We start from the raw sequence: 71,656 nt of genomic DNA on the forward strand, positions 1-71,656 counted from the left end.
TCATCATACCGAGCTTGCCAAAAATTCACAACGTCTGCATCTGCTCCAGTAATAGGTCTGTCACCTAGCAATGCATCAAGGACATAATTCTTCTGTGCAGCAATGAGGATAATCCTCAGATCACGGAGCTAGTCCGCATCATTGCTACTAACATCTTTCAACATAGTTTTCTCTAGGAACATATCATAAATAAAACGGGGAAGCTATACGCGAGCAATTGATCTACAACATAGATATGCAAATACTATCAGGACTAAGTTCATGATAAATTTAAGTTCAATTAATCATATTACTTAAGAACTCCCACTTAGATAGACATCCCCCTAATCATCTAAGTGATCACGTGATCCATATCAACTAAACCATGTTCGATCATCACGTGAGATGGAGTAGTTTTCAATGGTGAACATCACTATGTTAATCATATCTACTATATGATTCACGTTCGACCTTTCGGTCTCAGTGTTCCGAGGCCATATCTGCATATGCTAGGCTCGTCAAGTTTAACCCGAGTATTCTGCATGTGCAAAACTGGCTTGCACCCGTTGTATGTGAACATAGAACTTATCACACCCAATCATCGCGTGATGTCTCAGCACGAAGAACTGTCGCAACGGTGCATACTCAGGGAGAACACTTATACTTGAAATTTTAGTGAGGGGTCATCTCATAATGCTACCGCCGTACTAAGCAAAATAAGATGCATAAAAGATAAACATCACATGCAATCAAGATATGTGACATGATATGGCCATCATCATCTTATGCCGTTGATCTCCATCTCCAAAGTACCGTCATGATCTCCATCATCACCGGCATGACACCATGATCTCCATCATCTTGATCTCTATCAATGTTTCGTCACATGGTCGTCTCGCCAACTATTGCTTTTGCAACTATTGCTATTGCATAGCAATAAAGTAAAGCAATTTTATGGCGCTTGCATCTTATGCAATAAAGAGACAACCATAAGCCTCCTGCCAGTTGCCGATAACTTTAACAAAACATGATCATCTCATACAACAATTTATATCTCATCACGTCTTGACCATATCACATCACAACATGCCCTGCAAAAACAAGTTAGATGTCCTCTACTTTGTTGTTGCAAGTTTTACGTGGCTGCTATGGGCTTCTAGCAAGAACCGTTCTTACCTACACATCAAAACCACAATGCAGTATAGTGATTGCTTTTTGATCTTCAGAAAGAACCCTGTTCATTGAAACCGATTCAACTAAAGTTGGAGAAACAGACATCCCCTAGCCACATGTGTGCGAAGCATGTCGGTAGAACCAGTTGTTGGGGAACGTAGTAATTTCAAAAAAAATCCTACGCGCACGCAAGATCATGGTGATGCACAACAACGAGAGGGGAGAGTGTTGTCCACGTACCCTCGTAGACCGAAAGCGGAAGCATTAGCACAACGCGGTTGATGTAGTCGTACGTCTTCATGATCCGACCGATCAAGTACCGAACGCACGACACCTCCGAGTTCAGCACACGTTCAGCCCGATGACGATCCAGCCGAGTGTTGAGGGAGAGTTTCGCCAGCACGACGGCATGGTGACGATGTTGATGTTCTACCGACACAGGGCTTCGCCTAAGCACCGCTACAGTATTATCGAGGTGGACTATGGTGGAGGGGGGCACCGCACACGGCTAAAAGATCAAACAGATCAATTGTTGTGTCTATGGGGTGCCACCCTCCTCCGTATATAAAGGGGGAGGAGGAGGGGGCCGGCCAAGAGGAGGAGGCGCGCCCAAGGGGGGCAATCCTACTCCAAGTAGGTTTTGCCCCCCTTTCCTATTCCAACTAGGAAAAGGGGGAGGAGGAGGTGGAGAGAAGGAAGGAGAAGGGGGGCCGCGCCCCCTTTCCTTTCCCAATTCGGATTGGGGCAAGGGGGGTCGCGCGCCACCTCCTGCTGCCTCTCCTCTCCCACCACTTTGGGCCCATGAGGCCCAATAACCCCCGGGGGGGTTCTGGTAACCCCCCGGTACTCCGGTATATATCCGATAACCCCCGGAACCATTCCAGTGTCCGAATATAGTCATCAAATATAGCAATCTTCATATCTCGACCATTTTGAGACTCCTCGTCATGTCTGTGATCACATCCGGGACTCCGAACAACCTTCGGTACATCAAAGCTCATAAACTCATAATATAACCGTCATCGAAACATTAAGCGTGCAGACCCTACGGGTTCGAGAACTATGTAGACATGACCGAGACACGTCTCCGGTCAATAACCAATAGCGGAACCTGGATGCTCATATTGGCTCCCACATATTCTACGAAGATCTTTATCGGTCAGACCGCATAACAACATACGTTGTTCCCTTTGTCATCGGTATGTTACTTGCCTAAGATTCGATCGTCGGTATCTCAATACCTAGTTCAATCTCGTTACCGGCAAGTCTCTTTACTCGTTCCATAATACATCATCCCGCAACTAACTCATTAGTTGCAATGCTTGCAAGGCTTAAGTGATGTGCATTACCGAGAGGGCCCAGAGATACCTCTCCGACAATCGGAGTGACAAATCTTAATCTCGAAATACGCCAACCCAACAAGTACCTCCGGAGACACCTGTAGAGCACCTTTATAATCACCCAGTTACGTTGTGACGTTTGGTGGCACACAAAGTGTTCCTTCGGTAAACAGGAGTTGCATAATCTCATAGTCATAGGAACATGTATAAGTCATGAAGAAAGCAATAGCAACAAACTAAACGATCAAGTGCTAAGCTACCGGAATGGGTCAAGTCAATCACATCATTCTCCTAATGATGTGATCCCGTTAATCAAATGACAACTCATGTCTATGGTTAGGAAACATAACCATCTTTGATCAATGAGCTAGTCAAGTAGAGGCATACTAGTGACACTCTGTTTGTCTATGTATTCACACATGTATTATGTTTCCGGTTAATACAATTCTAGCATGAATAATAAACATTTATCATGATATAAGGAAATAAATAATAACTTTATTATTGCCTCTAGGGCATATTTCTTTCAGTCTCCCACTTGCACTAGAGTCAATAATCTAGTTCACATCACCATGTGATTTAACATCAATAGTTCACATCACCATGTGATTAACACCCATAGTTCACATCGTCATGTGACCAACACCCAAAGGGTTTACTAGAGTCAATAATCTAGTTCACATCGCTATGTGATTAATACCCAAAGAGTACTAAGGTGTGATCATGTTTTGCTTGTGAGGGAAGTTTAGTCAATGGGTCTGCCACATTCAGATCCGTATGTATTTTGCAAATTTCTATGTTAACAATGCTCTGCATGGAGCTACTCTAGCTAATTGCTCCCACTTTCAATATGTATTCAGATTGAGACTTAGAGTCATCTAGATCAGTGTCAAAACTTGCATCGACGTAACTCTTTACGATGAACCTTTTGTCACCTCCATAATCGAGAAACATATCCTTATTCCACTAAGGATAATTTTGACCAATGTCCAGTGATCTACTCCTAGATCACTATTGTACTCCCTTGCCAAACTCAGGGCAGAGTATACAATAGGTCTGGTACACAACAAGGCATACTTTATAGAACCTATGGCTGAGGCATAGGGAATGACTTTCATTCTCACTCTATCTTCTGCCGTGGTCGGGTTTTGAGTCTTACTCAACTTCACACCTTATAACATAGGCAAGAACTCTTTCTTTGACTGTTCCATTTTGAACTACTTCAAAATCTTGTCAAGGTATGTACTCATTGAAAAAACTTATCAAGCGTCTTGATCTATCTCTATAGATCTTGATGCTCAATATGTAAGCAGCTTCACCGAGGTCTTTCTTTGAAAAACTCCTTTCAAACATTCCTTTATGCTTTGCAGAATAATTCTACATTATCTCCGATCAACAATATGTCATACATATACTTATAAGAAATGATGTAGTGCTCCCACTCACTTTCTTGTAAATACATGCTTCACCGCAAGTCTATATAAAACTATATGTTTTGATCAACTTATCAAAGCGTATATTCCAACTCCGAGATGCTTGCACCAGTCCATAGATGGATCGCTGGAGCTTGCATATTTTGTTAGTACCTTTAGGATTGACAAAACCTTTTGGTTGCATCATATATAGCTCTTCTTTAATAAATCCATTAAGGAATGTAGTTTTGTTTATCCATTTGCCAGATTTCATAAAATGCGGCAATTGCTAACATGATTCAGACAAACTTAAGCATAGATACGAGTGAGAAATTCTCATTGTAGTCAACACCTTGAACTTGTCGAAAACCTTTTTGCAACAATTCTAGCTTTGTAGATAGTAACACTACTATCAGCGTCCGTCTTCCTCTTGAAGATCCATTTAATCTCAACGGCTCGCCGATCATTGGGCAAGTCAATCAAAGTCCATACTTTGTTCTCATACATGGATCCCATCTCAGATTTCATGGCCTCAAGCCATTTAGCGGAATCTGGGCTCATCATCGCTTCCTCATAGTTCGTAGGCTCGTCATGGTCAAGTAACATGACCTCTAGAATAGGATTACCGTACCACTCTGGTGCGGATATCACTCTGGTTTACCTACGAGGTTTCGGTAGTAACTTGATATGAAGTTACATGATCATCATCATTAGCTTCCTCACTAATTGGTGTAGTAGTCATAGGAACAGAATTTCTGTGATGAACTACTTTCCAATAAGGGAGCAGGTACAGTTACCTCATCAAGTTCTACTTTCCTCCCACTCACTTCTTTCGGCAGAAACTCCTTCTCTAGAAAGGATCCATTCTCAGCAATGAATATCTTGCCTTCGGATCTGTGATAGAAGGTGTACCCAATATTTTCTTTTGGGTATCCTATGAAGACGCACTTCTCCGATTTGGGTTTGAGCTTATCAGGTTGAAACTTTTTCACATAAGTATTGCAACCTCAAACTTTAAGAAACGATAGCTTAGGTTTCTTGCCAAACCATAGTTCATACGGTGTCGTCTCAACGGATTTAGATGGTGCCCTATTTAACGTGAATGTAGTTATCTCTAATGCATAACCCCAAAACGATAGTGGTAAATCGGTAAGAGACATCATAGATCGCACCATATCTAATAAAGTACGGTTACGACGTTCGGACACACCATTACACTGTGGTGTTCCAGGTGGCGTGAGTAGTGAAACTAGTTCACATTGTTTTAACTGAAGGCCAAACTCGTAACTCAAATATTTTACTTCTGCGATCATATCGTAGAATTTTTTATTTTTGTTATGATGATTCTCCACTTCACTCTGAAATTCTTTGAACTTTTCAAATGTTTCAGACTTGTGTTTCATCAAGTAGATATACTCATATCTGCTCAAATCATCTGTGAAGATCAGAAAATAATGATACCTGCCGTGAGCCTCAATATTCATCGGACCACATACATCAGTATGTATGATTTCCAACAAATCTGTTGCTCGCTCCATTGTTCTGGAGAACGGAGTCTTAGTCATCTTGCCCATGAGGCATGGTTCGCAAGCATCAACTGATTCATAATCAAGTGATTCCAAAAGCCCATCAACATGGATTTTCTTCATGCGCTTTACACCAATATGACCTAAACGGCAGTGCCACAAATAAGTTGCACTATTATTATTAACTTTGCATCTTTTGGCTTCAATATTATGAAAATGTGTATCACCACGATCGAGATCCAACAAACCATTTTCATTGGGTGTATGACCATTGAAGGTTTCATTCATGTAAACAGGACAATAATTATTCTCTAACTTACATGAATAACCGTATTGCAATAAACATGGTCCAATCATATTTATGCTCAACGCAAACACTGAATAACTTTTATTTTAGGTTTAACACTAATCCCGAAAGTATAGGGAGTGTGCGATGATGATCATATCAATCTTGGAACCATTTCCAATACACATCGTCACTTCACCCTTAACTAGTCTCTGTTCATTCTGCAACTCCCGTTTCAAGTTACTATTCTTAGCAACTGAACTAGTATCAAATATTGAGGGTTGCTATAAACACTAGTAAAGTACACATCAATAACATGTATATCAAATATACCTATGTTTAGTTTGCCATCCTTCTTATCCGCCAATTACTTGGGGTAGTTCCGCTTCCAGTGACCAGTCCCTTTGTAGTAGAAGCACTTAGTCTCAGGCTTAGGACCAGACTTGGGCTTCTTCACTTGAGCAGCAACTTACTTGCTGTTCTTCTTGAAGTTCCCCTCCTTCCCTTTGCCCTTTTCTTGAAACTAGTGGTCTTGTCAAGCATCAACTCTTGATGTTTTTCTTGATTTCTACCTTCGTCGATTTCAGCATCACGAAGAGCTTGGGAATCGTTTTAGTTATGCCTTGCATATTATAGTTCATCACGAAGTTCTACTAACTTAGTGATGGTGACTAGAGAATTCTGTCAATCACTATCTTATCTGGAAGATTAACTCCCACTTGATTCAAGCGATTGTAGTACCCAGACAATCTGAGCACATGCTCACTGCTTGAGCTATTCTCCTCCATCTTTTAGCTATAGAACTTGTTGAAGACTTCATATCTCTCAACTCGGGTATTTGCTTGAAATATTATCTTCAACTCCTGAAACATCTCATATGGTCCATGACATTCAAAACGTCTTTGAAGTCCCGATTCTAAGCCGTTAAGCACGGCGCACTAAACTATCAAGTAGTCATTATATTGAGCTAGCCAAATGTTCATAACATCTGCATCTGCTCCTGCAATAGGTTTGTCACCTAGTGGTGCATCAAGGACATAATTCTTCTGTGCAGCAATGAGGATAAACCTCAGATCACGGATCCAATCCGCATCATTGCTACTAACATATTTCAACTTAGTTTTCTCTAGGAACATATCAAAAATAAAACAAGGGAGCTAAACGCGAGCTATTGATCTACAACATAGATATGCTAATACTACCAGGACTAAGTTCATGATAAATTTAAGTTCAATTAATCATATTACTTAAGAACTCCCACTTAGATAGACATCCCTCTAATCCTCTAAGTGATCACGTGATCCATATCAACTAAACCATGTCTGATCATCACGTGAGATGGAGTAGTTTCAATGGTGAACATCACTATGTTGATCATATCTACTATATGATTCATGCTCAACCTTTCGGTCTCAATGTTCCGAGGCCATATCTGCATATGCTAGGCTCGTCAAGTTTAACCTGAGTATTCAGCGTGTGCAAAAACTGGCTTGCACCCGTTGTAGATGGACGTAGAGCTTATCACACCCGATCATCACGTGGTGTCTGGGCACGACGAACTTTGGCAACAGTGCATACTCAGGGAGAACACTTTTATCTTGAAATTTAGTGAGAGATCATCTTATAAAGCCACCGTCTAACTAAGCAAAATAAGATGTATAAAAGATATACATCACATGCAATCAAAATATATGTGACATGATATGGCCATCATCATCTTGTGCCTTTGATCTCCATCTCCAAAGCATCGTCATGATTTCCATCATCACCGGCATGACACCATGATCTCCATCATCTTGATCTATATCAATGTGTCGTCACATGGTCATCTCGCCAACTATTGCTCTTGCAACTATTGCCATCGCATAGCGATAAAGTAAAGTAATTATTTATGCAATAAAGAGACAACCATAAGGCTTCTGCCAGTTGCCGATAACTTCAACAAAACATGATTATCTTATACAACAACTTATATCTCATCATGTCTTGACCATATCACATCACAACATGCCCTACAAAAGCAAGTTAGACGTCCTCTACTTTGTTGTTGCAAGTTTTACGTGGCTGCTACGGGCTGAGCAAGAACCGTTCTTACCTACGCATCAAAACCACAATGATAGTTTGTCAAGTTAGTGTTTTTTTAACCTTCTCAAGGACCGGGCGTAGCCACACTCGGTTCAACTAAAGTTGGAGAAACTGACACCCGCTAGTCACATGTGTGCATAGCACGACGGTAAAACCAGTCTCGCGTAAGTGTACGCATAATGTCGGTCCGGGCCACTTCATCCAACAATACCGTCGAACCAAAGTGTGACATGCTGGTAAGCAGTATGACTTATATCGCCCACAACTCACTTGTGTTCTACTCGTGCATTTTACATCAACGCATAAAACCTGGCTCGAATGCCACTGTTGGGGAACGTAGTAATTTCAAAAAAAATCCTACGCACACGCAAAATCATGGTGATGCACAACAATGAGAGGGGAGAGTGTTGTCCACGTACCCTCGTAGACCGAAAGCGGAAGCGTTAGCACAACGCGGTTGATGTAGTCGTACGTCTTCACGATCCGACCGATCAAGTACCGAACGCACGGCACCTCCGAGTTCAGCACACGTTCAGCCCGATGACGTCCCTCGAACTCCGATCTAGCCGAGTGTTGAGGGAGAGTTTCGTCAGCACGACGGCGTGGTGACGATGTTGATGTTCTACCGACGCACGGCTTCGCCTAAGCACCGCTACAGTATTATCGAGGTGGACTATGGTGGAGGGGGGCACCGCACACGGCTAAAAGATCAAACAGATCAATTGTTGTGTCTATGGGGTGCCCCCCTCCTCCGTATATAAAGGGGGGAGGAGTAGGGGGCGGCCAAGAGGAGGAGGCACGCCCAAGGGGGGGCAATCCTACTCCAAGTAGGTTTTGCCCCCCTTTCCTATTCCAACTAGGAGAAGGGGGAAGGAGGAGGTGGAGAGAAGGAAGGAGAAGGGGGGCCGCGCACCCTTTCCTTCCCCAATTCGGATTAGGGCAAGGGGGGCCGCGCGCCACCTCCTGCTGCCTCTCCTCTCCCACCACTTTGGGCCCATGAGGCCCAATAACCCCCCGGGAGGGTTCCGGTAACCCCCCCCCCGGTACTCCGGTATATATCTGATAACCCCCGGAACCATTCCGGTGTCCGAATATAGTCGTCCAATATATCAATCTTCATGTCTCGACCATTTCGAGACTCCCTCGTCATGTCCGTGATCACATCCGGGACTCCGAACAACCTTCGGTACATCAAAACTCATAAACTCATAATATAACCGTCATCGAAACGTTAAGCATTCGGACCCTACGGGTTCGAGAACTATGTAGACATGACCGAGACACGTCTCCGGTCAATAACCGATAGCGGAACCTGGATGCTCATATTGGCTCCCACATATTCTACGAAGATCTCTATCGGTCAGACTACATAACAACATACGTTGTTCCCTTTGTTATCGGTATGTTACTTGCCTGAGATTCGATCGTCGGTATCTCAATACCTAGTTCAATCTCGTTACCGACAAGTCTCTTTACTCGTTCCGTAATACATCATCCCGCAACTAACTCATTAGTTGCAATGCTTGCAAGGCTTAAGTGATGTGCATTACCGAGAGGGCCCAGAGATACCTCTCCGACAATCAGAGTGACAAATCCTAATCTCGAAATACGCCAACCCAACAAGTACCTTCGGAGACACCTGTAGAGCACCTTTATAATCACCCAGTTACGTTGTGACGTTTGGTGGCACACAAAGTGTTCCTCCGGTAAACGGGAGTTGCATAATCTCATAGTCATAGGAACATGTATAAGTCATGAAGAAAGCAATAGCAACAAACTAAACGATCAAGTGCTAAGCTAACGGAATGGGTCAAGTCAATCACATCATTCTCCTAATGATGTGATCCCGTTAATCAAATGACAACTCATGTCTATGGTTAGGAAACATAACCATCTTTGATCAATGAGCTAGTCAAGTAGAGGCATACTAGTGACACTCTGTTTGTCTATGTATTCACACATGTATTATGTCCGGCTAATACAATTCTAGCATGAATAATAAACATTTATCATGATATAAGGAAATAAATAATAACTTTATTATTGCCTCTAGGGCATATTTCCTTCACCAGTCTCGCGTAAGCGTACGCGTATGTCGGTCTAAGCCGCTTCATCCAACAATACCGCTGAATCAAGAATCAACTAGTGACGGCAACAAATATGTATATACTCACGCCCACAACTCCTTTGAGTTCTACTCGTGCATATAACATCTACGCATAGACCTAGCTCTGATATCACTGTTAGGGAACGCAGTATTTCAAAAAAAAATCCTACGATCACGCAAGATCTATCTAGGAGATGCATAGCAACGAGAGGGGAAGAGTATGTCTACGTACCCTCATAGACCGAAAGTGGAAGCGTTATGAAACACGGTTGATGTAGTCGAACGTCTTCGCGATCCAACCGAACACACGTCACCTCCGCGATCTGCACACGTTCATCTCGATGACGTCCCTCGTACTCTTGATCAAGTTGAGGCTGAGGGAGAGTTTCGTCAGCACGACGGCGTGATGACGGTGATGATGAAGACCAACGCAGGGCTTCGCCTAAGCACTACAACGATATGACTGAGGTGGAAATCTATGGAGGGGGGCACCGCACACGGCTAAACAATCAACTTGTGTGTATATGGGGTGCCCCCTCCCCCGTATATAAAGGAGTGGAGGAGGGGAGGGCCGGCCCTCATAGGGCGCGCCCAAGGGGTGAGTCTGCTACCTCTTGAGCATGCGTTGGCTTTCCCTTGAAGAGGAAAGGGTGATGCAGCAAAGTAGAGTAAGTATTTCCCTCAGTTTTTGAGAACCAAGGTATCAATCCAGTAGGAGACTACACGCAAGTCCCTCGTACCTGCACAAACAATCAAGAACCTTGCAACCAACGCGATAAAGGGGTTGTCAGTCCCTTCACGACCACTTGCAAAAGTGAGATCTGATAAAGATAATAAGATAAATATTTTTGGTATTTTTGTTGTATAAATAGAAAAGTAAAGATTGCAAAATAAACGGCGACAGAAATAACTAGTTGACGGGAAAATAATATAATGGAGAATAGACCCAGGGGCCATAGGTTTCACTAGTGGCTTCTCTCAAGATAGCATAATCTACGGTGGGTGAACAAATTACTGTCGAGCAATTGATAGAAAATCGCATAGTTATGAGAATATCTAGGCATGATCATGTATATAGGCATCACGTCCGTGACAAGTAGACTGAAACAATTCTGCATCTACTACTATTACTCCACACATCGACCGCTATCCAACATGCATCTAGAGTATTAAGTTCATAAGAACAGAGTAACGCATTAGGCAAGATGACATGATGTAGAGGGATAAACTCAAGCAATATGATATAAACCCCATATTTTTATCCTCGATGGCAACAATACAATACGTGCCTTGCTACCCCTGCTGTCACTGGGAAAGGACACCGCAAGATTGACCCAAAGCTAAGCACTTCTCCCATTGCAAGAAAGATCAATCTAGTAGGCCAAACCAAACTGATAATTCAAAGAGACTTGCAAAGATATTTAAATCATGCATAAAATAATTCCGAGAAGAACCAAATATTGTTCATAGATAATCTTGATCATAAACCCACAATTCATCGGATCTCGACAAACACACCGCAAAAAGAATTACATCAAATAGATCTCCAAGAGAATCGAGGAGAACTTTGTATTGAGATCCAAAGAGAGAGAAGAAGCCATCTAGCTAATAACTATGGACCCGAAGGTCTGTGGTAAACTACTCACACATCATCGGAGAGGCTAGGATGTTGATGTAGAAGCCCTCTGTGATCGATTCCCCCTACGGCGGAGTGCCGAAAAAGGCCCCAAGATGGGATCTCATGGGTACAGAAGGTTGCGGCGGTGGAAATAGGGTTTCGTGGTGCTCCTAGATGTTTTCAGGGTATATGAGTATATATAGGTGAAAGAAGTAGGTCGGTGGAGCTGCGAGGGGCCCACGAGGGTGGGGGCGCACCTGGCCCCCCTGGGCGCACCCTTCTACCTCGTGGCCGCCTCGCTGCTTCCTTGACGTCCACTCCAAGTCTCCTGGATCACGTTTGTTCCAAAAATGATCCTCGCGAAGGTTTTATTCCGTTTGGATTCCGTTTGGTATTCCTTTTCTGCGAAACACTGAAATAGGCAAAAAAAACAGCAATTTGCATTGGGCCTTCGGTTAATAGGTTAGTCCCAAAAATAATATAAAAGTGCATAATAAAGCCCATTAAACATCCAAAATAGATAATATAATAGCATAGAACTATCAAAAATTATAGATACGTTGGAGACGTATCAGAGTCCTACTCCCAGTAGGAGTAGGTTTCTCCCCTTCCTAGTAGGTGTAGGAGAAGAAGGAAGAGGGGGAGAGAGGGAAGGAAAAGGGGGGCCGGCCCCCACCCAATTCGGATTGGGCTTGGGGGCGCGCCCTCCACCTTGGCCGCCTCCTCCTCTCTCCCACTAAGGCCCAATAAGGCCCATTGACTCTCCGGGGGGTTCCGGTAACCTCCCGGTACTCCAGAAAATGCCCGAACTCATCCGGCACCATTCCGATGTCCAAACATAGCCTTCCAATATATCGATCTTTATGTCTCGACCATTTTGAGACTCCTCGTCATGTCCTTGATCACATCCGGGACTCCGAACTACCTTCGATACATCAAAACACATAAACTCATAATACCGATCGTCATCGAACGTTAAGCGTGCGGACCCTACGGGTTCGAGAACTATGTAGACATGACCGAGACTAACTTCCGGTCAATAACCAATAGTGGAACCTGGATGCTCATATTGGTTCCTACATATTCTACGAAGATCTTTATCGGTCAAACCGCATAACAACATACGTTGTTCCCTTTGTCATCGGTATGTTACTTGCCCGAGATTCGATCGTCGGTATCTCAATACCTAGTTCAATCTCGTTACCGGCAAGTCTCTTTACTCGTTCCGTAATGCATCATCCCGTGACTAGCTCATTAGTCACATTGCTTGCAAGGATCATAGTGATGTGCATTACCGAGAGGGCCCAGAGATACCTCTCCGACAATCAGAGTGACAAATCCTAATCTCAACCTATGCCAACTCAACAAACACCACCAGAGACAGCTGTAGAGCATCTTTATAATCACCCAGTTATGTTGTGGCGTTTGATGGCACACAAGGTGTTCCTCTGGTATTCGAGAGTTGCATAATCTCATATTCAGAGGAACATGTATAAGTCATGATGAAAGCAATAGCGATAAAACTAAATGATCATTTATTCTAAGCTAATAGATGGGTCTTGTCCATCACATCATTCTCTAATGATGTGATCTCGTTCATCAAATGACAACACATGTCTATGGTCAGGAAACTTAATCATCTTTGATTAACGAGCTAGTCAAGTAGAGGCATACTAGGGACACTCTGTTTTGTCTATGTATTCACACATGTACTAAGTTTTCGGTTAATACAATTCTAGCATGAATAATAAACATTTATCATGATATAAGGAAATATAAATAACAACTTTATTATTGCCTCTAGGGCATATTTCCTTCATAAACTTCGGTCGAACTATGTTTGAAATATGAAATATGGTCAAAGTAGTTCAAATGTTTGTTCAAAAAAATGGTTTTGTTTATCTGGGTGCCCTATTATAGGACACATGTTGGATATGGAGCTTCCTCGTGTCAAAAAACTGTCTCACACCCAATTTTTTTTTACAACACCATGTTTTCGCGCCCAAAAATAGGGCAACTATTGGAGATGCTCTAAATATACGATGCTCCATAGCGTTGGAGCCCTGGGAGTTGATTGAGGGCATCAATTGTATGGTGGGACCATGATGGTCAGTGGGATGGTTCGCGTGAATTATTGTGTCACGATGCCTAGGCTATTTCTTCCCTGATGAGCCCCTGTGGTAAGTGGGAGATCAACATGTGGGTCACCTTTTTCGGTGAAAGGGAGAGGTGGTCTTCCACTGGTCCACCTTGTGTGCGGTGTGCCATCTGCAGGGGCTTTTGCTCAGTACATGTCCTTTAGACGCCCTGGGAAGCCTCTGGACCGAGGGGCGGTAATTTAGGGAAGGGTTACAATGGTCGGTGGGTACCGTTTGGTGGTGGGGTGCTGGGGACGGCACACATTCATTCTACCATTGGAGGGCTCTTGCCTCTGCATGCGGTGTTTCTGTTAGAGGAGATGTGCCCTTGTGAAAGTGTGTCGTGTTTCTTAATCATGTTTTAGTTATGATGATGATGTATGATTAGAGGGACTAATACCTTCCTGAAGTAATTATCAGATGTTAATTCCTCTACACTGATAAAGGATGGAAGAAAGGCAGGCTCCAATCCAAAGAGGGAAAAGTTGTTGGCTAGATTACAAAAAATCGGAGGTTTGTTTCGGTTTATCTTTTTGAGTCAATAGAAAAGCCGCATCATTAAGAGGGGCTGAGATAATGTTTCTAGTTAGGAGATCATAACAAGTTCACTTCAATTCATACACTCACTCAAACATCCAACTACACATCAAATTCATCATTGCCACTAAGTTTCATCAAATACACATCCTTCTAGTGCCCCTGGATCTCCAGGGTCCAATGGTTTCCTCTCTGGAGAAACGGATCTCTTCGGGGTCCCATGCCTCGGATGTCCGCTGTTCCGTGCCCTGGATCTCCGGGGTTCCTATGGCTCCCTCTCTGGAAACTCCGGGATCTTTGAGGTATCCATGGCATCTCCACTGGATGTGCTAGACCTCCGGGGTGTGAGACCCTGGATATCTGTGATATCTGTTGGCTCGCCCTCTTGATGGGATGGATCTCCGGGGTCTCATGGCCTGGATCTCAGGGGAGCCCGGATCTCCAATGCTTCCCCCAAACTCCGGGGTACACCGAGTGGCCCAATAATTGTAAGATTTGAGAGGGGATATAAAAGCCACTCCTTCCACCTCCAACCTAATCCTTCCACCTTGAGTTGCCCGCCCTTGTCTGAACTCGAAAAAGCTCATCCTCCATTGATTCCTCCACCCAAACACTCACAAATCTCGAGGATTCAAAGAAGATCAATCGATCTACACTTTCACCGAAACACTCGTCTTTCATGGCGGGTGGCCACAAGTGGCTCCAAGGTATGGTGCACGACTTTAGGTACAAAAATACACAATAAAATTCCCCTACAAGCACTGTGTCCATATGCTTTCACAAAAATATAACCCAAGGGACAATTTGTACATGATTATTCTTTTTGTCAACATGTATTTTTACCACACCTTTATGTAGCACTACAGCACACAAGCTTATTCAACACACTAGTTGTATACCAACAACGAAGCATACACACATACATACCACAGCTTATTTTACATACCGGCATTCGCAACAATGGGAGTCCAACTCTGGTCAATACTCCAAAAACACAACTATGATTACCCTCCTGTGCCTGTTTGGAATCATGAACTCCTGTAGTCCCACTGAAGAAAAATGGCTACGCAGCTTTCAAGGATGACAATGGAGGGGTCTCAGAATACTTCCAAGTACTCGCCATTTCAGAGTACCGCTCACCCTGGACATCACCGGCAGTGGCATAGGACTCGAGTTCAGCCATCTCCTCTGGTGTGAGCCTCACAAATAGTGCTCCCACATTCTGGTTGAAATTCTCGATTTTTGTTGTGCCAGGTATGGGACAAACATCGCTCCCCTGATGATGAACCCAGGCTAATGCAAGTTGTGATGGTGTGCACCCTTTTCTTGTTGCCATTGCGTTAACACGGTCAAATATCAGGGTATTCTTCTCAAGATTTTCTGGCTGGAATCTGGGCATATGCTGCAAAAGCATGAAGTTTTCAGTGAAATGGACAACTGGCCGTGGAAGTCCCATTCCCCTTTTGTGACAAGAAACTGAAAAAGCGTTTAAATTAAGAAAAGGTATGTGTATGATCAATGCAAAGAAAAAAATCCATCAAGCATAAACACAAATATGTTTGATTGATGAAGAGTTAGAAGCTAACTTAAAAAGCAGGATTAACCTGCACCAAAAATAGCAAAGTCTACATAGCAGTCGTTGGAATTCACCTTGCGGTAGTCCTGATCTGATAGCGAGTCGATCAGTTTTGCTCCACCAGAGAAAAATCCTCTACCAAGTGGGCTGTAAGGTACGATTCCGATTCCAAGTTCTCTTGAATTGACACAACAAAATAAATTTAGACCATGTAGTCCCTGATTTCAACAAGCAGAAGATAGCAATTTTTGTTCATTACCTGCAAGTTGGAATTATGTCTTCTTCCACATCTCTAGACCATAATGACCACTCCAGCTGAACTGCAGTAATAGGATGGACAGCATGAGCCCTTCTGATTGTTGATGCAGATGCTTCAGATAGTCCGATGTATTTTATCTTTCCTTCTTCGACTAGCTTCTTGAGTTCGCCAATCTAGCAAGGTGGAAACTCAGATTTAAGATGTAAAATAAAAAACATGTCTCAAATTGTGCAACTGGGGTTCTCAATATTCCGCCAATCTAGCAAGCTCACGTTGTATATGACAGTAACATAAAAAGGGATAGTTCACGTCCACGTTCAAATGTACATGTCTAAAATGGTGCAAGTTCACGGCTGCTAAAGGTATCATTACTTACAGTGGATAGATCAAATTCTTGTGACTAAAAAAGAAAGAAATGTCATGAGAATAGCAGCATTTAACCACGTTTCTGTCCTATTATTTTTTATTAATTATTATGAATCGTTTGGGTGAAGTTCAGTCGATGTGGCATTTGGAATTTAGGTTTGGATACTCAAAAGAAATGATGGAGTGTAGTACTATTTTGAACTTTTAAAGATCAGCAAACTTATTCTTTGAAAAGAAAAGTAAGATTAGATCATCAGTGAGATGAACTTTGGGGAAAGTTTAATCCAGGGTTCAAGTCCTGGAAACAGCCTCTTACAGAAATGTAGGGAAAGGCTGCGTACTATAGACCCAAAGTGGTCGGACCCTTCCCTGGACCCTGCGCAAGCGGGAGCTACATGCACCAGGTTGCCCTTTTTAATCCTGTCTTTCAGCTAAACATTTTGAGTTTGCTGATCTTAAAAATGAGAGGAGACAGGTGATCACTCATGTGAGTTGTTTCTGAATTAGTGCATATTTTGTTAACCATTCAACAGACTTGTGAGGCCGGGGTTTATCCTTCTTTTCGGGAAAAGGAAAAAAACTACTCCCTCCTTCTAAATATAAGTATTTTTTTAGAGATTTCAATATGGACCACATACAAATGTATATAGACGTATTTTAGAGTGTAGATTCATCCATTTTGCTCCGTACGTAGTTCATATTGAAATCTCTAAAAAGACTTATATTTATGAACAGAAGGAGTAATTGTTTAGCTAGTATGTGGACCTGGGTCCAGCATCACCTTTTCGTTGTAGCTAACAAAATAGATAAGTGGGGGTGTGACACTCACCGTGACCTCGATGGGCACATTTTTGTCGATGCGGTGCTGGTAGTAGAGATCAATACAGTCGACGGCCAGCCGCTTGAGGCTGCCCTCGCAAGCCGCGCGCATGTACGTCGGATCCCCCCGGATGTTCCACTTGTTGTCTGCGAACGAGATGCCGAACTTGGTGGCCAGATCCACCTTCTCCCTCATGTCGCCTTGCAACGCCTGCGAGGAGCATTACATCGAACACCTTGAGTGCACGTCCGTTCAGAGTCCGACTAATTAGTCTAGCTTCTAGGAATCTAGGACCAACCTTGCCGAGCAGCATCTCGTTGGTGTGCGGCCCGTACATGTCGGAGGTGTCGAGGAAGGTGACTCCGGCGGCGACGGCGTGACGGATGAGCGCGACCATGTCGGGCTCGGGCTTGGGCGCGCCGTAGAAGGCGGACATGCCCATGCAGCCGAGGCCCTGCGCCGAGACCTCCATTCCCTGGGAGCCCAGCTTCACGCGGGGAACCGCCGCAGGAGCGGATGCCATGTCTCCGGCAAGATGCTGCTCTCAGGCGTGGCCGGGTCGATCGGCGGCCACCGTGGTTTGGTGTTGGTGTGGATTGTCGTGGAGGAGCTCGTAGCCTCGTACCTTTATGTAGTGTCAGTGCCATGTGAGGCTGGCGGGAAGGGTAGCGTCACCCCATATGTCACGTGAGTTGACGAGCGTGGAGTTTCCGTTCAGAAGGGAGCCGTTCCCAACAGGGTAGCGTCATCCCATATGTAAACGGGGCGTCTTGCTACAGAATGAAGTAGACCTCATCACGTGCCACGTCCTCTCTCTTCTTTTTCTTTTGCAGGTTCTCGTGGCACGTCCTTCGTCGTACAAATCCTAGTTGTTTATTCTTCGGGGACGAAATCGTCCTACAAATTCATATTCATGGCCACAAAAATTACGTTAAGTCGTGGTAAAAAATAACAGCTTGACTGGGAATAGCAAAAGTCCGGCGCGGCAAAGCGCGCCTACCCATCTACTCCACAAGTCCACAAGTCCTAAACAACCGAGACCGATCAAGCATCCTAGTGTTTTTGGCTGCATTTATTTATTGACACCGCCTTCACCGAAGAAGAGAATAGAGTCGCCATCGCCGCTGTTGATGGAGAGAGGTTGCATAATACGTTGCCACCACACTAGAAGTGGTCGAGGGAGGGGGTGAGGGGTTGATGCACGCAATCAAACACATCCAGGGTGATTCTCCGGTCAAGATGATAAACGTAAACAAGAAGTACTCTCTCCGTAAAAAAAAATATAAGTAGTGATCTAAGAGCAACTTCAATGGGGCGATCAATTTCATCCGCCCGTGTCCGCGGGTCGGAGCGGACAAAATTGAAAGCCCAATGCGCCGACCCAAACTTAAATCGAGTCCACCTGGCGTCTGCGCCGACCCATTTCCAGCCCAAAATTGCGCCTGGAATGCGTCGGCGCGGACGCGAAGCAGACGCGCCGCGCGTCTCCTCACCGTCTGCCGCGTCCCCACCTGTAGGCCACCCAACTGCCACCAGTCGTCTTATTTATGACACACCGACAGCGGGCCCACGCGTCAGCCAGTGGAAGCGTCCTTTTTTAACCACGCGTGCGGCGGGGGCCAGCCTTATCCACTTCTCCCGTCCACATCTGCCCCCCCCCCCATGCTTCCTCGCCGGCGACCGCAAACCCTAGCGCGCCCATGGGCCTCTTCGGCAGCAGCAATGGCAAGGGCAAGGGCATCCCCGGCGCCTCATCCTCCCGTGCTCCCCCTCCCCCTCCTCCTCCAGCGGCGCTGCGTTTCCGTCCTGGTCGCCGACGCATGCACATCCTGGTGCACCAAGCGTGGTCGCACTGGGAGTACGGGCAGTCGCTGCCGTACCCCGATGTCACGCTTCCGCACCATTGGCATCTGGATCCGCAACGGATCCCGATGCTGGCGGTTCCGCGGAGCCAGCGGGCGCACGACGACGAGGTGCGTAGGCGCCGCGCGCAGCTCACGCTGGAGCAGCGTCGGCTGCCAGAGTACGCCGCCGACTCTCCCAACTGAGAGGCGTGGTTCGCCCTCGAACACGAGGAACAACATCGCTCGGGTCCCACCGCCGTTCCCGTCGCCGCCCCCGCAGGTAGAGCCGAAGAACATGGAGGCGGAGGCGGAGTACCAAGCCGCCCTCGAGGAGGCCCTGCACATGCGCTGGAGGCTAGCCGCCTCGAGGAGGACGCGCACTGGGATGGGCTGGAGCAAGCTCTTGCCCTGTCGGCGGTGGGGGACTCCGTCCACACCCCGCTCTTCGTGCCGCCACCGCCACCGTCGCTGCCCAAGCCGGAGCCGACGCGGAAGCGCTCCCGCCTCCACCCACTTGGCCAGAGGAGGCCTGCTCATGGACGGGCCGGTACCACGAGTGGGTGAGCGCGCCTCCTGTCCACTTCGCCGCGACGCCGGAGCAGGAGGCGGCGCTGGAAGGAGCACCGGCTCTGCCAGGAGCAGGCCGACGGCGAGGAACAGATGCGCTACGAGGTCATGCTCCAACGTGACGCGGAGGCGCTCCGGCTCGAGGAGGAGGAGGAGGGGCGCGCGCGGCTGGCCGCAATGCCGCCGCCCCAGCAGACGCCGGAGGAGGCTGCCCTGACAGCGTACCAGGCGGCGTTCGGGTGGACTGGCCCTGCTCAGGTCTTCATCGACCTCACCGACGACAACGGCGTCGACGACAAGGGCAAGGGCAAGGCCGACAACGTCTAGGGCAGCGTGCGGGGCGGCAGCGTGCGGGTGCAGACTTTTTTAATGTTTTATTTAATGTTTAATTAGATCTAAGTAGACTTTGGCCGGAGTTTGACCGGCCACTTATGTTTAATTATATTTATTTCGTGTAACCTTTTTGTTTATTTTTCACGCCAGCGCATTTAGATCGGCCTTCTCGTTGGACGGTCAAGCCGACCCATTTTAAAATACGGACGTGCACATTCGCCTGGCCGGTCCAAACAGACAAAGCGCGTATCCGTTTGGATCGCCTTGTTAGAGTTGCTCTAAACGCTTTTATATTTCCTTACGGACGAAGTACTTTTACGGTGCTCCAGAACCAAGCTAAAACAAGCATCGAGGCTACCAGCATAAAGGCAGTCTTCGGTCCTATCTTCCAAACTGGATTGTTTGGGCATGTAAAGGCTGAACTATCTATGGTAACCACTGTTGGTCTCTGCACCACTGCACATACTCTACCAACGGTTTCATTACATAATTTAAACAGGATTATTCATTCTGCCGACATATTAATATCACACATCACTTGTATTTTGTTGGTCAATACAATACAGAAGCCTTGATAGCAATGACATTTATTAAGCAGGAGCAAATCGGTAACCAAGCATAACATACACACATCGCAGCTCAGTTCATATACATGCATCTGCAGAAATGGAAAACGAAATCCTGGGTTCAACTCTATCCTGCTTTTACCTTCTCATCAAAAGTAAACAGTGTAGTTGTTGAAGAGATGAAACTGTCTACTCAGCTTTCCAAGATGACAATGGAGGGGTCTCAGACTCCTTCCAAGTACTAGCCATTGGAGGGTACCTGTCACCCTGAACATCACCTGCAGCCGCGTAAGACTCGAGTTCAGCCATTTCCTCTGGTGTGAGCTTCACAGCTAATGCTCCCACATTTTGGTTGGAGTTTTCAATTTTTGTTGTCCCAGGGATGGGGCAAACATCGCTTCCCTGATGGTGAACCCAAGCCAAGGCAAGTTGTGATGGTGTGCATCCTTTCCTTGTGGCCATCGCATCAACACGCTCAAATATCTGGGCATTCTTCTCGAGACTCTCTGGTTGAAATCTAGGTAAATTCTGTAGAAGTATAAAGTTATCAGTAAAAGATCAAACTGGTAGTACAAGTTCCACCTCAATTTTATAGGAGAAATGGACAAGTCTTGTATGTACACTCATGCCAGTTCACAAAAAACTGTGATTTTAGACAATGATATGGTCCTCGCAGCATTTTTATTATAATATACTTTGTTACCAGTAGCTTTACAAGTTCAAATGCTAGTTGACAAAAATTGTTGAATTTGATCCCCCCAGATGCGCTACGAGGTCATGCTCCAACGTGACGTGGAGGCGCTCCGGCTCGAGGAGGAGGAGGAGGGGCGCGCGCGGCTGGCCGCAATGCCGCCGCCCCAGCAGACGCCGGAGGAGGCTGCCCTGACAGCGTACCAGGCGGCGTTCGGCTGGATTGGCCCTGCTCAGGTCTTCATCGACCTCACCGACGACGACGGCGTCGACGACAAGGGCAAGGGCAAGACCGACAACGTCTAGGGCAGCGTGCGGGGCGGCAGCATGCGAGGCGGCAGCGTGCGGGCGCAGACTTTTTTAATGTTTTATTTAATGTTTAATTAGATCTAAGTAGACTTTGGCCGGAGTTTGACCGGCCACTTATGTTTAATTATGTTTATTTCGTGCAACCTTTTTGTTTATTTTCCACGCCAGCACATTTGGATCGGCCTTCTCGTTGGACAGTCAAGCCGACCCATTTTAAAATACGGACGTGCACATCCGCCTGGCCGGTCCAAACGGACAAAGCGCGTATCCGTTTGAATCGCCCTGTTAGAGTTGCTCTAAACGCTCTTATATTTCCTTACGGACGAAGTACTTTTACAGTGCTCCAGAACCAAGCTAAAACAAGCATCGAGGCTACCAGCATAAAGGCAGTCTTCGGTCCTATCTTCCAAACTGGATTGTTTGGGCATGTAAAGGCTGAACTATCTATGGTAACCACTGTTGGTCTCTGCACCACTGCACATACTCTACCAACGGTTTCATTACATAATTTAAACAGGATTATTCATTCTGCCGACATATTAATATCACACATCACTTGTATTTTGTTGGTCAATACAATACAGAAGCCTTGGTAGCAATGACATTTATTAAGCAGGAGCAAATCGGTAACCAAGCATAACATACACACATCGCAGCTCAGTTCATATACATGCATCTGCAGAAATGGAAAACGAAATCCTGGGTTCAACTCTATCCTGCTTTTACCTTCTCATCAAAAGTAAACAGTGTAGTTGTTGAAGAGATGAAACTGTCTACTCAGCTTTCCAAGATGACAATGGAGGGGTCTCAGACTCCTTCCAAGTACTAGCCATTGGAGGACCCTGAACATCACCTGCAGCCGCGTAAGACTCGAGTTCAGCCATTTCCTCTGGTGTGAGCTTCACAGCTAATGCTCCCACATTTTGGTTGAAATTTTCAATTTTTGTTGTCCCAGGGATGGGGCAAACATCGCTTCCCTGATGGTGAACCCAAGCCAAGGCAAGTTGTGATGGTGTGCATCCTTTCCTTGTGGCCATCGCATCAACACGCTCAAATATCTGGGCATTCTTCTCGAGACTCTCTGGTTGAAATCTAGGTAAATTCTGTAGAAGTATAAAGTTATCAGTAAAAGATCAAACTGGTAGTACAAGTTCCACCTCAGTTTTATAGGAGAAATGGACAAGTCTTGTATGTACACTCATGCCAGTTCACAAAAAACTGTGATTTTAGACAATGATATGGTCCTCGCAGCATTTTTATTATAATATACTTTGTTACCAGTAGCTTTACAAGTTCAAATGCTAGTTGACAAAAATTGTTGAATTTGATCCCCCAGATGCGCTACGAGGTCATGCTCCAACGTGACGCGGAGGCGCTCCGGCTCGAGGAGGAGGAGGAGGGGCGCGCGCGGCTGGCCGCAATGCCGCCGCCCTGACAGCGTACCAGGCGGCGTTCGGGTGGACTGGCCCTGCTCAGGTTTTCATCGACCTCACCGACGACGACGGCGTCGACGACAAGGGCAAGGGCAAGGCCGACAACGTCTAGGGCAGCGTGCGGGGCGGCAGCAGGCGGGCGCAGACTTTTTTAATGTTTTATTTAATGTTTAATTAGATCTAAGTAGACTTTGGCCGGAGTTTGACCGGCCACTTATGTTTAATTATGTTTATTTCGTGCAACCTTTTTGTTTATTTTCCACGCCAGCACATTTGGATCGGTCTTTTCGTTGGACGGTCAAGCCGACCCATTTTAAAATACGGATGTGCACATCCGCCTGGCCGGTCCAAGCGGACAAAGCGCGTATCCGTTTGGATCGCCCTGGTAGAGTTGCTCTAAACGCTCTTATATTTCCTTACGGACGAAGTACTTTTACGGTGCTCCAGAACCAAGCTAAAACAAGCATCGAGGCTACCAGCATAAAGGCAGTCTTCGGCCCTATCTTCCAAACTGGATTGTTTGGGCATGTAAAGGCTGAACTATCTATGGTAACCACTGTTGGTCTCTGCACCACTGCACATACTCTACCAACGGTTTCATTACATAATTTAAACAGGATTATTCATTCTGCCGACATATTAATATCACACATCACTTGTATTTTGTTGGTCAATACAATACAGAAGCCTTGGTAGCAATGACATTTATTAAGCAGGAGCAAATCGGCAACCAAGCATAACATACACACATCGCAGCTCAGTTCATATACATGCATCTGCAGAAATGGAAAACAAATCCTGGGTTCAACTCTACCCTGCTTTTACCTTCTCATCAAAAGTAAACAGTGTAGTTGTTGAAGAGATGAAACTGTCTACTCAGCTTTCCAAGATGACAATGGAGGGGTCTCAGACTCCTTCCAAGTACTAGCCATTGGAGGGTACCGTTCACCCTGAACATCACCTGCAGCCGCGTAAGACTCGAGTTCAGCCATTTCCTCTGGTGTGAGCTTCACAGCTAATGCTCCCACATTTTGGTTGAAATTTTCAATTCTTGTTGTCCCAGGGATGGGGCAAACATCGCTTCCCTGATGGTGAACCCAAGCCAAGGCAAGTTGTGATGGTGTGCATCCTTTCCTTGTGGCCATCGCATCAACACGCTCAAATATCTGGGCATTCTTCTCGAGACTCTCTGGTTGAAATCTAGGTAAATTCTGTAGAAGTATAAAGTTGTCAGTAAAAGATCAAACTGGTAGTACAAGTTCCACCTCAGTTTTATAGGAGAAATGGACAAGTCTTGTATGTACACTCATGCCAGTTCACAAAAAACTGTGATTTTAGACAATGATATGGTCCTCGCAGCATTTTTATTATAATATACTTTGTTACCAGTAGCTTTACAAGTTCAAATGCTAGTTGACAAAAATTGTTGAATTTGATCCCCCCCCCCCCCCCTCTGGTATGACCATTTACCGGGGCACACCAGTAAGGCCGGTAACTGACCAATAACCAAAAATACCGGCCAGTTACCAAAACTTTCGGCACAACGCAAAGCCGGCAATAGAGTAACAGCTACTGCCCCCGGGGAAGATGACAGATAGGGAGGCAGAAGTGCTAAGAAGCAGGGAACAAAAGAGCAATCATCGGAGTGACAGAGTACAAGAGCGGACACACTGTAATACCATGTAGTAGACTACTAACACTTGCCACACACCATTGCATTTCATTGATCACGAATAACTAGAGTAAATTGCTTACATGAGGTAACCTTAAAGAGAGTAGATAATAGACCGTGATGGTAGAGTACCATGCATACATGCAGGACATGCCACACAAACCAGGTGCAGGTCTAACACATATATCCAATCCAAATACATTTGGTCAATGTACCCTTGCAAATGCATGCAATTGTGAATCAATGCAAGCATGGTAATTGCTGTGGTACCTTTGCAAAGAGGTGAAACAGAGTCAATTTATCATTGGTACTCCCTCCGTCCAGAAATACTTGTCCTCGAAATGGTTGTATCTAGACTTATTTTAGTTATAGATACATCCATTTTATCCATTTCGAGGACAAGTATTTCCGGACGGAGGGAGTACCCAATATTTTGAGGGATACCTAAACTACCCCCAAGGTGGAAAATGATGAAATAAGGCACAAAATGTTGAAATATATTGTCCACCATTCGCCATCAGTTCAGACTTTGTATGAACTGGTTGGTGCATGAATTAGATATGGTATCAGAGCCAAGAGGTCGCAAGTTCAAGACCCGACAAACACATTTTTGAATAAAAATAATTGCAGCCTACATTGATGCCATATCTAAGGCTAGGAGCAGCCTAGACGTGAAGGGGGGGTGGAAATAAAATGCTCACCCTTCTGCATTAGTTCGGACTTTTGGATGAACTCCTTGTGCATGAGATCAATACAAAACACAGCGACAAGATTTACTATTCATCTAATAATATACACCCAAGAATTTATTTTCAAAAATTTCAACACAGAAGTGCTCCATTTGAACTTATTAGGGTGATACACTGACCCTATTTGACATCTTTGCAATGGCACCATAGGAATTACCGTGTTTGAAGTGATACATTAATAATTACCTTTGTAGTGGTACATCAACAATTTATCGAATAAGATATCAGTACCACAAATTTTGGAGTTTGACTAGACATATGTCCAAAACAACTACTTTTTGCAAGGCAATGCTTTAAAAAAGTTTCCATAGGATCAAGGGAATGAGGATCATTCCCATCATGCATAAGCATAATATTTGGATCATTGCACATTTAGAAATCTGATGACAATGAAGAACTAAGTTGCAGCCACAATGTCATGGGAAGTCACCTTGCGGAAGTCCTGGTCTGATAGTGAGTCAACCAATTTTGCTCCTTTAGAGAAGAATCCTCTACCAAGTGGGCTGTAAGCAACAATTCCAATTCCAAGTTCTCTGAAATTTACAAGTAAAATGATTATGATAAATAAAGCGCCCGACTTTTCAACAAACAAAATGCCCTGGTCCCTGGTTTTTGTATAATACTCCCTCCGTCCGAAAATACTTGTCATCAAAATGGATAAGAAGGGGTGTATCTATAACTAAAATACGTCTAGATACATCCCCTTTTATTTATTTTGGTGACAGGTATTTCCGGACGGAGGGAGTACCTGCAAGTTGGAATTATGTCTTCTTCGACATCTCTTGACCACAGTGACCACTCCATCTGAACTGCAGTGATAGGATGAACAGCATGAGCCCTCCTGATTGTTGATGCAGATGCTTCAGATAATCCGATGTATTTTATTTTTCCTTCTTCGACAAGCTTCTTGAGTTCTCCAACCTAATAAGGTGGAAGTAAATTTAGTTGGCAACATAAAAAAACAAAGGCATGGCTTACATCATATAACAACATAATAAATGGACAAGGATGAGAACAAAAGGACCAGTCCGACAGTTGTGTGTACAGATAAAGGACAGCCATAAGACACCAACCATCCGGTGAACCAGCCTCCGCCAACCATCTCTCTATTCTAAGAAATTTTACTTCTCTCACTTGCAGTCTTCACCTCCACTTGTATGTACGTATTCATAACATTAACCACAACAAATATAAAAACCACTCCAAAAACACAAACGGGAGCACGACTTCCTCCTTCACTAACGGAGCGGTGGAGGACGACGGCCCCCGAGACCGTGGACGGCGGCGCCACGATCCGGAGCTCACTCCATCGGATCCACCGGTCGGAACCAAGAACCAGCCACTGCCGGACTTGCTCATTGCGGTGTGTGGAGGAGAGGAGAGGACAGGTGAGGTGGCGGTGTGATGAGAGGAGAGGAGATGGGGTTGGTCGGCACACCAGCCTGCTTAAATAGCAGGGGCAGGCAGACCGATGCCACTTCAATGAGACGCCGAAGTAGGTTTCTCGGTTGCCACGTCGATGTGAACGCCGGTGCATTCAACCCTTTGGTCTGTTAGAATAAGTTGTGTAGAGGTAGGAGAGTAGTTTTAAACTTGTAATCTTCTCTCTTATCTCTTCTTCTGTTTTCTCTTTCTGTAACCGATTGAGTCGATCCTGATCTCTCTCTCGATCGATCTCTACCTTGTAAGCCACGGCATGTCTCTTATATATACAATGCGGCCCAGACGAAGGGTTCTACGCTTCCTCAATTACTTTACATGGTAACAGAGCCTCTTCCTCGATAGATCAGGAAAGATCGCATCTAGCTACCTCTTCGACCGAGCGAGATGTCCACCACCTCCGCCGCCATGACGGCCAGCACCGTTGGTGCGCTCACCACCTCATCATCCTCCGCCTTTGCCTCCTCCTCCACCTCCACCAACACCTCTCTCCTCGGATCACCACCCCACGAGAAGCTCACGAGGGGTAACTTCCTGCTTTGGAAGGCCATCGTGCTGCCCCAGATCAAGGGCGCACAGATGGAGCACCACCTCGACGCGCAGAGCCCGCCACCGCCGGCCACGCTCACCATCACCAAGGACGGCAAGGACGAACAGGTCCTCAACCCCGCATGATCCCTCTGGTACGCGCAGCAACAGCAGTTCCAAGGATTCTTGATGGGATCCCTATCCCGCGAGATCCTGGCACAGGTCGCAACGCTCTCGACGCCGGCCGAAGTATGGCATGCCATCCACGCCATGTTTGCTGCCCAAAGCCAAGCTCAAGCAATCAACACCCGCATCGAGCTCACGAATCTTCAAAAAGGTAACATGACAATGGTTGAATATCTTGGAAAAATAAAGAGCCTTACAGATGAAGTAGCTTGCACCGCCGCCGCGCTCTCCGATCCGGAGATCGTGTCCAAGATTTTTGCCGGCCTCGACATGGACTACAACCCTGTGGTCTCGGCTCTTGCTGCACGGGTGGAGCCCATCACGGTTCAGGAGCTGTATAGCCAGCTCTTGAGCTTCGACGCTCGTCTTAGTCTCCTCCACGGCACCAACGTTCGACGGTCCTCCGCCAACTCTGCCTCCCGTGGCCGTGGCCGTGGGCGCGGTCACCAGGGGCAATGAGGCGGCGGGCGCGGGCGCGGCAACAGCGACTACACCAACAACAGCGGCAGCAGCGGCTACAACAACAGGGCAGGGGGTGGTGGCTTCAACGCCAACAACAGCCGCCGTCCCCCTTCCTCCCGTGCGAAACCTCGCTGCCAGCTCTGCAAGAAGGCGGGCCATGAAGTTATGGACTGCTGGCATCGGTACGATGAGAACTTTGTTCCTGATTCCCGTCACGTTGCTGCTGCCATGCGTGAACAAGGAGGAGAAGGGGTTTGGTATGTTGACTCTGGTGCAACGGAGTCACAAGCGAACTAGAGCAACTCGCCCTCCGTGAACAGTATCATGGCAACGATCAAATTCACACTGCAAGCGGTGGAGGTATGGATATTCAACACATTGGTCAAGCTTTTATTAATTCCCCTACGCTTAAACGTGATCTAATCCTAAAAGATGTTTTTCATGTTCCTCAAGCCGACAAAAATCTTGCATCCATGTCTCGTTTAGCCAATGATAATAACATCTTCTTTGAAACTCACCCTCGTTACTTTTTCATAAAGGATCGGGCAACGAGGGAACTCCTCCATCACGGTAGATGCATTGGAGGTCTCTACCCCATCACATCCGGAGCACTTAGTCGCAAGCGTCGTCAAGTCCACTCCGCCAGCAAGCCCTCCTTGGCCAGGTGGCATCAAAGATTAGGGCATCCGTCATCGATCATAGTTCAACAAGTAGTCAATAAAGGCAATCTCTTATTGTCCCATAGTTCAGTTAATGAGTCTGTTTGTGAAGCTTGTCAATGTGCCAAGAGTCACCAACTCCCTTATCCCAAGTCGAATAGTGTATCTCATGCTCCTTTAGAACTTATATTCAGTGATGTATGGGGTCATGCCAGAGATTCTTTTGGAAGAAAAAAATATTATGTCAGTTTCATTGATGACTATAGCAAGTTTACTTGGATTTATTTGCTCAAGTACAAATCTGAAGTTTTCTCTGTGTTTCAAGAGTTCCAAAAACTTGTTGAACGTCACTTTGATCGGAAAATTTTGACAGTCCAAAGTGACTGGGGAGGGGAGTATGAAAAACTCAACTCTTTCTTCCGTAGCATAGGCATTGAACATCATGTATCTTGCCCTCATGCTCACCAACAAAACGGCTCCGCTGAGCGGAAACATCGCCACATTGTTGAAGTTGGTCTCTCACTTCTTGCTCATGCATCTATGCCTCTCAAGTATTGGGATGAAGCATTCATCACTGCCACCTATCTTATAAATCGCCTCCCTAGTAAAGTCATTGCCAACACCACTCCATTGGAGCGTTTGTATCATCAAAAACCTGACTACAATTCTATTAAAATATTTGGGTGTGCTTGCTATCCCAACCTACGTCCATACAATCGCCATAAACTCGAATTTCGTTCTACTCAATGTGTGTTTATTGGCTATAGTAATCTTCATAAAGGCTACAAATGCTTAGAAGTTGCAACCGGGCGCATCTATATTTCTCGCGACATTGTTTTTGATGAGACCCTTTTTCCGTTCGCCAAACTTCATCCTAACGCTGGAGCCCTTCTCCGTGCTGAAATAGCACTCCTTTCCGATCACGGGGGTGAATTAAATAAAACTGACTGTGTGCAAAATTCCATCGAAAATAGTGGTTCTGATGATGTTTGTGCAGAATTGGGCCATGATTTTATGTGTGCAGGAAAAGACAGGAACGGCACAGAGCACGAGGCGGATTCACCTGGCAGCAGCAGCGCGCGATCCAACGCTGATCTGCGTGCCAGTCCTGCCTCTGTCGTCGAGCGATCCGACGCAGATTGGCATGCAGCCAATCAGGTGGACGCCAGCGTGGGTTCCCCCGCTCCAAGACAGTTGTGGCCGACAGCCCGCTCCTGGTGGACCCCGACAGCGGGGCCAGCCCACGCGCCAGCCCACGCGCGGAAGAAACCGCGTCCCCACGTGGTGCGCGCGGTACCGAGCCAGCCGCCGACAGCGCTGTCAGCGGGGCGCCTGCGGGGTCAGGATCGCCCTTGGATCACGCGCCTGGATTCTCTGCAGATCCTGCGCGGCTATCCTTCTTGGATCAGGAGCCAGAATCTTCTGTGCCTGACTCTACAACATCTCCTGCGCCTGGATCTTCTGTGCCTACAGCATCTACAGTACCAGAACCTCCTCGTCGGCATACTCGATCACAGTCAGGTATTATTAAAGAAAAAGAATATACCGATGGTACGGTCAGGTATGACAGAGTAAGGCGTGCTTTTCTCAGTCACATTGGTGAACCGACTCATTTGCATGATGCCCTTACACACAAAGAATGGAAAGAAGCTATGGATCATGAATATGATGCACTCATGAAAAATAAAACATGGCATTTAGTACCACCAAGGCAGGGTCACAATGTCATAGATTGTAAATGGGTATACAAGATAAAGAGAAAATCTGATGGAAGCATAGACAGATACAAGGCTAGACTAGTTGCCAAAGGTTTCAAACAGAGATTTGGTATTGATTATGAAGATACTTTTAGTCCTGTTGTTAAGTCAGCTACTATTCGACTTGTACTGTCTATTGCTATTTCCAGAGGTTGGAGCCTACGCCAGCTAGATGTTCAGAACGCGTTTCTTCATGGTGTTCTTGAGGAAGAAGTGTTCATGCGGCAACCACAGGGATATGAGGACCGAAGTACACCACACTATGTATGTAAGTTGGATAAAGCTTTGTATGGTTTGAAACAGGCCCCGAGAGCTTGGTACTCAAGGTTGAATATGCAGCTACAACAACTTGGGTTTACACCATCTAAAGCAGATACCTCATTGTTCTTTTATCATAGAGATAAGATCACTATATTTGTGCTTGTCTATGTTGATGATATAATTGTTGCTAGTTCAAGTGCACATGCTACCACTTGTTTGCTTAAAGATTTGAAGTTGGAATTTGCTCTCAAGGACTTAGGTGATCTTCATTATTTTCTTGGCATAGAAGTTAATCAGATAAAGGATGGTATACTTCTTACACAAGAAAAATACACCAATGATATACTCAAGAGAGTGGGATTGGACGAATGTAAACCTGTAAGTACACCAATTTCAACTTCAGAGAAACTTACAGTTGAAAGTGGAGAGGCACTTGGACCGGAAGATGCAACAAAATATAGAAGTGTTGTTGGTGCTTTACAATATTTGACTCTTACTCGTCCTGATATTTCTTATTCTGTCAATAAGGTATGTCAATATTTACATGCACCTAGAACAACTCACTGGACTGCAGTAAAAAGGATTTTAAGGTACCTCAAATATTCAAAAGGTCTTGGACTTCAGATTACAAAATCATTGTCTCTACTAGTTACTGCATATTCTGATGCAGACTGGGCAGGATGTGCTGATGACAGGAGGTCCACAGGTGGTTTTGCTGTGTTTCTGGGAACAAATCTTGTGTCATGGAGTGCAAGAAAACAGGCTACTGTCTCTAGGTCAAGTACAGAAGCTGAGTATAAAGCACTAGCTAATGCTACAGCTGAGGTAATGTGGATACAGACTTTGCTATATGAACTTGGAATCAAAGCTCCACAGGCAGCGAGGTTATGGTGTGATAATATTGGTGCCACTTATCTCTCAGCTAATCCTGTTTTTCATGCACGGACCAAACACATTGAAGTTGATTTTCACTTTGTCAGAGAAAGAGTAGCTCGAAAGCTACTTGATATTCGTTTTATACCAACCGGTGATCAACTTGCTGATGGCTTCACAAAACCTCTACTACAAGAAGGTTGAACGAGTTCAAGAACAATCTTAACCTTAGAAAAGTTCATTCGGTTCAGATTGAGGGGGAATCTTAGAATAAGTTGTGTAGAGGTAGGAGAGTAGTTTTGAACTTGTAATCTTCTCTCTTATCTCTTTTTCTGTTTTCTCTTTCTGTAACCGATTGAGTCGATCCTGATCTCTCTCTCGATCGATCTCTACCTTGTAAGCCACGGCATGTCTCTTATATATATACAATGCGGCCCAGACGAAGGTTCTACGCTTCCTCAATTACTTTACATGGTCACGTCCGTCTGCCCATCAATTCGGGTAGGCGGCCGTCCAGTCGCATCAGCTCTGCATCCACGCTAAGCGGCATGAATGTGCGGCGAGGTTTCTAGAGCAGAAGGTGCGGGAAGGGTTTTGGGCGGGGCCGTGTAGTCGGACGCAAACGTAGCACGAGTCCAAACGCCCGCAAACCTTCCCTGGGTTTGGTACCGGTTTGTGGGATTTTGGACGAGACCTTTTACAGTGCATCAAACTAATGTGAGCCGTCCATTTTCAGTGATTCAATGGACTAAATCCACCAATACAACTAGAAAAAATCAATAGTATATTTTGTTCAAGGGGTAAAATTGGAAGACTTACAAAATAGATACCAAAACTCTACACGTATTGGGAAATCCGTGTTTTTTCTTCTCCTGCCCTGACGAGACTGCAGGGACCGGTTCGGCCAAATATTTTCCGGCGGACATGAGATGCAACAGAGACGATTGTACATAGTCGATGGATCCATGCCGGAGGTCTTTTTGGCCGAGGAAATCACCATATACAATACATTGATTGATCGTGTCATGATGTACTAGTACGCGTATGTGATCAGCCGATTGTTTTCCGGCGATCAAGCCGGTGGCCGCGACCGATGCACACAAGCGACGCACGCACAAGCAGCGGCCGCACCTCCGAGAGGGAGCTGCAGCAACGACGGCGCTGCTGATCAGGACGCCGTAGTGGCGGCTCCGTGGCCTCCTGATTGATTTGATGCCCGATCACAGACATAGCTCCCACTTGAAGGTCATGGCTCTGATCGATTGTTGAACATGCACCATTGATGACCGGCGATGGCAACGACGAGGTCACATGAGGATGGCCACCGTGAGCGATTTTACAAATTAGGAAACTTTTTTTTTTTGACAAAACTACCCCGCTAATTAACGGCTGAGATGATTCAATACTACTTGGTACCAGAGGTAGTATGATGTGCCGTAAAAAATCTCTTTTGGACGTCCGAAGGCGTCCACGGTGTTTAAGGGACACCATTGGATGGCAAAATATCCAGACAAGCCAGTCCGAACGTTTAGGGGAGGTTTGGTGATGGGCGTTGTAGTTGCCCGAAAGGACATAAGACACCAACCGTCCGGTGAACCAGCCTCCACCAACCCACTCTCTGTTCTAAGAAATTTGAGTTCTCTCATCACCAGCAGTCCCCACTCTCGTATTCATCACAACTATAACCACAGCAAATATAAAAATCACTCCAAAAAAAACCAAAAAAATAGTTGGGGACATGAAACTCACCGTGACCTCGATAGGCACCCTGGTGTCGACGCGGTGCTGGTAGTAAAGGTCAATGCAGCTGACGCCGAGCCGCTCGAGGCTGCCCTCGCACGCCGCCCGCACGTAGGCCGGATCCCCGCGAACCTCCCGCTTGCCGTCGGCGAACGAGATGCCGAACTTGGTGGCCAGCTCTACCCTCTCCCTCACGCCCCCCAGCAGCGCCTGTCACGAGCAGAGCATTACATCGAGCGCCTTTAGTGCGCGTCCATAAATCAAAGATCTGAGCATGATTGCAGCACATAACCGACCTTGCCGAGGAGGATCTCGTTGGTGTGCGGCCCGTAGATGTCGGAGGAGTCGAGCAGGGTGACGCCGGCGGCGACGGCGTGGTGGATGAGCGCGACCATGTCGTGCTCGGGCTTGGGCGGGCCGTAGAAGGCGGACATGCCCATGCAGCCGAGGCCCTGCGCCGAGACCTCCATACCCTGGGAGCCCAGCTTCAGGCGCGGCACCACCGTGACAGGAGCGGTCGCCATGGTCGTCAAGGTAGTGCTCCCCGCTGGTCTTGGATGTTGCCGGCAGGTTTTGGTCTGGCTCTGACGTAAATGGGGAGCAGCTAGGTGTTCTCGAAACTTTTTATTGTTCGTGCGAGTGTATGAGATGTTCTGACTTCTGAGGTTGGTGGAATGGCGGCATCAGTGTGGGACAGCCAGAGAGGTAGTTTTTCACCTCCAGCTTACCGTCTCATTCCTTCACCGTGCAAACTGGCCATATATTAACGGTAATGTTATCTGGCAGATGGTTGGGGGTGGCAAGCTTACGCACTTTCCTGATGGTTTTAGTTGTGATGTGAGATTAAACGGTGACAATTTTAGAAGGAAAACGCTCTTCTCTGAAGAAAGAAACTGTCACCCCTCGTATAACTAAAACTGCCATCTAAACATTCGCTAATGTCAACCTCTCCCGGTGAATGTTCCCCAGTTAAGAGAGTCATATACTAAATATTACTTCCTCAGTTTCAAAATAAATGACCAAACTTTGTACTAACTTTATACTAAAGTTAGTATATAATTAAGTCATCTATTTTAGAACGGAGGGAGTACCTATCATTAAAAAGACTTTACAAAAAATAGAAATTACATCTAAGTCTGTAGGGTGTTGAAGTCTTTAGCCTGTCTCAGCAGAGCAAATTTGTTGAAACTCATGAACTTTTTTTTGTGAGAAACTTTCAATCTATTCATCTTCAATTATGGCGGTACAAAGAACAACAAAGGTAATAAAAATTACAGGCATGTCCGTGGACCACCTAATGACGACTACAAGCATTGGAGCGAGCCAAAGACGCGCCGCCGTCATCGCCCCTCCCTCACCGGAGCTGGGCAAACCTTATTGTAGTAGACAGACGGGAAGTCGTCGTGCTAAAGACCCAAAAGACCAGCGCACCAGAGTAGCAACCATCGCGATAAAGAAAGTCATAGATTAGAAGAATCAATCATGTAAACACCTAAACGAAGATGAACGAAGACCGAATCCAAATAGATCCACCGAAGACCAACACCGATCGAATCCCGCAAGATCCGATGGAGACAAACCTCCACACGCCCTCCGACGATGCTAGACGCATCATCGGGATAGGGATAGAACGTGGGAGACATTATTCCTACCAAGGGACACAATCCCAATCAAGATGTTGAATCTAACAAGAACGAGAACGGGTCCCTCCCGCCGGCAGGGGGCGAGATCCTCCATGCCGCCATGACCTAGAGACCATCGGAGATGGGAGGGACCGGCGGCGGCGCCGACAGGAGGAGAAGAACTTTTCTTGTGGAGGAGAAAAAAGAAACCACTTTTCTGAAACTCATGAACTTATAGAAACAATAGTCAAGAATTCAGTCAATAACTCAATATAGATCAAACGAGGCTAGTCGTCATGATCTACATATCAAATTGCTGCCTGGATTAGAAAAAACACTAGAGAGGGCATGTAGAACCCTCCAAGTCCGGCACGCAACTAGAGAACAAGGGCCATCTAGTCGTTCCTTATATAGTATAATTAATTTCAGAGGAGTACAACCTATTTGGAAGGTTTGGATACCCCCTTGAGGACACATTCTTTCTCTGGTTATTAGCTCACAACAAGGTACAAAAGATAACTTGAAGAAAAGGCATGTTGCTAAAACTACGGTCCATTTAGCATTTAGCTTTTGACTGTATGGTTGCCTCTAATGTTAGGCCATTTATCTCTAGTTTCAGTGAAGTTTCAATAGGTCTTTGAATCTGTTGCCATGTTTTGGAGTGCCAATAAAAAAGCACCTAGTTCTAACTTTGTCACTGTTGGTATGGAGTATCTGAAAACATAGGAATAGCATGTTTTTTACAATGTCTTGTGGATGGACATCAAACGGATTTGTTGAAGAATCCTGAAAAGCGAAAATGGTTAGAACATGGGTGATTTTTTGCCCTCCGGAAGAAAGAACAAATGGAGTGTTCCTGCTCTCACTTGACAATTATGCTGAGAGCACCCCTGCCTCTACAAGGTGGTTGAGAAAGGTCAATATCATGCCCCAGTTAGATGAACTGGGGAGTTCTCTCTCATGTGGATGACCATTCATTGTTTCACATCTTAGGAGATGGAGATGAACCTAATTAACCACCAAGAAGCGAGAAGATCTCATAGAAGCATGCCTTCCTGGGCCCAGCATCAATCATTGAATCTGATTGTTGGTCACCACTTCTCGTGGCGACGGACAAGGAGCTGAGAGAGCTTCCTGTTTTGTTCTCTCTCGCGTCGACGTCGTTCTTTGCAATATATATTCGAATGTATATAAATGCATTTTAGTGTATTTGTTCATTCATTTCAGTTTGTATGTAGCTTCATTAATAAATATAAAACGTCTTATATTTGTTTACAGAGGAAGTAGGATTTTAGCTTCCCTACACTTTGAATCTTTTGCGTGCGTGCAAGCAATGAACATCCGTAGCATGTTGTGCACGGTTTCGCTCGTAGTAAACATGAACAGGAAAGTGACACCCTGATTTTCTAAAAAAACAAGCACGGAAATGATAAAATCCCTGAATGTTCAGGATGGCAAATCAAACATCTTTGTGCAAACTTTAGTTGACGTGAGGATGACGAATTTAGTTGAGAAGCACGGTAATTTTCTAACAAAAATTGTTATGCATCCTTCACTTATATAAATTGTCACAAAAAATGTTTGTTTTGTTATTCTCAAATCCAAACATTCAGGACTTATCTGCTCCCAAAAATTAACAAAATAATAAGACAATCGGGATCGAGTAGCTAGCACTGTCATGTGTCTGTCAATCGGTCTAGCCTAACTCGTATAATGTTTATTTGATTTTATATATATCTTGCACACCTTTTTGTAGTGGGTCAAACTAAAACTTTAATTAATTTGAAACAAAGAGTAGAAACGAATACTCCCTTTGTCCCAAAATTTACATCCGTCTCTAGACAAATCTAAGACAAGAATTTAGAATTTTAGGGCAGAGGGAGTATAATGCAAACCGAATAATAAGGATTTTTTTAAGAAGGATTACATTAGCTGGCATTATTATCATAACTATCCGCCTTCGTTGTTCAGTTGACTGCACTCAGTGTACAGAATGCAACAAATCAAGAATGCTCGTGATGATCGGACGACAAATATCACCCAAAAAATAAAAACTAATGTATTGCATGGTAGTGATGATAACCAAATCCAGGTTACCAGATGCAGGCAAAGTTTATTTCACCAGCCTCTGTCAAACCATACAGAGACATGCTTGAGCGATGTTCAACAAATCGTACCGACAAAACTGGATTCACTGAATCCTCCAACGACAGAAAAAAAATAATGAAACCATCGTATTGGTAATCCACCAATAACCGCCCAATCATATACACTCTACACCGGACCTTCCTAGGCTATAAGACAACTTGGGGACGCGCCCCACCCACAGGGCTCATTTAACAAATTCCATCAACCAAACGGAGCCGGAGCTCTGGACCAAAACAGCATCATAACAAGTGTGTAGTATCATCTGTAGGGCTCGCACCGCCCATAAACAAATAGACCGAGGCTGCAAGAGATTATCCCACGATGGTAATGTTGTCGACTTCTTCTATTCCAAGAATCAAAAACCCATTGCCTGCGATCACCAAATCACAGGCACTGGCCTGCAACAAAACTCAAGACAAACAACCATTGCTATAATTCATTCATCACTGTGCATTTGCTTTCTCCAACTTCTCTTTCTCAATTTCAACTTTTCTTTCCTCGGCATGCTGAGCAACGCCATTAGCCAGTGCCTGGTAGTGAAAATCCAGTGTCTGCATAAGGCTCTGGAACCTGGCTGGGTCGGATGCTTGTACAGCTGGACAAAATAATTATTGCCTTGTCAACAACTTTTGGGCACAAATAAATACTGCAAAAGAATGTACAGTGGGAAATATTCTCTACCTTGGATGGTTCCAACAAAGAAGATAAATGGATCAACCTCATCTATCGGGGTCTGCAGCTCCTCGTCATCACTAAAATCATCATCAGAATCATCATCATCATCATCCTCATCATGGAGCTGAAAACCTCTTGCCTGAATTACCACAAGGGTGTAAAGAGTGATCACAGGGTGCTATAAAAACGCAAAGAAAATTATACCCAAAATACTGATGTGACATCTTTGCTACAGTATCTTTTCACTTGTTCTTTGCAGACAACATTGTTAACAAAAGGAGACTGAGGAGTTCTTTCCAGTGCAGCTAACAGCACATGAACTGTGTCCGTGTGTACACAGGGAGGCTATGAAACAAGGGCAGGTGATTTTATGAAGCCACAAGTGAAGTGTGCGCTTTACTTATCATCTTTCCCTAGAGTACGAGTATTGAAGATATAAATTTCTTGTTGGAGATGTGCTATTCATGCAGATTAAGGCCCCAGCTCCAGGTACCATTCGCCCCTGCCTACCAGAGGGGAGATCTTCTGTGAACCTCAGGAGTCCAAAGCAAGGTGAAGTTACCTGCCAATGCTACCCAACTTCCCAACATACATATATTTGAAGCAGCCCTTTCGTCGCAGACCTCTCTTTCAGTGTTTCTAGAGCCAATAACATTGTTTTTAGGACTTATCTACTAATCGCTGCCAGAATCAGGCATATTCTATTCTGTATGCTTTTATGAGACAGATCCAGATCCTTAAGACTTTGAAGGATCAGGAGCTGGTTGGCTGGAAAATTGGGATCTGGAACTCTACCAAGCAGTCTACGTATTTATGTAATGATAATGACTTCCTCTTGGCAATTCTCTGATGCTCATATTTGAAGGTAATAAGCACCTTCACCAGAGATTGCGTTAGCTCTATTAACCATTCCATCATGACAAGCACTTGTAGATAAAATTCACATGGTGGGCATATAAAATAAAAATTAAACCATGCCAATAAGATCTCCTAATGCGAATTTTACTCGAGACAAGATATGAAAACAAACCTGCACTAGCTTCTGTATATTAAGACTATTTACTTCATCCTGATCTTCATCATCAACCCCCATCTCCCCATCATCCTCATCCTCCTCATTCTCTTCTTCATCAGCATCAAATTCATCCACATCATCAGCAGCAGCAGCATTTTGCCTCTTAGATTCTGGTATATTAAGGCAAAAGATTAAGATTTAACTGAAGAAGAAATTTAAGCATTTCACTAATACACTACATATATAATAAGTTCTATAACAGCAAGAGGCAAAATAAAGTTGGAAGTCTTAGTATGTTATTTCCTTTTTTTTCTTGCATAAATATGCAGTGGGAGTCTCTCCTACTTTCTCTGACAGAATACAAGGAAACTCTTGATTTGCAAAAGTGCGAAACAATATATGAAAGTGCTTAATCAACCCGGTGCCTGAAATCTCAGGAATATATGGTAGTTTTTCAAGGGCTAGCGCTTTATATCATACAATAAATAAGAGATGCACCTGCAACTTGCTCCTTGTATGCAACAAGCAGCTCCAGTGTTGCCTTGAAAATGCGTTCTAGAGCCTCTGCTGGAATATGATTAGCTGGAAGTCCAATAAGTGAAGTCAATCCTAAGCAGCAGACTTTCTTGTCATGCTCTCTGAAAATAAAGCAAAGCACCATTTGTCGAGTCAGTACAGCAAATAAACACAAAGGAATAATTTTACAGGCAAGAGCTAATTAAAATTACCTTTTGAAGTTCACCCTCTTGCCACTTTTTTTCACTTGTTGTAACATGACAAACCAAAGATTGAAAATTTCTGTCGCAACTCCAAGTTTGTGCAACATTGCAAGTGTCAACGAAGGATTGTAGTAGAATACGTTAGCTATCTGCAGTAGGCATGGAGAGTGTGATAAGTAACTTTGCTGACTCAACATGAGTACATGGCTGTCAAGAGGGCCAACCCACGCAATCAGTAGTATCAATTCTAGACACAGAAATCAGAAGGAACACATGGTCTGCCTACTATGACATGAGGTTGCTTCATACAATATGAAATACACAAATGTGCTCATTTAAGATACATGAAATTATATAGTGATTTTACTTTGAGCAATAGCTACGGACCTATGGCACTGTAGGCCTAGAAAACCATATGTGCTTTACCTTCACAGGAAAAAATAACATTTTACAAACAAGAACAAGGCATTATATATCTTGCTGCATTCTGAATATACCCCACATGTCAGAAATTATCTTCAGGAAAAAAGGCATGCAAAAATGAACCCCATGAACATGTAAAACGGTTGCTCCATATGAATCTAAAGTTTGAAACGACTGATCATAATATATAAAAATATATATGATAATGATTTTGGTTTATATAATTTCTTACAGAGAACAGTACGTACCCAGCATAAAGCAGTTGGACAGTCTATCACATAGTTCAATAAACTGAGGTTAGTATTGCTGATTAGTTACTGTAAATCATGGCAAACAAGGTACTCCCTCCTTCCATCTATATAGGGCCTAATGCATTTTTCGAGGCTAACTTTGACCAAATGTTAGAGCAATAATATATGACATGCAACTTACTACACAAAGCACATCGTCAAATTCGTATGTGAAAGGAGCTTTCAATGACATAATTTTCACATTATGCATGTCATGTACTATTAATCTTGTCAATAGTCAAAGGCGGTCTTCAAAAACGCATTAGGCCCTATATAAATTACAGAAGCCCTGTTTGGAATCAACTTATTTTGAAAAAAATGTATTAAAAAATTGCAAAAAAAAAGGTTGCATCTATGGAGTGGCAGAGCTCACATGTATTAGCAAAGCCCAAGGTGAGTTTACCAACTAACCGATCTAAAAATAATTTGAATAAGATTGCATTCATGCATATATATAATTACCTGAATGTATTTGGCTATCTAGCTTTATAGTTTGTGGTAAGCAGTTAAAGTATTTAGGAGCATTTTTTTATTGAACTCTTTGAACTCACCGGTCTACAAATAATTAACACAAGATTGCATGCATCCATGCACACTATTAAAATGCCACAGTTTATAAGAGTAGTCCTTATATCCAAATGGCTCAGATTATTTAAAACTCTAATTTTCCAGAAACAATGGTGTTTCAAGAGAGCGCCAAAATATTATGTATCCAAACGGGGTCTTAATAGTTCACTTTGGAAAAGTGACCAAAAGAAGGGAGGTAAATGTAGGCCAACAGTTAACAGCTCAGGGTTACCAAACCAGGCTGCGGAATACATTTTAAGTTGATCATTTATGTTTAACACTACACTTAGATATCGTCTATTTTTTAAGTACTACTCAAAGTCTACTCTACACTGACAGACAATGTTACTTATACACAACTGATACAGAAAAGCTAAAAACAGCAAAACCAAATAATGCATACTATGATAGAGATCTTTAGCTGGTCAGCATGTTTTGGAACAGATAAAGGGAAATATGCACATTTCATACCACTTGCACAAGGAGAGATTTCAGATAAGGCTTCTCTGCTCGACGGAGCCTATCAATCGTAAGCCTGAGATACGGCTCAACCCAATGATCAACTTGCCCTTTGCAGTTTTGGAAAAACACTTCAATGAGCTTGGGTGCCGGCACAATATCTGAATCTTCCATATTTTGGTCTGTCATAACCTAGAGAAATGTTGATATGCCACTGTAAGAGCAGAACTACTTACACATTCAGAACAAATTAAAGCTAAAAATGAATCAAATCTACACTCACAGATGACAGTCCTTTCCATAAGCATTGTTGATAATCAGGATCTTTGCAGGTAACAAAATGTTCAGTGCCACGAGAAATGTAATTGTCTAGTGGGACAAGAATATCTGCACGGCAACAAAAGTATTTAACAATGAGCTGCTGTAAAAAAATAATGTATGTCTATCAAAATTAATCCAACTGGTAGGAGATTGGCTATCAGGTCAGTTTGCTAACAAGTAGCCTAGCAGATAAGCACTTTATAATAACAGCCCACAGACCAGACCAGATACTGTACCAATTATGTCAAATGGAGCAAGAAAAGGCACAACATGCCTGCTGTTTATATATCTAAAAAAGAGAAACAACACGCCGATGAATTAGCGTTTTACCCAAAAGAAATCAGATACCAGGATGCTAAATTACTGTTTTGGACATCATGATGCTGGTTTTGGACTTGTTTGGATGTTGCGTTGTCTTTCGGATATTATTATGATTTCTAAAAAATACCATAGTACCATAGAACTTTGAGATCTTTACACGCAAAAGAAAATCACTCTTACATCCCATATTAATTGACGCTCAAACGGATGTATCTAGCACTGAAACACATCTAGATACATCCGTTTCAGTGTCAATTAGTATGGGACGGAGGTAACGGAGGTAGTACTTATAAACATGTTCATCCCAGATAACATGTCTTTCTAAAGCAACTACGGATGTCACTTGACTTTTGATCATCACCGAGCAATATTGTAACAGATGTGTACATGGTGGAAAAACTGTGGAGCATCCGTACTCGGTAGGGGAACTGCAATGGTATCCAATACCTCATCGGACACAGAAAGGTGCAGATACATCACCAGTGACATATCTGGCTGGATAAACATCAAGAATAGACAGTATGTACCAGGGATACTTCATGGACACACTGTCCAACAAGACAAAAAGGTTCAACCCTTGGTGGGTGTCCCTCGCATGCAAACACTCGCACGAGAACTTCCTGTACCCACTGGGACATGCCCATGGCGACCAGGCGACCACCACCAGCCAGCAGCGAGAATCTTCCCACCCCAACATCAAGTGCTTATATGAAAAGAGCAAGCAGCTATGTTCATGTTGTTCTTCAAAGTTACTATTGTTTTTTGGTTTCCTGATTCCAAGGAAAACTCATCACTGAGAAATTATTTGGACACAACTAATCGATGAGCATGACAAAATCACATGCAAACTAGTCAGCTAATTAAGACACAGAGCAAAACAAATACAACTTGCAAACATAAAGGAAATGGAAAAATAATATAATAAGTAGCATGGTATCCAAATAACCAAATGAAGACACCACACACAAAGATAGCGAAGTCCCTTCGTTCCCAAATACTTAGCACCGTTAACGAGACAGGAAAACTATGTTTTGGATGAAATATGACCATAGTACTTTCAGTTATATCTCAAGCACTTAGGGTGTGTTTGGTAGGGTGCATGAGAGTAAAAGTTCCCTTCTCGGCCCACTTTCGGGTGTTTGGTAGAGTGTATGAAGGGTGCATGAGTCCACACTAGCTCAACACAAATACACTAGGAGCATGCATGAGGAGAGCATGCATGAAGAGGGATGTTGAGATGAGCATGCACGAAGAGGGAACAACTATGCTGAGATGAGAATGCAACCAAACACACCCTTAAAAAGGTGGCAAAGTGAGGGGTGCGAGTGGAGATAATCAAGGTGATCTAGGAAAGTGCCAGTGATTTGGAAAGACCTTTTTCCTCAGAAGTGATAATTATTTGGACGCAGAAAGCGTAACAGACAAAAAGCAAGAATTCAGTTTCCAGCATATAACAAATTTAACAGCAACATGTTCAAAACTAGACTTACTCTCAAAGAAATCAATGGCCCAATCATTAAGAGCCTCCATCATCAATGGCCACAAGCTCCACATGTCCAAAGAAATTGTTGGTGAGTAAAAGGTCAGATAGGACACTATTTCTAGAACCTCTTCATAAACATCTGCAAAACAGAGTTGAATGCATCAGCACAAATTGAAGGAAGAAAAAACAAAGTTTATAAAATCAAAACTGATATTAACACAAAAAAACTTCATCTCCCATAAACCGCTAATAATTATCAAGTTCTTACATCTTTCCTAGCAAATTTAGGGGAGGGAGTGTAGAGATAACTGTAAATACCTACAAGCTTCTAATGAGCTGAAAGGTTTTATCACTGTCATCAAAAGGAAAGTCTAAAGAAAGAGAAGACTACCACAATTCAGAAAACAATTATGTGTCATCAAAAGGAAAGTCTAAAGAAAGAGAAGACTACCACAATTCAGAAACCAATTACGTCTAAGTTCGCTTTAACTACATCTATCCAAGCTTCTAATGAGCTGAAAGGTTTTATCACAGTCATCAAAAGGAAAGTTTAAAGAAAGAGAAGACTACCACAATTCAGAAACCAATTATGTCTAAGTTCGCTTTAACTACATCTAGAGGAATCGATATCCTGAACAACCAAGATTAGTTCCAGTAAGGGACTGACAAAACTGATGTGTAAACAACCAGTTGAGACTATAAATGTCCTTGAAATGTAACACACTCTGTTGTTATAATTAGACAACAAAATACCTTGACCATCCGAAGTCAACATCCTGCGCAAAATAGGCAACAAAGTGGGCTCTATTTGGATAAAAAGATGGGGAAGACTGCTAATGGACTCAAGGATTGTGCTTAAAGCACGTAAGCAACCAACAGCAGCCAAAGCACCAGAGTCCTCTACTTCATCATCAGCTTCTGAACTAGCCATGCATCTCCAGAAGGCAGCAGCCTATAAAATTAGTAAGCATGAAGTTTCAGGAAGGTAGATTCAGTGCAGCATGTGACCATATATTGAGTTAAACATAAATCAAGGGCCAACATACCAAACTCTGGCACAAGCCAAGGGCATATGGTGCCATCTCTTCACCAAATCTATCAACAATTGTCTCGAGAGTGAAAACAAGATCCTCATTCTCAACTTCACCCATAAGCTTAAAAAATTCTGCAAATAAATAACAATCAAACCACAACAAAATCACCATTCCTACCAAGGTTGAATAAAGTAGTTCTTACCATCAAGAAGCTGTGGAAGGATAGGACGGATCTCATCCAGATCTGTAGAATGGGACAGAAATTGTAAGGAACAAACAGAACAAAGTTGATAACTGACTAGGTATCAAGAAGCTCACCTTTGCATGCTTCAACGAAAGAACGGAGAGCAAAGACTGAATCGACCCTGACAGGAAGTTCTGGATCACGCAAACCAGAGATTACACAATGCATAGCTTTGCGAAAATTGTCCTGGTCTGAGAAGGTGATGTGCGCATACTGCCCTGCCACCCATGCTGCCTATTGTCCATATAATATATTAGTCTGATGTCACATAGAAGTAGCGAGTACATCAAGGAAAACTAGGGAAGGTGAGCATAACCATAGAAATAAAGAAAAATAAGAACTTTAATACTACTCCCTCCGTCCCATAATGTAATACATTTTTTTACACTACACTAGTGTAAAGAAACGTCTTAAATTATGGGACAGAGGGAGTAATTATTAAACAAATAAACTTGGATTATAATAGAGCATATAAAGTGTTCTGTTAAAATAAAATTGAATAAAGGGTTCCCTAAGGATAGCAATTAATTAAAATATGACAAGTGGTCACAATGTGCAGTCAACTTTTGAGATTGTGGTCAGCAGCTCATCTTCTCGTGGACTAATACTAGACTTGATGGCATACTGGTTATGTTGCTGGCACCTAATATCAGATAATCTAAGGTGGTAGCCCAGGTGCTGAGAGTAACACTTGGATCCAAGGTAGTTACAGTGCTCTCTCAGCTCAAGACATTATTAGCATCTGTCACTTTGAACTGCATCTGGACAAATTCCCTTTCGGATACAAGAGAAGACGCCATTTTCTGGCGCTTATCTCCAAAACTTCAGTAGTCCAGCCAAGTCAGAGTATAAGGATTCCTTCTCTGAACAAATTAACTTCCATTGTCCTCATTTATTTTGTTAAGATAATGTAGCGCTCAAGAGTTGATTCTTTGGATTGAGCTGCAACACCATTGCTTGGCTACAGGTTACCTTGCGCACTGTCAGCTCCCAACCATGATTTCTGTCCTCTACGCACAAGAGCCAGAGACGATACAGCACTTCTTTGTGTGTTGCTCCTGGATCTGGCAGCTTTCAATCAGGACGACTGCATGCAGCTTGGAATATTCAGTTTGGAAGAAAGAGCCAGTTTCAATAAGAAAGAGCAGCTTTCAATCAGGACGACTGCATGATCTGAGAACGGTGGACAATGCTATCAAAACAGAAGTAGAACGTTGGAGGGCAAGCTTCACATTAGGCTGTGAGAGCTACTGAGATTAGCATTTTGTTTCATGTTGAAAAGTTGTGTCGTTGTTCCCTAGTGAATTGCTGGCTCATGGCTAGACCATCCAGAACCTAAAGCATGCCCTTCAGCCCTTCTCCTTAATGACAACTTGTTGCAGGAATACATCCCCTGTTCCTAAATATAAGACGTTTTTGCGGTAGTGGATAGAATATTCACAAGACACAATTAATTGTGTTTGGTTTTAAGATGAAAATTCCCAGCACCCTTTCTTAAACTATTATACAGGCTGTTACAAAGAGGAATAGTGGACAGAGGTATCTTGGAAAAGTACAAGTGAACATGGTAACTTTTGGACCTGAGGTGGGGGAAATTTCTGGGACAAATAAACATATTTCTAACTTTCTAATTAAAAAGGTAGAACGCTTCAATGCACAGGCTTCAACAAATTGTACACATGATCTGAATGTTTAAATGATAATAAGGAACAAAAGGTAGAACTGCTGGCCAAGTTGGAGCATACTACCTTCGCACGCAAGTGCCCAACATGACTACTGAACTCTGGAAAGACATGCTGAACTAACATTCGCTCTAGCTCAGCCTTGTACGGATCAGTTTGTTTCAGCCTATCACATAATGTCCCAATGGCAAGAAGGGCACCATCTTTTTGGCGATAGGGCTTCACTTCAATTGATGCCTCATTATACCTACCAAGTTATTCTTGAATTAGGTAGCTCATAAAGGTTGAGGATCACAGCACAAATCACAAAAACGATGCATACCTCATGAATATCTCCACAATAAATTGGATGAACTTTTGTAGGTTGCCTTTTCCCCGTTTTCTTACCAATTCGCTGACAAAATCCATAGCAGCTGTTCGAGGACTATACAAATCTTCAATTATATCTGTATGCAAAAAAATGGCATCATGAGTAAACAGATGAACACTGAAAACAGTGCATGTTACCTTACATCATTGAGAGGAATTTGATCATGCAATTTTACCATAGCCTTTCCGAACATACTCATGTGGATCTTCATCCCATAACATTTGGTCATTGTCATTGAAGCACATTAGTGGAAATATTATCTCAAAAAGAATTATGTCAATTTGTGGTTGCATCAGCTGGTACATGCTGTTCTTTGTGAGACTGCAAGAACAAGTAACCCATTACAGTTAGTCACCGCACATTTAATGATCACCAGGTACACATATTTTGCGTGGTAGATCCAACATGCATATGAGGAGATATCAGTAAGCTACAGATAAATATGCCAAACAAGAAATTTTCAACATACAGCTAGTAAATGTCAAACACAAAACTACTACGTTCAAAAAGAAAGAACATAAATCTAACAGTAGTTATTAAAGATACATTCTGCTAGGCAAATTATACACTCACAGGAAAGATGGAAGATGAAAGAGAATTTGTAACATTAGTAATCTCAGTAGAGCAAGTTGTGTTGCTGAAATTATCTAACAGGCATAGAGAGACATGCACAGCAAGCTGATGACTAGTGGGACATGCAGAAACCAGAAATTATGGAAGGCGGCAATCTGAACATTATGAAAGCTGGTTTGTCCTTTGGAAGTACATAATGCTGCTGCATAAAAAGTCTCCCACGAACCTGTTGGTGAGATATTGAAGGATAAGATTGATAACCCTATCAGGCAAATAGCCACCAGTGCGAATTGCATTGAGCAACTGTAGATGGCATCCCAGAATTTTTCCAGCATAGTTCTTTTGAAACATTTGAGCAAAAGCTTTACTCTCTGGTTTATGAACCTTCATATCAGCAAACCTGTCAATGACAAATGAGTAACCAAGTAAAAAATAATGATTTACGAAAAACAAACCAACTTCTTTCAATACTGACCGACTGTATAAACGGTTCAAGATATGGGTAATCCATTTCTTGACTTTCCACCAGCCCCAAGCTTTCCTAGCGTCAGGATCAGATGGTTGCCCTTCCAATGGAACTGGCCTTTCCAACAAGTTTAAGAATAGAACAATCCATGCATTGAAGATGTTTGGTTCAAACAGTTGCTTTGGAATTTCTAGCTGCAGAAAGCACATGACACGAGCATAAGCGTACAAGAAAAAGGGGGAGGGAGGGGTAAATTACTAAGACCATGAACGTACATAAATTGAGGACCAGAATATTTTGCAGATCAGCTTGATCAAGTCAGCAACTTCAATTGGAGGATTCACAATCTGGACAAGTGTGCTGAATATATTCAACAAACGAGGAAAACACTCCTCAACAATTTGATACAAAGGTATCCTTTCCTCCTCTGATTTGAACCTAAACCATGAGGCATATAAATAGGATAAGTGTGCCAACTCATATAGAAGTAAAACAAAAGCATTGTGCTGCAATGTCATCAAGACCAACAGCAAAATTTCAGTAAAGATTTATGATAGATGGAAAAGGTGGTATGTATGCTCACTCATATTTCCGGGATAGGATCCTTAGCACATAAAGTGCTCCGAAAATTTGATCCTGTGATTCCATGTTATGTGTAACCCAATGTAGAAGACTAGGCCACTGCTCAGGGTAATCCGCAAGGATCAAGGTCTTGATACTTTCTCCAAGCTGTGCTCTAAAGATATTCATGAAAGATGTGTCAATTATCCATATGTTTATCATCAACAAATGCCAAATGTTATGCTTCCGCCATTAAGAAAACTTATATAAGACAAGAATATGTGAACCGGTATGGCTAGCCAAAAAAAATTACCATGTGGCCACATTACAACTTGAGAAAGTACTTTGCATAATGCTTCTCTACAAATGGAGGTTTAATACAGAGAAAAAAAGGGAACAGATGCATTCAAGAACTAACAACAAGCCAGCGTCTATTATTACCCATAATGTGTTTCATGAAGGCAAAGTCAATATTTTTTTACTACATATTGCTTCTATTAGAAACAAAATGGAGCTTCAAGCAGCATAAAGAAAAACATAAAAGCTTCATTTTTAATTGCAATTAGCTGGAAGATGAAGTATAAGTAGGCCGAAACTAAAATTGGTCGACATTATTTTCCCTCCATTGGAGCTCTATGGTGAAGGCGGAGTCACCCGTTCGAGGCAACCGGTGATGACGATGACGCTTGCGACTCCTCGGCAAATGTCTTTCTTCTTTGCACCTTCAGGTTTCATGTCGGTGGCCAGATTGGCCGGTGGTGCCCAGGTCATATGGGTTGGGTTGTATCGGTTTTAGCTCGGTTTTCCGTCAATTAACCGGGCAATTCTCTTCTTCTTAATCAACAAAAATGGCAAGTCTTTTGCCTCGTTTCAAAAAAAATACACTATTGAAAACTACAGGCACTAGAATTCAGTTTATCTGGTAAAAAACTGACAATATAACAAAATAACCAAAAACAATGAGCAGTACAATTGTAGCAAGCAGCTATGACAGTAAAACGTTACTACTTGTTAAGGAAAGGACAGGTGGATTGCGGCAAAGTTATTTTTACCTTAGCAGTGGAGGCAATTGAGTAACAAAGCCCAGTATATTCTCACGAACCATAGACTTGTCACCTTCTGGAATTTTACGTGTTTCATCTACAGAAAGGAAGAAAAATTGTCAAGTTACCAAAATGAAGGGAACAATGCCCAGGTATTACCCTCCACGTACCAGGATCAATAGGTGACCAGGCTTTTGAAACAAAGTTCTTGAAGTGAATGCTTGCGACCTGTCTCACAGCCATATCACAACTTCCATCGACGATGATCTGTAACAATCTCACCAGATGTTGTTGCGTATACTGAAGCTGCAGGAATCGCAGGAACTTCAGTACAAGGGTCCGAAATGAAATAACATATGCATATAGCATTGCAACATGTATAGAACAAAAAAGACAGGAAACACTGAATAAGAATGAACAATACAAAACAAAATGGCCAGCTTAGTTAGAGCATTCTGCATTATTCCTTTGGGTATGTTAACAAGTAATGCACTGTAGTTAATCCATTTCTCATTCTTGGAAAAGGGGTAGCTATTCATCAATCACAAACAAATGCAAATTAAGTTTCTAAGAAAAATAAGAACATGGCAATATGAGCTGCTTTGCAATTTTCTGGGTACATGGTAACTTTCTATTTCAAAATACTAAATCTTCCATGAGTGTTGGTTTTGGCTCAAATTCTGTTAGCGCATATTGTAGTATTGAAATTCACTATTATACAATAAAAGAACAAAAACAAGTTTGAACTTCAGAAAACACAGCAGCAGTCGCTTCATATATGATTAATAACTATAGGCAAACACACTTGCAATAGGTTATTAAGGCGACCGGGTAGATTTGTCTGTTCTGTATACAGATCAGCTCGAATACAATTTCAACACTGATGGTCTTACACTCAGTGCGCTCTCATGAACAATAATTTCAATTACATAATATGTAAACAAGCGCTGTCCAAAATGCAGTGCACTCGAGAGCGTCATTACAACAAACATAACGATATACCAAACAGCTCCTTCTATGCACAGAAGTTGGCTAAGAAACTCTCTTTACAGACAGTTCGTCCAAGTGGACGTGTGCGGATAGCTAAAAGAAAGGATATTATCACTCTGCTCCAACAAATTTACAATCTTGTGAAAAGATTTGACTGCATCCTTACAAAGCATATAATATTATGGCATTAAAAAGGAAGGGAGCAAACAAGCACCTCTGTGATGTACAAATGTTCATCGTTAAATAAGTGCTCTGTGTGCGGAGTACATGATTATATGCCACTAAAAGATTTAAATTTTATATGCTGTCTTATAGTTTCAGGTGTAATGGCAGCCTGCTTGATTGAACAGGTTGCTAAGCCTACCAACTCTGAGGTGTTCATGAGCTGGAAGTCAATAATGCCACTCGCATGAGCTAATAACACTGAGCATAGCTCCACAACAAAGTCGAACTAGATGACAACGGACAGCAAGCATCAAACCGGTCCAGAAGTGAAGCTCATACAGATAACCGGTTCAAACTGATCCAATTCAGCAACCTAGCTCCAGATCACGGAAAACATAGCAACAGCAATCAACTCGACACGGAACAGAGAAGATGCGTTGACGTGACTGGTTCGATTGAGCAGGATTCCACGGCAAAACGCACCAGCGGAGGAGGCGCGAGGCAGTGATCCGACGAACCCCTACCCCCAATCCAACCCCTTCCGCCACGGCAGGAACCCCAGGCTCCCGATAGTGGCGTCAACGATGCAAGCAACGGAGCGAGAGGCTAGAGCGGCATCAAGGCGGCAGTGGAGGGGCTAACCTGCTCGAGGCTGGCCTCAGCAGCTTTGCGCTCCTCGGGGGCGTGGCTGAGCGCCGCGCGCAGCACCAGGGTCAGGTTGGACAGATCCATCGCGGCGGGCCGGCCGAGCTCGAGCACCGACGGCGGCGGCGGGAGGGGCGAGGCCGCAACCCCGAGCTAGGGTTCTCGATGGGCGACGCGGGGTGGTGGAGAGGGAGGGGGCGGGGGTGGGGGTGGCGACTGGGGAGAGTCGGGGTCGCCTCCTCCCACTTCAGGAGGGCCTCGCGGTCGCGGAAACCTGGGGAGTTGAGAAGCGTGCGTGCGTGCGCGCCGCACCGTGCCGTGCGTGCTCGAGGCAGAGAAAGGAGGGGTGGATCAGTGGAAGTGGTGGTGGGTATTTAAATCTAGGGTTTGGTCGAGGGGTTTTGCTCGGCCGAGCCCGAGCAAGAAGCAAGCCCGGCCTGCTGCGCGTGTGCCGCTGCTACGACCACCCCCACCGGCCGGCAGCAGCAACTTTTCTGGGGGCAAAGGCCCTCGTCCGAACCCGAGGCCCAGTATTAAGGGTGAAATTTTGGATCCGATTTATATACTCCTAGATGGATAAATGTTCATACCATATCAATATTTCGCATTCTTTTGGATTCAGAGGTCATTTATAGGAGCATTGCACGTGTTGCGCCCTAGTGTCGTCACGTGTCCCACTTTGTTGAAGTGGTTTTTTTGGACGAATTATTTTTGTAATTTTCTCGCTAAGTTAAGCACGAACCCATTTTGAAAGAAAAAATTATCTTACCTTTTTTGGTCACGACAATATCCTTGGTGTCTCTTTTGCATGGAAGACACATGGTCCTTGCCGTTTTCCCCTGGTCCACACGTTGCGTTGGCTCGTTGTAGCAAAGGGGGAAACACCATGGAACCCCCCCCCCCCCCTCGACCCAGAACGTCACAAACTGTGTCGTTTTCTCCTGATAAGTCATCCAGTCGCGCAGGCCTAGCCCACCACATCTTCCCTATTCTCCCTATCTTTTTGTGGTGGCCGAGCGCACTAACAAAGAGGGGTTCTTTCTCGCCCCCTTCCCTCTCCCCTCGCCAAATATTCAAGATCTACTCATTTCGCACTCAAAATCATGGATCTAAGGGCCCCGGGCATCCTTGAGGTATTCTCCCCCCCCCCCTTCTCTCATTTTTTCGGTTGAATCATCTTCTTATTATGCATTAATATTCAATATTGAGTGGTGTTAGATGAGTAGATGATTTCTTCATCTTTGGAATTTTTTTGTAGTTGGTAGACAATTTTAGAAGATTGGTGGGTACTAGATGATGTGTTCTTGAATATGTAGGCCATATTATTTCATATTGGTGCCTGTACAGGCTATTCATATGTTGCCATAGGAACCCGCATGAAGAGAGATGATGAACTCTTCAGAGTTCATTTATGGGAGCATTGCACATGTTGCGCCCTAGTGTCGTAACGTGCCGCACTTCGTTGTAGTGGGTTTTTTCGCGCGAAATTACTATTCTGACTTTTTGGCTAAGTTAAGCACGAATTCACCCCGTTTGAAAAAAGTGTATCTGACCTTTTTTGGTGACGCCAACATCCCGCGTCCCGTTTGCATGGGAGACATCGTGGTCCCTGGTGTTTCCTCCTGGTCCACACATCATAGACCTCGACTTTTACCCTCGACCCAAAACGCCACGGACCATGGTGTTTTCTCCTGATAAGTCATCCAGCCGCGCAGGCCCAACCCACTCCATCTCCCCTATCCTCTAGCGGCGATTGAGCTAGCGCACGAACAGAGAGGGTTCTCTCTCGCCCCTTCCCTCTCCCCTCACCAAATCCTCAAGATATACTCATTCCACCACTCAAATTCGTGGATCTGAGGCCCCTAAGCATCCTCAAGGTACTCTTGCCCCTTCCCTCCAATTTATTTCGATTGAATCCTCTTCTTTTTTATTATGGTGTTAGATGAGTAGATGGTTTGTTCATTTTAGGGGGGAAATGTAGTTTGTAGATTATTTTAGATGATTGATAGGTACTAGATGATGCGTTGTTGAATTTGTAGGCCATATTAATTTGGATTGGTGCCTATATAGGCTATCCGTATGTTGTCATATGAACCCACATGAAAAGATATGATGAACATCTAATGGTTGTATATGGTATGGTTTGTTTGAGATCTTGGTTTGGTTATAGATGATTAATATTTGCATATGTTGTCCCATGGGATATTATCGAGAGAGATGATGAAGAGATGATGGTTGTATGTGATATTGTTTGTGTTGATAATCTTGCTTGGTTTATAAATGATGTGTGTGTATGTGCTAGCAATTTGGTTTTTTGCTTGCAAGCAAGTTCATTATGTTCAGATGATGTGTGTATGTGGTATGAAAATATATGATGTGTGGGTATGTGTCGGGGTCTAGGATCTGTGTCCAAGAAACTTCTCCAACAACTAGGGTTCGAACTCTAGGGGGGTTTGCTTGGCGACCTAAGACACTGCGACGACTACGACTGGACTGCCACGGGCACGCTGGCTCTCATCGGGCACGAAGGGGATGTGCGAGCTACCCAGGTTCGGGCCACCGTGCTGGTGTAAATACCCTACTCCTGCCTATGTTGGGTTGCTCTGTAATGGAGAGCTTGTGGCTCGAGGTACACGAGAGGTTGGGAGAATGGCTTGATCCCCTTACATGGAGGCGGCGTTGCCCCCTTTGTAGTGCCTTGGTCCCCTTCCCCAGAAATATGAGCGGGAAAGGGTGGCCATAGGGCGGCAATTCAAAGGGGGACAGGGGCCTATGCCTATCCTCACTAAAGGCGGTTTTCGCCTGGTAAAGTAGTCTTCATGACACATTGGTGGGCTCGGCGATGACCTCTGCCCTGGCGTGCCGATCCATCCTAATCTTCTTTCACCAGAGAGGAAATGCTTTGGGAATTGCTTTGGGAGAGACAGCGGACACTGCTCCCTTGTCACCAGAATGGAAATTGGGCTTGGTCATGCCCCACCGTCCTTATCCTGACAGCGGGCATCCATGTGATGGGCGTGGAGCCCCGCTGCCGGCGCCGTACGACCTACCTCATGAGGCGACCTCGTGAGAGGAGCCTCGCGAGGTAGCCCGGTGCTTGGCAGCCTCGGCAGGGCTCTGCCCCGCAGCAAGGGGCCTCGCGAGGCGTCTTCTTGCGGAGCGGCCGGAGTAGGGCAACCTGTCATGGGCCGGCCCAGGTGCCGCCCTTTTGGCCAGAGGAAGATGGGTCGTGGTACCGTGGTTCCCACTGGGCGACAGTAGCCCCCGGGCCTGCGGCGTGCATGTTCGCCCGTTAGGAGCGAAATGGCACGGGGCCCATTGAGCTGTCGGGCCCAGAGGGCGACGCGTGGCGGCTTTTACGGGGCGGGACGCCCCCACTTCCCAGGAGCCTTGGTAATCGCCGACCTGGGGATAAGCCTGGGCGCGTAGGGCACAAGCACATCATTACTTTGTTGGGGAACGCAGTATTTCAAAAAAAATCCTACGATCATGCAAGATCTAGGGATGCATAGCAACGAGAGTTGAACTTTATTTTGCCATGCTGTTTTGAGAAGACATGATTGCTTAGTTAGTATGCTTGAAGTATTATTATTTTTATGTCAATATTAAACTTTTGTCTTGAATCTTTCGGATCTGAACATTCATGCCACAATAAAGAAAATTACATTGAGAATTATGCTAGGTAGCATTCCACATCAAAAATCATGTTTTTCTCATTTACCTACTCAAGGACGAGCAGGAATTAAGCTTGGAGATGCTTGATACGTCTCCAACGTATCTATAATTTTTTATTGTTCCATGCTATTATATTATCTATTTTGGATGTTAATGGGCTTATTTATACACTTTTATATTATTTTTGGGACTAACCTACTAACCCAAGGCCCAGTGCAAATTGCTGTTTTTTTGTGCCTATTTCAGTGTTTCGCAGAAAAGGAATATCAAACGGAATCCAAATAGAATGAAACCTTCGGGAGAGTTTTTTTGGAACAAACGTGATCCAGGGGACTTGGGGTGGACGTCAAGAAATCAACAAGGAGGCCACGTGGCAGGGAGGCGCGCCTGCCCCCTGGGCGCGCCCCCACCCTCGTGGGACCCTCGTGGCTCCACCGACCTACTTCTTCCTCCTATATATATCCATATACCCTGAAAACATCCAGGAGCATCATGAAACCCTATTTCCACCGCCGCAACCTTCTGTATCCAAGAGATCCCATCTTGGGACCTTTTCCGGAGCTCCGCCGAAGTGGGGATCGATCACGGAGGGCTTCTACATCAACACCATAGCCTCTCCGATGATGTGTGAGTAGTTTACCACGGACCTTCGGGTCCATAGTTATTAGCTAGATGGTTTCTTCTCTCTCTTTGGATCTCAATACAAAGTTCTCCTTGATTCTCTTGGAGATCTATTCGATGTAACTCTTTTTGCGGTGTGTTTGTCGAGATCCGATGAATTGTGTGTTTATGATCAAGTTTATCTATGAACAATATTTGATTCTTCTCTGAAATCTTTTTTATGTATGATTGGTTATCTTTGCAAGTCTCTTCGAATTATCAGTTTGGTTTGGCCTACTAGATTGATCTTTCTTGCAATGGGAGAAGTGCTTGGCTTTGGGTTCAATCTTGCGGTGTCCTTTCCCAGTGACAGCAGGGGCAGCAAGGCACGTATTGTATTGTTGCCATCAAGGATAAAAAGATGGGGTTTATATCATATTTCTTGAGTTTATCCCTCTACATCATGTCATCTTGCCTGATGCGTTACTCTGCTCTTATGAACTTAATACTCTAGATGCATGCTGGATAGCGACCGATGTGTGGAGTAATAGTAGTAGATGCAGAATCATTTCGGTCTACTTGTCGCGGACGTGATGCCTATATACATGATCATGCCTAGATATTCTCATAAGTATGCACTTTTCTATCAATTGCTCGACAGTAATTTGTTCACCCACCGTAATGCTTATGCTATCTTGAGAGAAGCCACTAGTGAAACCTATGGCCCCCGGGTCTATTCTCCATTATATTAATCTCTTGTTAACTAGCTATTTCTGGTGTTGTTTATTTTGCAATATTTACTTTCAATCTATATCATAGAAATACTAAAAATATTTATCTTATTATTATTATCTCTATCAGACCTCACTCTCGTAAGTGTTTATGAAGGGATTGACAACCCCTTTATCACGTTGGTTGCAAGGTTCTTATTTGTTTGTGTAGGTACGAGAGACTTGCGTGTAGTCTCCTACTGGATTGATACCTTGATTCTCAAAAACTGAGGGAAATACTTACGCTACTTTGCTGCATCACCCTTTCCTCTTCAAGGGAAAACCAACGCAGTGCTCAAGAGATAGCAAGAAAGATTTCTGGCGCCGTTGTCGGGGAGATCTACATCAAGTCAAGACATACCAAGTACCTATCATAAACTCTTATCCCTCGCATTACATTATTTGCCATTTGCCTCTCGTTTTCCTCTCCCCCACTTCACCCTTGCCGTTTTATTCGCCCTCTTTTTCCGTTCCCCTTCTCTTTTCCAGTTCGTCTCTTTTCGCTTGCCTCTTGTGTCGCCGTGTGTCATCATGGCTAGTCCCTTATCTGCCCCTTTGTCTCCCGAGTTTGAAGTTCTTCACTTCAAACAATGACAAGGAGAAAATTTAAAAGATGCTTGGTTTAGGATGATGGAATCTTACCGTAACTTCACCCTAGAGGTGAATTTTAGGATTTTACTTCACAATTTTTATGTTGGGCTGAATATGTCGCATAGACAACTCTTGGATTGCGTTGCCAAAGGGAATTTTATCGAAATTGATCATAGTATTGCTCATGAAATCATAGAGGGGATAGTGGGAGAACTACCTCAACAAAAGGGGTCACATCATACCCGGGAAGACACAAGTTTTTGAAAAGATTTGCGAAGTTACGAAAATTTTACAAAAGTCTCTTGAACCTCTTAAGAGTGTTAGCCGAAACCTTCACCGCATGAATATGTTGATTGCCCTTTGCAATAAGTGGTTGGATTCTTTAGATATAAAAAATTCCGAATATAAAGGGAAACATAAAGAATCTCCCGGATTTGAGCATGACTTCGCTAAAAAATTAAAACCAAAGATGATAATACATAGATATATTCTTGCTTTTATGCCTAGCTAGGGGCGTTAAACGATAGCGCTTGTTGGGAGGCAATCCAATTTTATTTCTTGCTTTTGGGTTCTGTTTAGTAATAAATAATTCATCTAGCCTTTGTTTAGATGTGGTTTTATGTTTTTAATTAGTGTTTGTGCCAAGTAGAACCTTTGGGAAGACTTGGGGAAAGTCTTTGTGATCTTGCTATAAAAAACAGAAACTTTAGCGCTCACGAGATTTGCTGCCATTTTTTACTGGAGAATGCGATTAGGTTGATTCTTTTTGCATATGATTAATAGATAAATTCCTCACGTCCATAAATTTATTTTAGAATTTTTGGGGTTACAGAAGTATTCGAAACCTACAGATTACTACAGACTGTTCTGTTTTTAACAGATTCTGTTTCTCACGTGTTGTTTGCTTATTTTGATGAAACTATGGCTAATATCGGAGATTATGAACCATAGAGAAGTTGGAATGCAGTAGGTTTAATACCAATATAAATAAAGAATGAGTTCATTACAGTATGTTAAGTGGTGGTTTATTCTCTTATACTAACGGAGCCCATGAGATTTTCTGTTTAAGTATTGTGTTGTGAAGTTTTTAAGTTTTGGGTAAAGATTTGATGGATTATGGAACAAGGAGTGGCAAGAGCCTAAGCTTGGGTGTTCCCAAGGAACCCCAAGGTAAAATTCAAGGACAACCAAAAGCCTAATCTTGGGGATGCCCCGGAAGGCATCCCCTCTTACGTCTTCTTCTATCGGTAACTTTACTTGGGGCTATATTTTATTCATCACATGATATGTGTTTTGCTTGGAGCGTCTTGTATGATTTGAGTCTTTGATTTTTAGTTTACCACAATACTCCTTGCTGTACACACCTTTTGGGACAGACACACATGAATTGGAATTTATTAGAATACTCTATGTGCCTCACTTATATCTTTTGAGCTAGATAATTTTGCTCTAGTGCTTCACTTATATCTTTTAGAGCACGGTGGTGGTTTTATTTTATAGAAATTATTGATCTCTCATGCTTCACTTATATTATTTTGAGAGTCCTTTAGAACAGCATGGTAATTTGCTTTGGCTATGAAATTAGTCCTAATATGATAGGCATCCAAGATGGGTATAATAAAAAACTATCATAGAAAGTGCACTGAATACTATGAGAAGTTTGATACTTGATAATTGTTTTGAGATATAAAGATGGTGATATTAGAGTGTGCTAGTTGAGTAGTTGTGAATTTGAGAAATACTTGTGTTGAAGATTGCAAGTCCCGTAGCATGCACGTATGGTAACCGTTGTGTAATAAATTTGAAACATGAGGTGTTCTTTGATTGTCTTCCTTATGAGTGGCGGTCGGGGACGAGCGATGGTCTTTTCCTACCAATCTATCCCCCTAGGAGCATGTGCATAGTGCTTGGTTTTTGATGACTTATAGATTTTTCAATAAGTATGTGAGTTCTTTAGGACTAATGTTGAGTCCATGGATTATACGCACTCTCACCCTTCCATCATTGCTAGCCTCTTCAGTACCGTGCATTGCCCTTTCTCACCTTGAGAGTTGGTGCAAACTTCGCCGGTGCATCCAAACCCCGTGATATGATACACTCTATCACACATAAACCTCCTTATATCTTCCTCAAAACAGCCACCATACCTACCTATTATGGCATTTCCATAGTCATTCCGAGATATATTGCCATGCAACTTTCCACCGTTTCATTCATGACACGCTTCATCATTGTCATATTGCTTTGCATGATCATGTAGTTGACATCGTATTTGTGGCAAAGCCATCATGCATAATTTATCATACATGTCACTCTTGATTCATTGCCCTTCCCGGTACACCGCCGGAGGCATTCATATAGAGTCATATTTTGTTCTAGTATCGAGTTATAATCATTGAGTTGTAAATAAATAGAAGTGTGATGATCATCATTAATAGAGCATTGTCCCAAAAAGGCCAAATAAAAAAGTCCCAAAAAAAGAAATAAAAAGGGGCAATACTACTATCCTTTTTTCCACACCTGTGCTTCAAAGTAGCACCATGATCTTTATGATAGAGAATCTCTTGTTTTGTCACTTTCATATACTAGTGGGAATTTTTCATTATAGAACTTGGCTTGTATACTCCAACAATGGGCTTCCTCGAATGCCCTAGGTCTTCATGAGCAAGCAAGTTGGATGCACACCCACTTAGTTTCTTTTGTTGAGCTTTCATACATTTATAGCTCTAGTGCATCTGTTGCATGGCAATCCCTACTCCTTGCATTGACATCAATTGATGGGCATCTCCCTAGCCCGTTGATTAGCCGTGTCGATGTGAGACTTTCTCCTTTTTGTCTTCTCCACATAACCCTCTATCATTATTCTATTCCACCCATAGTGCTATATCCATGGCTCACGCTCATGTATTGCGTGAAAGTTGAAAAAAGTTTGAGATTACTAAAGTATGAAACAATTGCTTGGCTTGTCATCGGGGTTGTGTAATATGAGAGCATTCTTGTGTGACGAAAATGGAGCATGACCAAACTATATGATTTTGTAGGGATGAATTTTCATTTGCCATGCTGTTTTGAGAAGACATGATTGCTTAGTTAGTATGCTTGAAGTATTATTATTTTTATGTCAATATTAAACTTTTGTCTTAAGTCTTTCAGATCTGAAGATTCATGCCACAATAAAGAAAATTACATTGAGAATTATGCTAGGTAGCATTCCACATCAAAAATTCTGTTTTTATCATTTACCTACTCGAGGACGAGCGGGAATTAAGCTTGGGATGCTTGATACGTCTCCAACGTATATATAATTTTTGATTGTTCCATGCTATTATATTATCTGTTTTGGATGTTAATGGGCTTATTTATACACTTTTATATTATTTTTGGGACTAACCTACTAACCCAAGGCCCAGTGCAAATTGCTGTTTTTTTTGCCTATTTCAGTGTTTCGCAGAAAAGGAATATCAAACGGAATCCAAACGGAATAAAACCTTTGGGAGAGTTGTTTTTGGAACAAATGTGATCCATGGGACTTGGAGTGGACGTCAAGAAATCAACGAGGAGGCCATGAGGCAGGGAGGCGCGCCTGCCCCCTAGGCACGCCCCCACCCTCGTGGGCCCCTCGTGGCTCCACCGACCTACTTCCAGGAGCACCACGAAACCCTATTTTCACCATCGCAACCTTCTGTACCCAAGAGATCCCATCTTGGGGCCTTTTCTGAAGCTCCACCGGAGGGGGAATCGATCACGGAGGGCTTCTACATCAACACCATAGCCTCTCCAATGATGTGTGAGTAGTTTACTTGAGACCTTCGGGTCCATAGTTATTAGCTAGATGGCTTCTTCTCTCTCTCTTTGGATCTCAATACAATGTTCTCCTCGATCTTCTTGGAGATCTATTTGATGTAACTCTTTTTGCGGTGTGTTTGTCGAGATCCGATGAGTTGTGGGTTTATGATCAAGTTTATCTATGAACAATATTTGATTCTTCTCTGAAATATTTTATGTATGATTGGTTATCTTTGCAAGTCTCTTCGAATTATTAGTTTGGTTTGGCCTACTAGATTGATCTTTCTTGCAATGGGAGAAGTGCTTAGCTTTGGGTTCAATCTTGCGGTGTCCTTTCCCAGTGACAGCAGGGGCAGCAAGACACGTATTGTATTGTTGCCATCGAGGATGAAAAGATGGGGTTTATATCACATTGCTTGAGTTTATCCCTCTACATCATGTCATCTTGCCTAATGCGTCACTCTGATCTTATGAACTTAATACTCTAGATGCATGCTGGATAGTGGTCGATGTGTGGAGTAATAGTAGTAGATGCAGAATCGTTTCGGTCTACTTGTCGCGGACGTGATGCCTATATACATGATCATGCCTATATATTCTCGTAATTATGCACTTTTATATCAATTGCTCGACAGTAGTTTGTTCACCCACCGTAATACTTATGCTATCTTGAGAGAAGCCACTAGTGAAACCTATGGGCCCCGGGTCTATTCTCCATTATATTAATCTCTCGTCAACTAGCTATTTCTGGTGCCGTTTATTTTGCAATATTTACTTTCAATCTATATCATAAAAATACCAAAAAATATGTATCTTATTATTATTATCTCTATCAGATCTCACTCTCGTAAGTGACCGTGAAGGGATGACAACCCCTTTATCGCGTTGGTTGCGAGGTTCTTATTTGTTTGTGTAGGTACGAGGGACTTGCGTGTAGTCTCCTAATGTTTATACCTTGGTTCTCAAAAACTGAGGGAAATACTTACGCTACTTTGCTGCATCACCCTTTCCTCTTCAAGGGAAAACCAACGCAGTGCTGAAGAGGTAGCAAGACACCTGTAGGGCATCTTTATAATCACCCAATTACGTTGTGATGTTTGATAGCACACCAAGTGTTCCTCCGGTATTCGGGAGTTGCATAATATCATAGTCATAGGAACATGTATAAGCTATGGAGAAAGCAATAGCAATAAACTAAACGATCATAATGTTGGGGAACGTAGTAATTTCAAAGATTTCCTACGCACACGCAAGATCATGGTGATGCATAGCAACGAGAGGGAAGAGTATCGTCCACGTACCCTCGTAGACCGTAAGCGGAAGTGTTATGAGAACGTGGTTGATGTAGTCGAACGTCTTCACGATCCGACCGATCCAAGTACCGAACGCACGACACCTTCGAGTTCAGCACACGTTCAGCTCGATGACGTCCCACGAACTCTGATCCAACAGAGCTTCACGGGAGAGTTCCGTCCGCACGACGACATGTTGATAGTGATGATGTTGCTACCGACGCAGGGCTTCGCCTAAGCACCGCTACAATATGATCGAGGTGGATTATGGTGGAGGGGTGCACTGTCGTGGTTCTAAGTCTGACAGTAATGTAGGGGGGTAGGTATGGAGAGGCGAGATCTTAGCTATGGAGTAGTTGTAAGCACACAAGGTTTACGAGTTCAGGCCCTTCTCGGAGGAAGTAATAGCCCTACGTCTCGGAGCCCGGAGGCGGTCGACTGGATTATGTGTGTATGAATTACAGGGGTGCGAACCCTTTACACTGAGGAGGGGGTGGCTTATATAGAGTTCGTCAGACCCCTCCGGCTCTCAGTTATGCAAGGTTTTAAGTACATTAAGGTCGGGCGTTACTGATAACGTCCCTAATAAGTGCTATGACGACCATAAAAGCTACTTAATGCCCGACCGTTAGCGTGCGGAGTGACTTTAGGTCTCCTGGCCGTCGAGTGGTCGCTTCTTGGTCGAGTGATTGCTTCTTGGTCGAGTGTCTTCGAGTCTGTCGAGTGGAACACCTCCAAGTCGATTGAAAGGTGATTTCTTCTAGAGATGTCCTTGGGTAGGGCAGTTAGGACAGGTCCATGACCCTACCCTAGGTACATAGCTTCATCATTTGCCCCCGAATGGATCGAGGTTTGAGTGGGGAAGGAGTTGAGAACTTCTCCGACTCATTTTTCATGCCATGAGCATATCTTGTTTCGGATCAATGAACCTGAGTGATGACAACAACTTCCTTTTCAGTCGCCTTGATCCATTCTTAGTTTTTTGTCGAGTGAGTTTCTTTACTTGAAAAGCTCCGAGTGACAGTGTGGAGGAGATCTTCCGTCTGACAGGTTGTTCTGCTGCCCGCAGATTTCGCGGGATTCGAATTTTGGGAAGCGCGTGGGACGGGGGAGGCCGCAGTAATCGGATGGGATAGGGCGGAGCCGCCTTGATCTCCACGCCACCTTTTTCGCCATGTATCACGCGCGCGATTGTTACGGGATTTGACAGGATCATCCGGGCCTACCAGTCAGCCACTCGGAAGCGACCTCATATAAGGCGTCGGACCGGGGTTTCTTGAACAGTGCGTTCTCATTTCCTCTTCTCCTCTTCAGGCTTCTTCGTCGCGCTCGCTCTCACCCTAGCGCCGCCGCTCCGTACGCGTATCGCCGGTGACGATGGGGAAGGAGAAGACAGTGGCTCTGGAGCGGGCGAAGAAGGCGACGGCAAAGGCGAAGGGGAAGGCGACCAGTCGGGGTGGATCTTCCTCACGAGTCGGCCTGCCGAAGGGCTGGATCCAGGGCGACTGGATCCGCTCAGCGATCCACCAAGAAGACCTCGACGACCTAGCCGACGGAGGACTGATCCCCCATGGATCGGCGCCGCTTCCGGGGAAGGAATCCGAGCCGCAACCTCGGGAGGGTGAGCGCGTTCTCCTTGCCACTCACGTCGACCGTGGATTTTCCTTGCCTCCTCACCCTTTATTTTGGGGATTTCTGAATTTCTTTGGGGCACAACTCCACCACTTCACTCCCAACACAATCGTGTATCTCACTGCTTTTGTGTCTTTGTGCGAGAATTTCTTGGGTTGTCGGCCTCACTGGGGTCTTTTCAAGCACATTTTCACCTGTCGTTCTCAGACGGTGAAAAAGGCCAATCCGAGTGGCGAGAGAACACAAGTGATTCAGATGTGCAGGGGTCTTGGTGTTCAGATGAGAGGGAAAAGTTCCTTTCCGACCATGATTCTTCCCGACTCGGTCCACGGATGGCAGTCGACCTGGTTTTACCGCAAAGACCAGCCGACACCAGGGCAATCGACTGGCCTCCCTCCTTTTACCATGGACCGAGTGAGGAAACCCTCCTCTTTGAAGGTGATCCCGGAGGAGAGGGCGCAAGTTAAGGTGCTGGTCGATCGAGTGGTACAGCTTATCCGTGACGGGGTCACTGGTATGGATCTCTTGGAGGTTTTCCTTCGGCGGCGCATCCAGCCTCTTCAAGCTCGAGACCATCCGATGTGGATGTATTCGGGTCTTGACGACACCACTCGGATTCACCCGGAGGAGGTCGATGACGACACACTGGAGGGGTGGCTGTCGGGCATCACTGGAAACAAGGATAACCCCAGGGGAGCCAGGAGAGTTCCTCCATTTGACCAGTCCCATGAACCAGAAAAGGCCTGATTCTGAGCTTTTGATTATAATCTGAATTCACTCGCGCAGCTGTCTATACTGCGTCGACTGACTTTATTCTTCTTGCTTTCTTTCAGGCCCTTATCAAAATGTATTCAATGCCCAACGGAGAGCAAGAGCAAGACCTGGAAGGAGAGGCGAGCGGCGGCGATAGTGGCGAATGGCATTTTGACAGAGAAGGGGACAAAGAAAGCGATGACCCAAGTGACGAAGAAGAAGTCGAGTCGCCTCCTCGCAGGGAGAGGCGATCCAAGCTTGACCAAGAACGATCGAGCGCCCGTGAAAAGGCGATTGCTCAGACTGGTCAGTCTTCAAAGCGTCCTCGGACCTCTTCACCAACCCCAACTAAAAAAGCGTCAAAGCATCCCAAAGTTGTAGAGCAGAAGCCTCGGGAGGCGTTGCCGAAGATTAAGATTGACATCCCCGTCTCTTCTGCGTGAGTGTCTCCCTTTGTATTCACTCAATGCTCCGTGCTGTTTATTTTTTCTTGATTTAACCAGACAAACTTTGGAACTGGTAGCGCTGCTACTTCCGGGACCTCAGCTTACAGGGATGAGGATGAGGTAATGAAGTATGTAGTCACTTCCAATCTGGGTATGATTTCTGTCATTCTGTCTTTATTTGGTCGACTCAATTGCAATGTGTACCATTGGGTGATGTGATTTTGACGATTGATCTTTGAACAGCTCCTAACATTATTGACCTCCCCGATGATGATGATGAAGAGCCTAAGAGGCCGTTGACGAGGAAAAATAGGAAAGCTCCTGCAAGCAAGGTGCCACAGTCGACGCCAATGGCGGAACCAGTTGTTCAGGATGCTGGTGATGCCAACCGGGCTTCTGTTACCTTCGCCGTACCATTGTCGAGTGCCCTGCCTTCTTCGTCGACTGTTCAAGCTCCTGCCGACCCACCTTTAGTTTTTGCGATCCATCATGTCCCAGAGGACGAAGTGAATGCTGCCAAGGAAGCCATACGCCAGGCGGGCATTATGATGGAGAAGATGAAGGCGGTGCGGGATGCCAGTCAGGCCGCCTATGACGCCAGCTCGGCTCTCCAAAGCAATGTTCAGGTTAGTTGGTCACCGCTTGTTCTGTTAGGATATGCTACCTGAAGACTCTCTTTCCGAAAATCTTTGCATCTGTACACCCACTGGGTGCGTCGATTGAACTTTTGGACTAGTGGGGGCGCGCTGAGCGCACCCACTGGGTGTAGTCCCCGAGACTACGGTGGACTACTGGCAGTCGTCTGTAGTCTTTGTATTTTGATTCTTTCGCTCGATCTGGTCTGGCCGTGTCGAGTGTAAACCGAATGGGTGTTGCTATCGTTTTTGGTAGTTTCACTCTTCCACTCGGTCTAGGCGAGTGGGATCAGAACCGGTGGGGACACGCCAAGTGCACCCACTGGGTGTAGTCCCCGAGCCCGCGGTCGACTGCTGGCAGTCGACTGGGGTCTGAATAGCTTGTTGTCCACTTCTTTCTTGACGACGCAATTGTTCTTTCTCTCTCTCTTTTTTTACTCCCTGCACTCGACTCCGGCGGGCCGGTCGAGTGGGATCCGAACCAGTGGGGGCATGCAAAGTGCACCCACTGGGTGTAGTCCCCGAGACTATGGTGGACTGCGGGCAGTCGACCGTAGTCTTAATTATTATCTTTGTCGTTTTTTGCTGTAAAATAACTTCCCCTCCCTTACTGCAGAAATCTTGTGATCTTGGAGCTCGCTTTGCCGACTTGGAGAAACAGCAGATCCAGCTAAACCTTGACTTGGAATTGGCTCAGCAAAATCTGAAAAAAGCTCAAGACGAGGCCGCTGGTATGGAAGGTAACTGATTGCCGACTGAACTTCAATATACCTCTTTGGTCTCTTTTTTTATTCGATTATCTTTTTTGCAGAGAAAATGAAGTTGGCTCTGGACAAGAAGGACTCGGACCTCGCCGCCGCGCAAAAAGCAGCCCAGGACAAAACCGTTCTCGCAGACGAGAAGTCTGCTTCAGTCGGAACGCTTGAAGGAGAGGTGACTAGACTGACATCTTGTCTTAATGAAGCTAACCGTGAAGTGACCAGCCTGAAGAAGGATAAGGTCGCCCTGAACAAAAAGTTGGAGTCTGCGATCCGCAAGAGGAACGACACAGAAGCTTATCTGAGGACCCATGCCAAGAAGCTTTATCTCGTGCTGGGAGGTATTTCTTTTAATCCGACTGTGTTGATGCTTGCCATCGGATTTTGTTCGGTTGATTGAACTGACTTTTGGCTGCAGAACTTTGTTAAGACTTTGATGAAGAAACTGGAAGGGTCGAGACGGGTCTGGACCCTATCGCTTCCCCGGTCTGTGATGAAACTGCGATGAACGTGCTCCGACTGGAGTCCCGTATCGCCAGCGCCACAAGCTACCACGCACGCCTGAAGGAGGTTGTCTCTCGAATCGACTCGACGCTTTGGCTGGGGGTGACGCTTCAGAATGATCTGGAATCTCTGATGACTCGACTGAACGAGACCCCTGGCCGAGTGCAAGAATGGAAGAAATCCTCCGCCCGGTGTGGTGCTGATGTGGCTCTGTCTTTGGTTCGTGTCCACTGCAAGGAGGTGCGAGAAGATAAGCTGGAAGCAATCAAGGTTGCCAACACCCAGAGGCATGACTTCCGATCTTTTATGGAGACTTTTATTGCTGCAGCCACTCGGATCACCGACGGCATCAACCTGGACGAGTTCGTCGAGCCTGTCAGTCCTCCTCCTGCAGAGTGAACAAACTTTTATGCCCCACTTTAAATTTGCCTCGGAATGCAGAGTGGTTTTTGTAACCTTAAACTCTTTCGGGCTGAATGCCTGAGCACTTCGATCTACGGTCTGGAACCTTTAGGATTTATCTGAACTTGGTTTATCGTTGAATATCTTCATGAATTCTCCGTCGAGTGGAACTCGTTCTTCACTCGAGACAACTTTTGTATTTGTGGCGCAACTCCGAAGGAAAAGTTAGCAGTCGACCTGCACCTCTTCGTCCTTGCGGGTCGGGATGGAGCACACGTTGTATTTGTGGCAAAGCTCCGAAGGAGAAGGTGGCAGTCGACCTGCACCTCGTCATCCTTGCGGATCGTGATGGAGCGCACATTGTATTTGTGGCGAAGCTCCGAAGGAGAAGGTGGCAGTCGACCTGCACCTCGTCGTCCTTGCGGATCGGGATGGAGCGCACGTTGTATTTGTGGCGAAGCTCCAAAGGAGAAGGTGGCAGTCGACCTGCACCTCGTCGTCCTTATGGATTGGTATGTGTTTCGTACTTAGGCGAGTACTGGACTGCAGCTAAGCCTCCGAGTGGGAGGGTCGTTCTCCACTCGGTAGGATTTTTCAAACTTAGGCGAGTACTGGACTGCAGCTAAGCCTCCGAGTGGGAGGGTCGCTCTTCACTCGGTAGGATTTTTCAAACTTAGGCGAGTACTGGACTGCAGCTAAGCCCCCGAGTGGGAGGGTCGCTCTCCACTTGGTAGGATTTGCAAACTTAGGCGAGTACAAGACTACAGCTAAGCCCTCGAGTGGGAGGGTCGCTCTCCACTCGGTAGGATTTTTCAAATACTTAGGCGAGTACTGGACTGCAGCTAAGCCCCCAAGTGGGAGGGTCGCTCTCCACTCGGTAGGATTTTCAAACTTAAGCGAGTACTAGACTGCATCTAAGCCCCCGAGTGGGAGGGTCGCTCTCCACTCGGTAGGATTTTTCAAATACTTAGGCGAGTACTGGACTGCAGCTAAGCCCCCGAGTGGGAGGCTGGCTCACCACTCGGTAGGATTTTTCAAATACTTAGGCGAGTACTAGACTGCAGCTAAGCCCCCGAGTGGGAGGCTGGCTCACCACTTGGTAGGATTTTCAAATACTTAGGCGAGTACTGGACTGCAGCTAAGCCCCCGAGTGGGAGGGTCGTTCTCCACTCGGTAGGATTTTCAAACACTTAGGCGAGTACTGGACTGCAGCTAAGCCCCCGAGTGGGAGGCTGGCTCACCACTCGGTAGGATTTTCAAACACTTAGGCGAGTACTGGACTGCAGCTAAGCCCCCGAGTGGGAGGCTGGCTCACCACTCGGTAGGATTTTCAAATAATTAGGCGAAACGGGTTCGCAGCTAAGCCCCCGAGTGGGAGGGTCGCTCTCCACTCGGTAGGATTTTTCAACTTAGGCGAGTACTGGACTGGAGCTAAGCCCCCGAGTGGGAGGGTCGCTCTCCACTCGGTAGGATTTTTCAAACTTAGGCGAGTACTGGACTGCAGCTAAGCCCCCGAGTGGGAGGGTCGCTCTCCACTCGGTAGGATTTTTCAAACTTAGGCGAGTACTGGACTGCAGCTAAGCCCCCGAGTGGGAGGGTCGCTCTCCACTCGGTAGGATTTTTCAAATACTTAGGCGAGTACTGGACTGCAGCTAAGCCCCCGAGTGGGAGGCTGGCTCACCACTCGGTAGGATTTTCAAATACTTAGGCGAGTACTAGACTGCAGCTAAGCCCCCGAGTGGGAGGCTGGCTCACCACTCGGTAGGATTTTCAAATACTTAGGCGAGTACTAGACTGCAGCTAAGCCCCCGAGTGGGAGGCTGGCTCACCACTCGGTAGGATTTTCAAACACTTAGGCGAAACGGGTTCGCAGCTAAGCCCCCGAGTGGGAGGCTGGCTTACCACCCGGTAGGAAATTATTTTTACAAACTTAGGCGCAACGGATTCGCAGCTAAGCCACCCACTGGGGGATTTCTCACGCAAACAAAAACAATAACAATCACTAGGAAAATTATAATGCTCTTGTCTTTGATAAATAAACTACAGAAGTTTTTCTTATTACATCTCATCTGAGTGAGAATTCAAGTATAAAAGGGGCGGAGCAGCTCCGCATTCTAGGCTCGTGGCTCATCAATCTGGCGATCGACATTATAAAGGTGGTACGCTCCATTGTGGAGTACTTTGGTGACTATGAAGGGACCTTCCCAAGTAGGAGCGAGTTTGTGTGGTTTCTGTTGATCCACTTGGAGGACCAAGTCTCCTTCTTGGAAGGCTCGACTCTTCACATTTCTGGCATGGAATCGACGCAAGTCTTGCTGAAAGATGGTCGATCGGATCATGGCCATTTCTCTTTCTTCTTCCAGGAGGTCGACTGCGTCCTGCCGGGCTTGTTCTGCTTCATCTTCAGAGTAGAGCTCGACTCGGGGTGCGTTGTGAAGCAGGTCACTCGGCAAAACTGCTTCGGCTCCGTAGACCAGAAAGAATGGGGTTCTTCCAGTCGATCGGTTCGGGGTTGTCCTCAATCCCCAAAGAACTGACGGAAGCTCGTTGACCCATGCACCTGCTGCATGCTTGAGATCGCGCATCAGTCGGGGTTTCAGTCCTTTGAGAATTAAGCCATTTGCTCTTTCAGCTTGTCCATTCGACTGGGGGTGAGCGACTGAAGCGTAGTCGACTCATGTGCCTTGAGAGGCGCAAAAGGCTCTGAATTTGTCAAAATCAAAGTTTGACCCATTGTCAGTGATGATGCTGTGCGGAACTCCATATCTGAATATCAACTCTCTGATGAAACTGATAGCAGTGCAAGCATCAAGATTCTTGATAGGCTTAGCTTCAATCCATTTGGTGAACTTGTCGACTGCTACTAGCACATGAGTGAAGCTGCTCCTGCCCGTTCTCAGAGGTCCAACCATGTCTAGTCCCCAAACAGCGAAGGGCCAGACGAGTGGAATGGTTTTCAGGGCGGACGCGGGTTTGTGCGACATATGGGAGTAAAACTGACATCCTTCACAATTGTCAACTATCTCTTTCACCATTTAATTCGCTCTTGGCCAGTAGAAAACCGCTCGGTATGCTTTAGCCACAATGGTCCGAGAGGACGCATGATGACCACAGGTCCCCGAGTGGATATCATCAAGGATTATCTGACCTTCTTCTGGTGTTATACACTTCTGACTGACTCCAGTCGCGCTTTCTCTATACAACTGTCCCTTTATGACTGTAAAGGCCTTGGATCGACGGACGATCTGTCGAGCCTCTTCTTCGTCCTCTGGGAGTTCTTTCCTTAGGATGTACGCGATGTACGGTACCGTCCAGTCGGGAGTGATGACCAAAACTTCCATGATCAGGTCGACCACAGCTGGGACTTCAACTTCAATCGGATCCGTGGCACTTTTTGGCTGCGGGGCTTCTTAAGTGAAGGGATCCTCCTGAACTGATGGTGTGTGGATGTGTTCCAAAAACACATTGATGGGAATGGCTTCTCTTTTGGAGCCTATTTTCGCCAAATCATCAACTGCTTGATTTTTCAGTCGGGGTATGTGATGAAGTTCTAACCCCTTGAATTTCTTCTCCAGCTTTCTCACTGCATTGCAATAACCAGTCATGGCCGAACTTCTGACGTTCCACTCCTTCATCACTTGATTAACCACCAAATCCGAGTCGCCATAGACCATGAGGTGACGGACGCCGAGTGAAATGGCCATGCGCAACCCATATAAAAGTGCTTCATATTCTGCTTCGTTATTGGAGGAATCAAAGTGGATTTGAAGAACATATCTGAGCTTATCTCCTCAGCGGGAGACCAATACTACCCCGGCATCGGAACCATTCAGCATTTTGGAACCGTTGAAGAACATGGTCCAATGCTCCGAGTGAACCTGAGTCGGCAGTTGTTGCTCAATCCACTCGGCGACGAAATCTGCTATTGCTTGGGACTTGATAGATTTCTTTGCCTCAAACTTGATATCTAAAGGAAGGAGTTCAATCGCCCATTTGCCACTCGACCAGTTGCATCTCTGTTGTGCAGGATCTCTGACAATGGAGCGTCGCTGACGACTGTAATGGAATGATCAGAGAAGTAGTGAGCAACCTTCTTTGTGGTCATATAAATCCCATATGCAAGATTCTGATAATGAGGATATCTTTGCTTCGACGGGGTCAAAACTTCAGAAATATAATATACTGGGCGCTAAACTTTGAAGGCTTTTCCTTCTTCTTCCCGCTCGACCGTAAGTACCGTACTGACGACTTGTCCCATGGCTGCGATGTAAAGCAGCAAAGGCTCTTTGCTGATTGGGGCAGCAAGCACCGGCTAGGTGGAGAGCAGAGCTTTGAGCTCTGCAAACGCTGCATCAACTTCAGGAGTCCACTCGAACTTGTCTGACTTCTTCATCAATCGGTAAAGAGGCAATGCCTTCTCACCGAGACGAGAGATGAATCGACTTAAAGCGGCCAAGCAACTAGTAAGCTTCTGGACGTCGTGCACTCGCACAGGACTTTTCATTCGGAGTATAGTACCGACTTTTTCTGGATTGGCGTCGATTCCCCGTTCGAAAATGAGAAAACCGAGTAACTTTCCGCCAGAAACTCCGAATGTGCACTTTGACGGATTAAGCTTGATATCATACCTCCCGAGGTTGGCAAAGGTTTCAGCATGGTCAGTCAGCAGGTCGGAACCCTTCCGTGACTTGACCACAATATCATC

General features: G+C 44.8%; 3 protein-coding genes and 1 long non-coding RNA gene across 4 annotated transcripts; all 4 read right to left on the reverse strand.

The window, feature by feature from the left end:
* Positions 1-14,973: 14,973 nt before the first annotated feature.
* On the reverse strand, positions 14,974-17,855 carry LOC123188973 (probable aldo-keto reductase 2). Its single transcript, XM_044601272.1, has 5 exons — positions 17,521-17,855; positions 17,232-17,432; positions 16,037-16,209; positions 15,852-15,954; positions 14,974-15,603 (listed from the first exon to the last, which is right to left on the reverse strand). Exons 1-5 carry the CDS (start codon positions 17,743-17,745, stop codon positions 15,265-15,267), a joined length of 1,041 nt encoding a protein of 346 aa, XP_044457207.1. The 5' UTR covers positions 17,746-17,855; the 3' UTR covers positions 14,974-15,264.
* Positions 17,856-20,393: 2,538 nt separating this feature from the next.
* LOC123188975 (uncharacterized) lies at positions 20,394-23,449 on the reverse strand. Its single transcript, XR_006495470.1, has 2 exons — positions 22,385-23,449; positions 20,394-20,810 (listed from the first exon to the last, which is right to left on the reverse strand). It is a non-coding gene; the product is annotated as an uncharacterized lncRNA (long non-coding RNA).
* A 120-nt stretch (positions 23,450-23,569) lies between these two features.
* On the reverse strand, positions 23,570-33,963 carry LOC123188974 (probable aldo-keto reductase 2). The gene is made up of 5 exons (XM_044601273.1): positions 33,588-33,963; positions 33,301-33,501; positions 26,134-26,306; positions 25,816-25,918; positions 23,570-24,175 (listed from the first exon to the last, which is right to left on the reverse strand). Exons 1-5 carry the CDS (start codon positions 33,813-33,815, stop codon positions 23,837-23,839), a joined length of 1,044 nt encoding a protein of 347 aa, XP_044457208.1. The 5' UTR covers positions 33,816-33,963; the 3' UTR covers positions 23,570-23,836.
* A 3,023-nt stretch (positions 33,964-36,986) lies between these two features.
* Positions 36,987-51,403, reverse strand: LOC123188976 (importin beta-like SAD2). The gene is made up of 22 exons (XM_044601274.1): positions 51,105-51,403; positions 49,478-49,613; positions 49,317-49,404; positions 48,287-48,439; positions 47,979-48,141; positions 47,713-47,897; positions 47,464-47,637; positions 46,840-46,985; positions 46,617-46,740; positions 46,361-46,541; positions 44,687-44,846; positions 44,571-44,612; positions 44,381-44,499; positions 44,088-44,286; positions 43,342-43,473; positions 41,493-41,596; positions 41,222-41,401; positions 39,480-39,619; positions 39,250-39,389; positions 38,767-38,921; positions 37,743-37,875; positions 36,987-37,656 (listed from the first exon to the last, which is right to left on the reverse strand). The coding sequence occupies exons 1-22, from the start codon at positions 51,192-51,194 to the stop codon at positions 37,505-37,507; spliced, it is 3,096 nt and encodes a 1,031-aa protein (XP_044457209.1). The 5' UTR covers positions 51,195-51,403; the 3' UTR covers positions 36,987-37,504.
* Between the last annotated feature and the right edge of the window lie 20,253 nt (positions 51,404-71,656).

This window comes from Triticum aestivum, chromosome 2A (assembly GCF_018294505.1).
Source record: "Triticum aestivum cultivar Chinese Spring chromosome 2A, IWGSC CS RefSeq v2.1, whole genome shotgun sequence".
NCBI lineage: Eukaryota > Viridiplantae > Streptophyta > Magnoliopsida > Poales > Poaceae > Triticum > Triticum aestivum.

What these genes read in the sequence shown, in the direction of transcription:
- LOC123188974 (XM_044601273.1), bottom strand. Translation starts at nt 33,815, where the DNA reads ATGGCGACCGCTCCTGTCACGGTGGTGCCGCGCCTGAAGCTGGGCTCC. An exon ending in ACGAGATCCTCCTCGGCAAG is followed by an intron (nt 33,502 to 33,587) that starts GTCGGTTATGTG and finishes TGCTCGTGACAG; the next exon opens with GCGCTGCTGGGGGGCGTGAG. An exon ending in CAGACCAGGACTTCCGCAAG is followed by an intron (nt 24,176 to 25,815) that starts GTGACTTCCCAT and finishes ATACTTCTACAG; the next exon opens with AATTTACCTAGATTTCAACC.
- LOC123188973 (XM_044601272.1), bottom strand. Translation starts at nt 17,745, where the DNA reads ATGGCATCCGCTCCTGCGGCGGTTCCCCGCGTGAAGCTGGGCTCCCAG. An exon ending in ACGAGATGCTGCTCGGCAAG is followed by an intron (nt 17,433 to 17,520) that starts GTTGGTCCTAGA and finishes TGCTCCTCGCAG; the next exon opens with GCGTTGCAAGGCGACATGAG. An exon ending in ATGTGCCCATCGAGGTCACG is followed by an intron (nt 16,210 to 17,231) that starts GTGAGTGTCACA and finishes CCACCTTGCTAG; the next exon opens with ATTGGCGAACTCAAGAAGCT.
- LOC123188976 (XM_044601274.1), bottom strand. Translation starts at nt 51,194, where the DNA reads ATGGATCTGTCCAACCTGACCCTGGTGCTGCGCGCGGCGCTCAGCCAC. An exon ending in TATTCTGGTCCTCAATTTAT is followed by an intron (nt 47,898 to 47,978) that starts GTACGTTCATGG and finishes TGCTTTCTGCAG; the next exon opens with CTAGAAATTCCAAAGCAACT. An exon ending in GGCCATTGATTTCTTTGAGA is followed by an intron (nt 41,597 to 43,341) that starts GTAAGTCTAGTT and finishes GTTGCCGTGCAG; the next exon opens with ATATTCTTGTCCCACTAGAC.